The following is a 72,089-nucleotide window of genomic DNA, read 5'->3' on the forward strand; positions in this document are numbered from 1 at the left end:
TAAGGAGGTAGTTAGGCAGCACAGTGCATAGACTGCCAGGTTTAGAACTGGCCTGAGACTCACACTGACTGTATGACCCTGGGCAAGTCATTTTACCCACCTGGTTTCATTTGCTCATGTGTAAAATTAGCTGGAGAAGTAAATGGCAAACCATTCCAGGATCTTTCCCACTATCTAGTGAAACTAACCAGTCTGGGCAAAGATCACATTATAAAATTCTTAATGGTGGAAATGTTCTTTCAGTCTTCAGTTTAAATAAAAAAGAAAAGAAAAGAAAGACCCGCTGACCCTTGTCCAAGCACTTCATTTTACCCTCTGAGTTTCATAGAGGTGAAGTGACTTGCCCAAGGCCACACAGGGAGTAAGTGGAAGAGATAGGTTTGGAACCCACATTTTCTGATCAATATCCCAGTTCTTTCAATTTTTTATCATAAACTATCACAAATATTCTAGGGGAAACCTTCTACCCATTTTCCATGTAATCAACCAGCAAACGTTTATTAAGTACCTTCTAGATAACCATTACTGTGCACCATATTGTTGAAGAACTAATTGACTTTAGGTAGGGGAGACCAATAAGAACATATGTAATATATATACAAAATAAACATGAGTTAATTCAGGCGTTAATGTACTAAAATGATGGGGGAGGGGGTGCAAATCAAGTAGAGGATCATGCAGAATATAGCATGCTGCAAAGGGAAACTAAAAAGTTTATTGTTCTACTCCAGTCTCTCCAGTGATGGAAACTGTACACAATTGCCTGGCATCATTGAAATGTGTCCAGCTTCTCCAAGGAATTAGTTTAATAAGATCCATGGAGAATAGAAAGGAAAATGGACGAAGAGAAAGATATTTCAATAGACAGAATAGACAACATAGGACCTGAGATTGAGTTAAGTAACTCCACAATGATATTTCATTCATTTATTAATTCAACAAGTATTTTGTAAGTGCCTATTACAGACAAGACAGAGATTTAGGTGAGGGGCTGTCAGGGGGGGTACAAAGACAAAAACAAGAAAGCCTGCCACCAGGGAGCTTATATTCTATTGGGGAAATGAATAATTAAATACAAGAAAGAGATACAAAGTATATGTAAAGGAACTTTTCAGGAAGGACAGAAGAGAGAGAAAAGAGAAAGTAGGCAGGGAGGGATCAGATTTCTTCATCTGGACTGCATTGAGTGATTACTGTTTTTAGATGTGAGATGATATAATTTAACATTTCCTTTTTCTTCCTCCAGAAAATCAAACTCAAATTGAAGAAGAGAAAGGTAAACATGCATGATTTTCATTTTCCCAGGATAGGTGATAACAATGGATCCCTCTTTAGTAGTCCAAGTTCTTTGAGATATTCTGTCTAAGCCTCTTTTCCTTCAGGAGTGGAGAGGGTTTGTGTTGAACCATCTGCACTCTTTCATGGACTTACCCTATTGTAATTGGTGGCATTTGTGAGACACCTGACCAGGGATAGCCTTAGCATCTAGCCATTAGATGGAGTTACTTCCTATGGGAAACTAACTAGTCTGGGTGGGGATTCAATCATATGGTTCTCAATGATTGAAATGTTCTTTTAGTTTTCAGCTTAAATGAGTCATTCATTCATAGCTGGTTCCTCAGGAAATACTAAACCAATTGTTTTGAGTTCCTCAATGTATAAAGCTAATGATGAGGCTGTTTTTCTAAACATTTGGAGTGTGCTTAAGGTAGACTATCTCTGATTTTTAAAAAATGAGACCTATATTATCATTGGGAGGAAAAAAACCACCCCAGTTATTAGGTGCCATCAATGTGCTGGGCGCTAAGCTACGTGTTCTACAAATATTGTCTCACTTGATTCTCACAATAACTATGGAAGGTAAATGCACAGTAGTAGGTTTTTTTAAGAGGCCTCACTTCTTATTTGGTCTAAGCCCCCTTTTCACAGATGAGAAAACTAAGGCTCCTCGAGGTCAAATGTTTGGGCTTTTAATTAGACAATTGTTAGTGTTAGAATGAAAACTAATGTTTCCAGTCAGAGGCAAACCAATTCCAGTATGCTTTATATAATCAGAGCAGTTTGGATTTGGAAGGAATGTAGAGAGCATCTAATTTAGTCCACCCATTTTGTAGATGAGGAATATGAGGTCCAGGATATGAATTGACTTGGCTAACGTAAAATATTTACTTAGTTGTAGGGTGGTTAGATAGAGAAGCATTTATTCAGCACTTCTTATTTCCCAGGCATTGGGCTAAGAACTCAGGATTCAAATGCAAGACAATGAGGTTGTCCCTGATATCAAGAAGTTTTATTCTAATGGGGTAAGACCAAACATAAGACACAGGGGGTGGAGATAATCCAGAGAGTGAATTGAGCCAGGAGTAAAGTGATTAGCATGCTAAGATTTCCTCAAGAAATGGTGACCCTGAACAGAGATCTACTAATTAATGAGAAGGCCTCAAGACAGAGTCATTCTGAAGTTGGCAAGACAATGGTGGTAAGGTGAGTGAGTTGAGCCAGGAGTTAAGGTTTTAATTACAGAATTGGGGCTAGCACAACAAGTCTCTCTCATGATTTTGATACGAATGATCCTTACTTTCCGCTGATTACCCAACCCTACATGTATTCATAGCCTTAACGTGGAGCTCTTGTAGAGACAGGAATCCTTTTTTTTGTTAGTCTAAAAGCATTGTTATTCATTGTTCCTTAAGTTCTTGGAAGTGCTAGTGAAGAAAAGAACATAATATATCCCCATGTTAGTAGTGGGAACAGTGACAATATAGAAAATACCCCTTGAGAAGAAAGGGCTGTAGAGATGTCCAAAGTTCAAAGTTTCATGTGCATCTAAAATTGATTTTTTTGTCTGTTTCCCCACCCATCCTCTTCCCAGTGGCTCTTCAAGAAGAAAATGGTAAGTTTTCTCTATTGGTAAAGTTATTTCTTTTGGAATTTTGTCACCAGCATCTCACTTTCATATTTCTTTAATTGCAGAGTCCAAAAAAGTCATCACAGATGCAGGTGAGTTTTGAGTGTGAGACCTTGGGGAAATTATTTCCCTTCCTTGGCCCCCTGGTTTCCTAGTAGATACTATGAGAAAGAACTCCATGCTCTGAATGGACCTTTTCCTTGATGGAATACTCTTTTGTATGCTTCTGTGATCTGATAGGTACCTTGGAGAGCTCCCTGCCTACTCCTTCACTAGACAGATTAACATCCTTAGACATCTTTCAAAACTCTTGAGTTCTGGCCTTAGCTCTGGATGTTATCTATTGAGTGACTTTAGCAAGCTATTTCCCCTCCATTTGTTTCAGCTGACTCACATATAAATCTTTGCAATCAATTATTTTCTGCCCCTTCTATATGTCAATGATGTTGAATGGGTGAATGAGATGAAAATACTTTGGAACTTTTAGGAAAGGATTTTTTTTAAGCCCTTACCTTACACCTTGGAATCAATACCGAGTATTGGTTTCAAGGAAGAAGAGTGGTAAGGGCTAGGCAATAAGGGTTAAGTGACTTGCCCAGGGTCACACAGCTAGGAAGTGTCTGAGGCCAGATCTGAACCTAGGACCTCCCATCTCTAGGCCTGGTTCTCAATTCACTGAGCTATCCAGCTGACCCCTAGGAAAGGATTTCTAATAAAGTTTAAAATTAAATGCTAGCTGAGAGACCTGATGTTTCTTCTAAATACAAACAGAGGGGCCAACCTATTGGGAGTAGATGAAATTTAGAAGTGAAATGCGAAATGCCTATTCACAAAATCAAAGTTTTGAAAAACAGGTCAGAATAATGGAAATAACACCTAACTTAAAGTTTGAACAACCGTCTTGTAGACCCAATTTTGTCATTGACTTACTGTGTGATCTTGGATGGGCCACTATATCTCTCGGCTTCAGTTGCCTTCCCTGAAAAAGGAAGAGTTAGTTCATGTGATTTCTAAGGGTGTTTCTAGTCCTTATGGCTTCTGAGTATTTTCTGTTTTTTTTTTATGTAAGTTCCTGTAGGAGAACAGAAGCTTATAGGTTCATAAATTTAGAATTGGAGGGGACCTGAGAAGGTATTGAGTGTCATTCCCTTATTTTACAGAGGGTGAAAAGGGGGCAGAGAGAGGTTCTATAACTTACCCACAGTTACCTAGCTAGTAAATATCTAATGGAGGATTTGAATTCAGATCTTGCTGACAATAGTGACTTAAAGTTTGCCAAATGTTTTGTGTTACTTCACTTGACCTGTAACTGAAGCTGAGAGAAGTTTAATGACTTTCCCAATTATGCCAGTAATGAGCACCTGAGACCCGATTTGAATTCTATTTTCTTGTCCCCAAGTACAGCACTCTGTTCACATTACATACACTGTCCACCTAGTTGTTCAATGCTAAGTCCAGCACTCTATTCATTATATCACCTGGATGTCCTGTGCCTGGCAGTCAGTGGTCAACTAATATTTATTAAGCACCTACTATGTGCCAGGCTCTGAGCTAAACTCAGGAGATAAAAAGAAAGACAAAAACCTCTTCAAGGAACTTACAATATAATGAGGGAGATAGTGTGCAAATGAGTATGTATAATTTATATGCAGGATAAATTGAGCATAGTCTCAAAGAGAATGCACCAAGATTAAGGAATACACAGTAGGTGCTTAATTAGTGTTCATTGAGTTGAATTGACAGTGAATATTAGCAATGTGGTGCACAGACTAAGTGGAACATTGGATTGCCTTTCTCCCATTGGCCATCTATTGTTATCATCACTCTGCATCCAATGGCCACTGATTGTTAAGTTCATGGCCATTTTTTTTAGCAGAATATCCTCAGAATCTTTGGAGGAGAAAAAGAAATAACCAATTTCTTGTATCTCTTGTAGAAGAAAGAGTGGAGGGTAGAAGTAAATTTTTCTCCTCTTGTTACCACTCTACCCCCTGATTTTACCAGTGTGAGCGTGGCTTTGCTTCTTTTTCAGACCTGTTCATGGGAGGTCCTGGAAGTGGGGCTCCAGAGGTATAGTGTGGTAGTTTCCCCAGTAGTCTCAGAAGACCAAACTGAGCAGATTTTCTATTTTCAGGGTGGAGAAGAGCCCGGAAACATGAAGGTGAGGCACTCGGGAGAAAGAAAGGATATTTTCTTTTGGTCTGGTTTGTCCATGTCTGAGGTAACAGTAAGTGGTGTTTTCTGTGGATTCTGACCTCATGCTTTGAAAATCACATATTTGGAAGGGAAAACCTGCTAAAGCAATTGTTTTAATCTTCACTAAGCCAGATGAACTATTTATCTGTTTTGGCCCCTTTTCTGGGGGCTGCAGATATGGGTCAGTTTTATCTGACTCGTGGTCATGTAACTTTTACTATACCCAACAGAGTTCATTCAAACAAAAGGAGCAAAACTGATCACTTTCCATATAACTGAGCCAGTTGTTTGAATTCAATCCATTTCTTTTGAAGCTGACTTTGGAGTGAAGACTCAGATGGAACTGTCACATATGATGTTTTCTCCAAGTAGAATACAAATGCCTCCAGGGCATGGACTAGTTCATTTTTGTTTTTATAACCTCAGGACCTGCTTTAGTGCTTGGCACATAGCAAGTACTTGAGATCTACTTGTTGAATTGGATTCATGATGCTGAAATATCTCAAAGAATGTTTTATTAAAAATTCTCAGAACCCCCAGAATCTCAGACTGTATGGCAGACAATTTTAATCACTAGGCTTTCTCAAGTCTCCCTAATTTCCGTGGTAGCTATGGCACAGGGGTTTATGGGTAATCCTAACCAATGACTTTGGAGAGCTACCCAAGAACTAGATGTTTGTTAGGAAGTGGGTAGGGTTGAGGGTGGCTTGGGGTGGCTGTGGGACTGATTAATGCTAGAGTTCTGGAGGGTAGTCTCCAGAATCCAGAGATTCATTGTTGTATCTCTCTTTATAGTTGATGTAATTTTGGACCCAGCCACAGCTCATCCCATCCTGATTGTGTCTGAGGACCAGAGCCAGGTGACCCACGGGGATGCTGAACAGGATGTCCCTAAGACCAACCAACGATTTGACTCTCGGCCCTGTGTGATGGGCAGTAAGGGCTTCACCTCTGGAAGATATTACTGGGAAGTCGAAGTGGGAACTGGGGCTTCATGGACACTGGGCGTTTGTAGGGAAGCAGTGAGCAAGAAAGGCTGGCTTGCCCTATCCCCAGAAGAAGGCTTTTGGACAATGAGGCTTCAGAAGAACCACTATGAGGCTTTGAGCAGCCCTGTGACCCCCCTTTCTCTGACAACATCCTTTAGTCGAGTTGGAGTTTATTTGGATTGTGAGGTTAAAGAAGTTTCATTTTATAATGTTACAGATAGAAGCCACATTTACACCTTTCCCAATTGCTCTTTCTCTGGGGCTATCTACCCGTTTTTCTGGGTCTCTCCTGGTGCTCCCCTCATCCTCCCCAAGGCGACCAGAGAGAATCTCTCTCTTAATGATGTACCAAATGGTTTTAACCCAGTGAATGTCCCAGGAGAGCTGTCCCCCACTGCTAATTAATCCCCTTCTTCAGGAAGCATTCTCCTTCTCTCTTAGACAAGGCAATGAGGAGAGAAGGGAAATCTTTCATAGTCTAATCTAGCTTCAATCCTATAGAGATTCTGATTCCTTATGCATGCTCCACTATCAGGAGATGGGCTAGTTATGGTTCCTTTCCTGTAGGAGAATACGAATTCAGTTGGCTTGGACTTCAAGGAGAATGAAATTTGGTCTGGATTCCTCCAGGCTCAGTGCTTCTCTTGCTATCTTCTTGTCTATTATGTTTCAGGGATGGAAGCAAGAATAATGGACTTTAGCATTTACTTTCTGGATGAAGCAATATTTATGAACCTAGGATTGAGTCAGAGACTCAGAGAGGTGATGGCCATTGGGTTGATGAATTGGCAGAATACCCTTTGGCCAGAAGGCCTTGATAATGCTGCCATGAAGTTCTGTGAACTGGATACAGTGCTGTGATCTTGAACATGAGGCCTTTAAAAAACAATAAAATATTAATAAAAAAGCAAATGAGTTCAATTATTCTGGTAGGGGCGGTGGCATAGAGACTGGACTTGGTGGTAGGGGTTAGGCTATCTGTTAAAATGCTAGGTCTTACCCAAACCCATCTGTCAGATATAAGCTTTGTCTATTCTGTTTCCAGATCACCTTCATATAAGATTAGAGATGATTTCCACCAACTTCTTTTCCCCCATTTACTGGTGAATTCATTTAGGCATTCCACACTAGTGTTCAATACATTCTTGTTCCTCCTTCTCAGGTAGCTAAAAAGGAAATTTGAACCCCAGCATAGATTTCCCCCTTGGCTCAGCATTGAATCAAAATGTTCCTCCTTGGAGCTTCTTATACCAAGGGAAGCAAGGTTTGAAACATGAAGAAAAGGTTCTGAGCCCTCTACATTAGGCAATTTACTCTTTAGCAAATCTCCTGAATCTCTTTTAGGGAACTTCCTATTCATATACATTTCATCTCTTTACCTCCTCCTATTCCTGTCATGGGCATTAGGCTTTTAATCTATCTTTCAAAACCTCCTTTCCCCTCCCTTTCAGCAAAATTGCCCCAAAATTGTCTGTCCTTCCTCTCCTGTTCTCACCACATGGGCTCTTCTCCTCCCCTTATCCATAATTCAAAATAGGCTAGAAATGGAGGCTGTGCCTTTAGCGATGGAACTCTGGATTTAGAGCCTGACTGAACTCTTGCTGCCTCTGTGGCTTTGGACAAATAAATTCCCCTTTCTAGACCTGCCTCATTTATTTACACTGTAAAATGAAGGCATTGGACTGGATGATCTTGAATTGGTAACATTCTTTTTGTATTGGCTAGATCAAAACTGAGGTATGAAAATGAGATCCTTGAACCCCCAGAGCAGATCAATTATGATGAGGTCATTGCTAATTTTATAAAGCATCTTGTTGGCAAAATAGGATCTTATAAAACTGCATGGTCATGCAGTCATAGATTTAGATTTGGAAATGACCCAATTGGTCATCTAGTCCAACTTCTTAATTTTCAAAGGAAGAAACTGAGGCCTAAAAAGCAAGTAACTTGCTCAACACAGTTAGTGAGCAATGCTTCCCAGATTCTCTTCTGCTAAATCTTTCCATTGTCTTTGTAGGGCTGGCCAATTGTTGTCTGCAATAGAATAGAGGAACAGCCTTTTGATCTGGGTACCACTGATGACATGAACTAAATGTATTTGCTGTATTCTGTAGTGAGGGGTTGGTGGAAGCTTTCCAAGATGAACAAGGTGATGATGATAACTAGGAGGGGACAAGTGTAGATTGAAGGGTTTGTTTAAATCATGGCATTTGTCTATTTGCAAAGGAAAAAGGTCAAGGTCTAAAAAGTCCTGGGTCCTTGTCATTATTCTCACAACACCCTTTCAGTCAATACATCTCAAGTGCAACAAAATGCAAACTTATCAGAATTCTTCATCTAATTTATCACTTAAAGGAGAAGGAGTGCATGAGGGAAAGGTAAAGGAAAAAAGGGAGGAGGAGACAGATACTGTCCAGAGTTTCTGATGATCTGTTTCAGTCATAACAAAGTTTACTCCCAACTAGATGAAGCAGATCCCATTCCAGACCTCAGTCAATGTCCAGCTCAGCCTTGTTACTCAGCCTGGATCTACCTCTTTATAAACCTAGAGTTACAGTTGCTATGTTATCTGTGAGTCCTTGTTTTATAATCACTGACATAAAAGGAATAAAGCCCATTTCCTTTTCAGATAAGTTTCACGACTTGTGAAAATGAAAGTAAGGCAGGAAGACTCACCTCTCTCTTATCTGTGCTGTCCTGCGCAGCTGGTAGTCCTAAAAATCTATTTTCAAGCATGAATCTAGAGCCTTCCTACATCATATAGCTGAAGAAAGAGAAAATCAACCTACATTCTGCTGGACCTCCTGCTTTAAAGGCAAAAAGAGGGATGGGAGGGAAGCCAATTGTTTACTCTTGGACCATGTTCAGGTAGCCAGCTGATGGTGACAGAATTGGTTCAACCTTCTAACTGCTATTACTTTGGCTAATATTTTCTAAAAAGACCTTAGGTTAATTTGATTCAATATAATGCAATTGGGGGAACATTATAAAGGGAATAAAGGGAGCACTGGATTTGAAATTAGGTTTTAGGTATGAAACAACTTTAGTGCTTCTGATTTTTTAGAATACTTTTCTACTAATCAAAGAATCACAAAGATTTTTACAGGAAATATGATATATGATAATTCACTTTTTTGTAACCCTCACCTTCTGTCTTGGAATCAATACTGTGTATTGGCTCCAAGGCAGAAGAGTGGTAAGGGCTAGGCAATGGGGGTCAAGTGATTTGCCCAGGGTCAAACAGCTGGGAAGTGTCTGAGGCCAGATTTGAACCCAGGATCTCCCCTCTCTAGGCCTGGCTCTCAATTCACTGAGCTACCCAGCTGCTCCCTGGTAATTCAGTTTTATAAAATGAATGAAGCAAGTGTCATTTGCATTTAAAAGGTCTACTTTGATGCCAAATTGTCACCAAAAATGATTTAATTAATAGTGAAGTTGTCACATTCTTTAGCAAGTCAGTTTAGTTCTCTGTGCTTCAGTTCTCCCCTATGTAAAAGAGGATACTGGCCTAAAGAACATCTGACATCTCTAACAGCTCTTAATCTAGGTTACTACAAAGTGATATGAAATTTCTAATTTAAGGAGTTTGCAATCTAATTGTAGTGGGTTGGGGAAGATAAGACCATAAAAATTATATATCACCAGGCTGGAATAAACAGCTTTTCTTTCCACAAGAAGCAAAACTTTCCAATACTATGGTCTAACCCCAGAAGCCAAGCTCTTTTGAAACACTGATCAGTCTTTTAATCTCTTTCTATAATTTCTTATATCAAAATGTGTTCTACACAATCATCTGGCTTAGGGTTCAAGATGCCTATAGCTATCATTTAGTTCTTTATGGTTACATTGTGCTCTCAAATCAAAGTAAGTGTGTGTGTGTGTGTGTGTGTTTGAGACAAAGATATCTCAGACATGCTGTGAGCAAGGGTGGAGAGGTATAAAGTCCAGCAGTTGGGATCAGTAATTGGAGATAATGATAAATACTACCCAATGAGAGTGTCTGGCAACAAGCAACTGCTAAGATAAAAGGTAGGTGGAGGAGAGGGAAAGACTACACATTTCTAAAGTTCAGACTATATACCAGGAACTGTACTAAGCTCTTGACAAATATCTCTTTCTGTTCTCACAGCAGCCTTGCAAAATACTTGCTGTAATTTTTTCCACTTTGTAATTGAGAAAACGGAGAAAACAGAGGTTAAGTGACTTACATAGGGTCAACATAGCTAATAAGTGTCTGAAGCTGGATTTGAATTCAGATTCTTCTGACCAAAAGCCTAGTCCTCTATCCTTTGTGGCATCTCACTGCCTCACTGAGCACTGATATGGTGATTCAATCCCTGACTCTTTTCAACTGGAATCCTTCTCAGGGTAGTATTGTAAGTCACTGAGGCCATATTGGATCTATGAAAGGTGAATATCATTGCTCTCTATGAGACCATGTAGTCTTATTTTATAAATACAACATCTCATGCCTGATGTCTTGCAAGTTGAGTATTTGTAAGGGGATTTGGTGACTACTCATGGCAGTTTATCAAATAATGAGATTCCTTATCTGAGTGGTGGTAAAGAATGTAGTATATGAGATCCTCAAAGTGGGTGTTGTACTTTGTCAGGTAAGACAAGGTATCAAACATTTATTAAATATTTCCTATGCTGGAGAACCTGTGCTAAGCACTGGGGGTACAAATATTAACAAAAATAAAAAGTCTCTGTCCTAAAAGAACTTATATTCCAATGATGAAAAATGATCCATCAAAGGGAGCCCAAGTTTGTTGTCAATATCTGGAAAGTCAGAAACAGAGTATAGAAGAAAAAGGTTAGCCAGTGTCTCTTTCCAAAAAGGAAGCTCAGGGAGGAAATTACCTGTGGGAAAAGGAGACTGGCATGGAAGAAAGATATTCCTGGATTAAGAAGTGTTTAGTAATTTAACCAGTTCTAGGGTGAAGTGGCAGCTGAGATATGGTGGCAAAGTCTAGAAAACCAGGAGTGAAAGTACAGTCTCTATTGAGGAGTGTGATATTAAAATAATCTCTACTTTTTATAGGGCTCTGACAATACCCCTGTTCTATTCAATGAGATATTTCATGTTTTATTCTATTTTTTTCATTCTTTTGATTTTGCTTTATTGTTTCTTGGTGTCTTACTAAACCATTAACTTTTATTTGCCCAATTCTAACTTAACATTTTTTTAAATTTAATTTTCAAACTGTTTTTCCATGTTATTCATTTTCTTTTCTTCCCCTCCCCTGAAGCCAACAAGCAATCTTACTGGGTTGTATAAATGTTATCATTTGATATCTATTTCTATATTATTCATTTTCACCAGAGAGCAATCTTTTAAAGCCAAACCCCAAATCATATGACCATATAAACATGTGATGAGTGATAAGTCATTAGTTTTTCTTTTGTGTTTCTACTCCTATAGTTCCTTCTCTCAATGTGGATATTATTCTTTCTCATAAGTCCCCCAGAAATGTCCTGGATTATTGTATTGTTACTAGTAGTAAAGTCCATTACATTGGACAATTCCACAATGTTTAACTTTTAGTGTACAATGTCCTCTTGATTCTGCTGCTTTTGTGCAGCATCAATTTGTGGAGTCTTTGCAGTTCACATAGAAATCCTCCAGTTCATCGCTCCTTACAGCACAATAGTATTTCATCACCATTAGATACCATAATTTATTCAGTCATTCCCCAATCAAGGGACATCCCCTCATTTTCCAATTTTTTGCCACTATAAAGAGTACAGTTATGAATATTTTTGTACAAACATTTTTCATTATTATCTCTTTGGTGTACAAACCCAGTAGTGATATTGCTGGATCAAAGGGTATGCATTCCTTTAAATCCCTTTGAGCAAAATTCCAAATTGACTTCCAGAATGGTTGGATTAATTCATAACTCCACAAGCAATGCATTAGTGTTCTAATTTTGCCACAACCTCTCCAACATTTATTATTTTCCTTTATTGCTATATTAACCAATATACTAGGTGTAAGGTGGTACCTCAGTGTTGTTTTGATTTGTATTTGTTGAATTTTGAGGGATTTGAGAAATTAGACCTTTGTCAGGGGTTTTTGTTATACCCCCCCATTTGTTGCTTCCCTTCTAATTTTTTGTTGCATTAAATTATATGTTATATTAAATTTAATATAATCATAAATATTCATTTTACATTTTGTAATGCTCTCTATCTCTTGCTTGGTCTTAAATTCCTTCTTTTTCCATATATCTGACAGGCATACTATTCTATGTTCATCTAATTTGTTTATAATTTCCCTCTTTATATTTAAGTCATCCACCCATTTAGAATTTATCTTACATAGGTATATGGTGTGAGATGTTGATCTAAACCCAATTTCTCCCATATTGTTTTCTAATTCTTCCAGCAATTTTTGTCAAGTAGTGTGTTCTTGTCCCACAAGCTGGAATCTTTGGGTTTATCATACACTATCTTGCTGAGGTCATTTACCTGAAGTCTATTCCATTGATCCTCCCTTCTGTTTCTTAACCAATACTATATTGTTTTGATAATCATGGCTTTATAGTACAGTTTAAGATCTGTTACTTCTAGGCCCTCTGCTTCACATTTTTTTCATTAGTCCCCTTGATATTCTTGATCTTTTGTTCTTCCAGATGAACTTTGTAATGATTTTTTCAAATTCTATAAAAAAAGTGTTTTGGTAGTTTGATAGGCATAGCACTGAATAAGTAAATTAATTTAGGTAGGATTGTCATTTCTATTATATTAGCTCATCCTATCCATGAGCAATTGTTTTATCAATTGTTTAGATCTAGTTTTATTTGTGTGAAAAGTGTTTTGTAGTTATGTTCATATAATTCCTGAATTTCTCTTGGCAAGTATACAGTGGATGGCCAGCAACCACTGCACTAAAGAAGTTCCTAGTAGGTATTAATTTGAGGAGGACAACAGAAGTCGGGAGAAAGGGTTGATAAACTGAGGCACACACAGATCAGAATGTGGGAAGGAATGGCACTAGTTCCTGATATCTTCCTTTGTAGGGTATTCAGTAAAGGAAGATATAAATAACCAAGAATACATGGAATGTAGAATTCCTAGATAGGAATAGAAATCAGGTGTGAGGATAGAAATCAGTTGAAGATAAAGTACTGCTGGAAGAACTGGGAGCTTAAGCTCCAAATGCCAGAGCACTGGCTGGTGGTCAGGTGAGAAGGGAACAAAAGAATAAAGAAAGATTATAGATCACAATGGAGCTCCATAGAAGGAGCGATTCTTTGACATGCAGTCAAGTTCCAAGTAAGAGAGAAAAGGAAGGGAAGAGGGAGGATCACGTTGTTCCTGTCTTTTTATTAAGGTAATGAGGTAAGAGGTACGTAATGCATATGCAACAGCACACAGTGGATTGCCATTGGTTTAAATGTAAATTACAATACATTCCAGGCATGGATTACTCTAGCCAGGTAAAGACAAAGAAACCTGGATTCGGGCCAGAATGTTAAGAATGCTGAGATCAAAGGTTGAGACCTTTACTGCCCATGTGCAGGTCTTGTCCATACGTTTGTTAATACAATTTCCATACATCAAATATATACCTTTTACATATATATGTGTGGACTGTTACAAAGTAGATTCCCAAGTATTTTATATTGTCTAGAGTCATTTTAAATGGTTTCTTTTTCTAATTCTTGCTGATGGGTTTTATTGGAAATATATAGGAATTTTGATGATTTATGTGGGTTTATTTTGTGCCCTGCAACTTTGCTAAAATTATTGCTTCCACTTGCTTTTTAGTTGATTTTATTGGATTCTTTAAGTATACCATCATGTCACCAGCAAAGAGTGATAGTTTAGTCTCCTCATTTCCTACTTTGATCCCTTGAATTTCTATTTCTTTAATTGCTACTGCTAGTATTTCTAGTACAATATTAAATAGTAGTGGTGATAATGGGTATCCCTGCTTCATTTCTGATCTTATTGGGAATATTTCTAACTTATCCCCACTGTAAATGATGCTTGCTGATGGTTTTAAATAAATACTGCTTATTATTTTGAGGAAAGGCACTTTTATTCCTCTATTTTCTAGTGGTTTCAATAGGAATGGATGTTGTATTTTGTCAAAGACTTTTTCCACATCTATTGAGATAATCATGTGATTTATATTAGTTTGGTTGTTGATATGGTCAATTATGTGGATAGTTTTCTTAATATTTAACCAACCTAGCATTTCTGTATAAATCCCACCTGATAATAGTGAATAATCTTTGTGACAACTTCCTGTATTCTTTTAGCTAGTATTTTATTTAAGAGTTTGCATCTATTTTCATTATGGAGATTGGTTTATAGTTTTCTTTCTCTGTATTTGGACTTCCTGACTTGGGAATTACTACCATAGTTGTGTCAGAAAAAGAATTTGGTAAGACTCCTTCTTTGCCTATTTTGTCAAATAATTTGGAGAGTATTTGGATTAATCGATCTTTAAATATTTGATAGAATTCACTTGTGAATCCATCTGGCCCTGGTGATTTTTTCTTAAGGAGTTCCTCAATGGCTTGTTCAATTTTTCTTTCTGATACAGGGTTAAGTGTTCTATTTCCTCTTCTGTTGATCTAAGCAGTTTTGTAAATATTCATCCATTTCACCTAGATTGCCACATTTATTGTCATATAACTGGGTGAAATACCCAGTTTTAATGATTTAATGATTTTAATGATTACCTAAATTTCTTCCTATTAGAGATGAGATTGCCCCTTTCAGTGATGATACTGTTAATTTGGTTCTCTTCTTTTTAAAAATTAAATTAACTAATACTTTACATATTTCATTTGTTTTTTTCAAAATGTCAGCTCTTAGTTTTATATATTAGTTCAATAGTTCTTTGCTTTTAATTTTATTAATTTCTCATTTAATCATTAGGATTTCAATTTTTTAATCTTTATTTTTATCTGAGGGTTTTTAATTTGTTATTTTTCTAATTCTTTAGATGCATGCCTAATTCATTAATCTCCCCTATTTTTTGTTAATACAGGCACTCAGGGATATAAATTTTCCCTTGAGTACTGCTTTGGCTGTATCTGATAAATTTTGAAATGTTGTTTCCTCATTGTTGTTTTCTTAAATTAAATCACTAATTGTTTATATGATTTGTTCTTTAACCCACCCATTTTCAAGAATAAGATTATTTAATTTCTAATTAATTTTTAATTTTCCTCTCCATGTATCCTTATGAATTATAATTTTATCATATTATGATTTGAACAAGTTGTATTTATTATTTTTGCTTTTCTCCATTTGTTTGCAATGTTTTTATGCACTAGGACATGACCAATTTTTGTAAATGTACCATGTACTGTTGAAAAGAAGGCATATTCCTTTTTATCCCTATTAATTATTCTCCAGATATCTATAAACTGTAATTTTTCTAAAATTTCATTCACATCTCTTATTTCTTTTTTATTTATTTATTTTTGGTTTGTTTGATTTATCTAGATCTGGTAGAGGAAGTTTGAAGTCTCCCACAAGAATAGTTTTATTACTTATTTTCTCCTTAAGCTCCAATAGTTTCTCCTTTAAAATTCTGGATGCTACACCATTGGTGCATACGTGTTGAGTACTTATATTTCTTCAGTATATATATTGACTTTTGTCAGAATATAATTTCCTTCCTTATCTCTTTTAATCAGATATGTTTTTGGTTTAACTTTATCAAAGATCAAGATTGTTACTCCTGTCTTCTTTTTCTCAGGTGATGCCCACAAATTCTTCTACAGCTTTTTACCTTTACTCTCTATATGTTTACCTGCCTCATTTCTTGTAGACAACATATGGTAGGATTTTGGTTTTTAGTACACTCTGCTATCTGCTTCCATTTTTTGTATGAGTTCATCCAATTAAAATTCAGAATTATGATTACCATCTGTGCATTCCCCATCATTTTGATTTCCTCTTTTAATCCTGTCTTTTCTTCATTCCCTATTTCCCTCCACACTGGACAGTCCCCCTTTTCCCCACCCTTATTTTAGTTTCCTTTCCACCTCTCTCTTCTTATTCCTCTCCTATTTCTCTTTAGGGTCTTTTAATCACCCCAAACTGTTCCTTCCCTTTTAATACTTCTCTCCAAACCCCTCTTTCTTTATTCCCTTTCAACTTCTTTGAAGAGTAAGATAGAATTCAATATCCCAATAAATCTGGCTGTTCTTCCCTTGCAGATCCAATTCCCCCGAGAGTAAGGGTTAAGTATTACTTGTCACCATTCTCTTCTTCCCCTTCTTATAATAGTATTTTCCTCCCTCCCCCCTGCCATGTGCCTCTTTAATTGATATAATTTATCCTATTTTACCTCTTCCTTCAAGTTTCTCTTAGTACCATCCTCTTCTCCCCCCCCCCACATTTTTACATATCATATTAAACAGCTTAATATCACAACCTCTGCCTATGTATATTTCTTCTATCTACTATGATAATGAAAACAATTTTTAAGAGTTACAGATATAATTTTTCCATATAGGAATATAATCAATTTGACCTTATTGAAGCCATTAAATATTTCCCCCTCTTTCTTGTTTACCTTTTTGTGGTTATCTTGAATTTTACATTTGGAAATCAAAAAACTCCATTTAGTCCTGGTCTTTTCTTTAGGAATGTTTGGAAATCTCCTATTTTATTAAATGCTCATACTTTTCCCTGAAAGTATATAGTCAATTTTGATAGATATATGTTTCTTGCTTATAGACCCAGTTCTATTGCCTTCTTGAATATCACATTGCAAGTTTTGAGATCTTTTAGTGTATAAGGTACCAGATCCTCTGTAATCCTGTCTGGGGCTCCATGATATCCACATTGTTTCTTTCTGCCTGTTGGCAGTGTTTTCTCTTTAGTCTGGAAGCTCTTGAACTTGACTATAACATTCCTGTGAGTTGTTATTTGAGGATTTTAAGCAGGGTGTGATCTGTGGATTCTTTCAAAGTCTATTTTGCCCTCATGTTCAAGAATATCAAGGCAATTTTCTTGGATAATTTGTTGTAATATGAGGTTTAGGATTTTTTTTTTTGTTCCACACTTTCAGGTAGTCCAATAATTCTCAAGTTGTCTCTTCTGGATCTGTTTTCCAGGTTAGTTATCTTTTTAAGTGAGATATTTATGTTTCCTTCTTTTTATTCTTTTGATTTTGCCTCATTATTTCTTGCTGTCTCATGAGATCATTAGTTTTATAATTTTCCCAATTCTAGCCTTTAAAGACTGATTTTTAGCTATGATCTTTTGATTTTGATTTTCAGTTTTCTCTATCTTGCTTTTCATGGTTTATAGCAGGTAAGTTATAATCTCCAATTTGTTTATTACTTCATTTAATTTCTGTGCCTCTTTTCCCATTTGGGCATTTTTGTCTTTTAAGCTACTATTGTCTTTTTGTAATACTTTCATTTCTTTTTCCTACTCTTCTTCCTATTTTTCGTCTATCTTTCTTACTTGGTTCTTGAACTCCTTTTTAAGTTCCTCCAGAGCTTGCAACCAATTTCCTTCCCCCCGGAAGTTTGGATGTATTTTCTTGTTTTTCACTTTTTTTTTCTGTTGCTTCTATATTTTGCTCTTTTTCTCCATAGAAATTTTCCAAGATTAAGAGGTTTTTGTTTGTTTGTTTTTGCTGTTGTTTACTCCTTTTGCTGCTGGAGTATTGGGCTTCCTGCATCTTCATAGTGATTGCTTTCTTAGCTTCTGTCTCACAGGGCTTTGCCTTGGTGCTATCTTTCTTTCCCTGTCAGAGGCCTGAGTGAAGCCAGGTAAATCTGTGATTTTTTTGTGTAGCATACTTAAAAGCATTTTGCCCTGAGGCTATCTTCCCCATCCCTGCTTCCTCTTCTATGGTCTCTGTGTTGCTGCTTCCACTGCAGGGATCAAGATATGCTATTTGGCCTTAAGTCTTGCAAGGCATGGCACAGCCCTAAATCTGTGGTGCTTTCAGCTAGCCTCCAAGAATTCAGAGATTCCACTGGCCCTGCATTAAACTCTGGCGTGGTAGGTGGTTGGGGAGAGGGGTGGCCAGTTTGAGCTTTTACTTGTGTAGTTTTGCCCCCTTATAGCATGAGACTCCACTTACTGCCTACCTTTCACTTTGTGTCCATTTGGAGAGCCCCTTTACTCATCCAGTTTTGATTTCTGCCCTTTTGAGATGCTTTGTAATTATTTGTTGGAAGGGAGACGCTCTAAGATTCTTCTACTTTGCTGCCATCTTGGTTCTATCTTCCTAATTCTAACTTTTAAAGAAAGATATTTTTCCATGACCTTTTGAACCTCCTTTTTTTTTGGTCAGTTCTACTTTTTTTAGATAGTTCTTTCTTCATTGGATTTTTGTGCTTCTTCCCACTCTACCAATTTTCCTTTTTAAGTTACTATTTTCTTTTTGAATTATTTTCATTCCCCCCCCCCCCCCCAATTTTTCTTCCACCTCTCTTATTTAATTTTTGAATGCTCTTTTGAGCTCTTCAGCACTGGAGAGTCCTAATTTTCTTTGAAGTTTTGCATGTAGGTGCTTTGATCATTCTCCCTTGTATTGAGTCTATGCCTTGCTCTTTGTCTCTATAAACTTTTTTATGGTTAGATGTTTCTTTTGCTGTTTGCTCATTTCCACAGATTTTTTACTTATATCTACACTTTTTTTACTTATATCTAAAAGGTGTACTCTGTTTTTAGGGTAGAGGGGACACTCTCTTAAATATCAGTTTTTCCTTGCTGCTACCCTTAGCTCTAGTTATTTTTTTCTGCAAATTTCAGTTCTTCCAAGGTGGTGTAATGGCCTATGGACTGAAAGTTCTGAAAGCTCTGATTCAGTCTCCTTTAATGACTGTTAATGCCTTGCAGGACTCAGAGCTCTGTGAACTATTTTACCTTGGAGTTATGGGTTTCACCACAGGCTTGAAGAGGTCAAGTGCCATGGACTTCAGGGCCTAACTGCAGGCTTGTGCTAGGGCCTGAGTCTTCAAGGGGTCGGTATGGGATGCTCTGCTGTTAGCTTAGGCGGGGCCTTGGGTTCTTGAAATTGGCTTGTGCCAAGGAATCTGGTGCAGTAGGTGGGAAGTGGCTGGCCTGCACTCCTCTATGCACATTTCCTCTTTTGGTTCTGCCCTATCCCATAAAAATAGACCCTCTTTGCCTACATTTCAAGCTTTTTTTCTCTAGGAAAGTTATTTTATTACACCCCCTTGTTGTAAGGGATAAAATTTATGTTTGGACTGAAAATATTTTAGTTGGTCACCAGGGATTTTGGTTATAAATCCCAATAAAATATCAGAATGGGATTTATGGTGGTTTATATACAACAGAAGGAAGAAATTAAAAGAGAGAGAGAGAGAGAGAGAGAGAGAGAGAGAGAGAGAGAGAGAGAGAGAGAGAGAGAGAGAGAGAGAGAGAGAGAAACAGGAAGGATAGCAGTCTGGCCTGGTCTGAACCAGGCAGGAGTTTCGAGGCCTCAGCCAAGGGAAAGGGGGTCCCAAGAGATGAGCCTCTCTAGAGACTGATAGCTCCAGAAAAACCAAAGAAGGGGGAGGCAGTCTTATCATTCACCATGTGATCATCTAAGGGAAGCAGTCTCAGGTCTCAGGCTTGATTTCGAGGCCCTCCACAGTCGAGTTCTATGGCCAAGTGCCTCTCACAGGAAGTGACATGAAATATGAAGGAAATACTTTACATCATTTCCTGTGTCTTACATTTACCAATGGTGGCTTAAACTTGGCTTTGGATGGCCCAGGGGGTTAGCTGTTTTTTTCTGATTTGTCACTTGCTAGCACACATGGGTTCTGGTATCTGGGATCTTTCTCCCCCACAGTTAATCCTTAAGTGGGGTTGTATACATTCCTGGTTGCTCCAATTCTAAAGACTAAGCAGGGTGGAGTAAATCTAAAATTCACATTGTTGGTTCTGGCTTGTTGTAAGGATTAGCTCTTTGCTACAAACCAGGAGCAGAAAATCCTACAAACTAGGAAGTCCTATCAGGCAGAAGCAGGAAGTCCTTGAGAGCAGAGAGATTCCAGAGTGTTGCGGGAAGTGAGAAGCTGTTGCTTTCCCTAACATGCAGGAGAGCCAAGAGAGTTTTCCATCTGATTATTCTGAGGGTGGACTTAGATAAGCAGAGATTCCCTCTCCTGTGGCTTTTCTTGAGATTCTGCCTATCCCTGTTGCTGCTGCTGAAGAGTGATTTTCAACAGAGCTGCTGCTGGTGATTTTCTACTGGGACTTCTCTAGATCCATCATCAAGAGGACTTCAGTTTTGTGAGACCTACTTTGGCCTTGTCCTTGCTCCTACCAGCCACTCCCTTAATCTTAAATAGTTATTAAGGAATTAAGTAGATTAGTATAGAAAGCTGTTAGTGGGTTAGAATACTGACTTTTGGGTGTAAGTTTAGGTCTCAATTCCCTTCCTTCCCTTCCCTTAGCTTAAATAGTTAATTAGTTATAATTACTTGTTCTACCTAGTATTTTAATTATAGTTATTTCAGACTCTGGTCATTTTGAGGCACTATTTTAAGGTTAGTTGGAGAAGATTCTCCGAGTTCTTCCAGCTTTTACTGCTCTAAGCCACCATTTTAGCCCTGCCTTCCTCTCATATCTCTGAGAAACAGTATGGCAAACATTTTGTAACTGAAGTTGGGATTGGATGACTTCTAAGGGTACCTCTGTCAGCCAAATTATATTAATTAATTCCCAAGTTTGACTAAGTAGAAAAAGAACAGAGTGTATTTTCCCTTGGACTCACCGTTAATGGTAATGTGAATCATGTTCCTGTGATGGGACAAAGGTCTCAGGTTATATAGTCCACAAGCTTGCTGATTTCATTTTCCAGTGGGGCTCTTAGGACATTCAGCACCTTCATGGCATCTTCATGGAGACCAGGATTCTGAAGGGAAGAATTCTTTTCTAGCAAAGACTTATAGAACCTGAACTTCAAGCTGGGATTCAAGGGACCTTAGAGGTTTTCTAATTCAATCCTATCTTCCTTCAGATGAGTAAACTAAGTCAGAGAAGTTATGTGACTTGGTCAAAGTCACCATGGTAGTTATGATCAGAGCTAGGATTGACATACAGGTCCTCTGACTGCAAATCCACAAGCCTAATGGGGCTATGTTCAGATGAAGCCACTCTTTCTTCCCGATTTGATTTTCATCTTCTTGGTTCTGCTCCTCTGGCCGCTCTCAGGTAGGTGGGAGACGTTACTGAGTTCACTGAAACTTTGTTCGTCCCTCTAGGGAGAGATTTTCTGTGTCTCTGAACCTATCTATAGTTTTTATGTTCTAAATCTTTTTTTCTTTCTCTGGTGTTGGATATTTTCTAAGAGAAAGAAGATGTGGGTAGTTAAGGAAGAATCATTCTGTTCATTTACATTTTCATTTCATATCCTAAGTAAGTCAGTGTCTCCATACCCTCATTAGATTCTTTCATGTATGGAACTGCCCTTCACCAGAGGACTTCAAGTGATTTTGACCTATCTTGATTCATATCCTTATTGCTTTATCTGTTAATTTGGTTCTCAGGGCTGTCCATAAAGGAGTAAAAGGTTTTGAACTAATCAACCCCCGAGTCCTTTTTTTTTTTTTACTGCTTCATCTACCTTAAAATAAATACTGAGTGATCTTTTGAAGGAGGAACAAAGCCATTAACAGGTCCTTTTGGGTCTATTTGGGGAAAGTCCTTCCTTCCTCTTTGCTTGGTTGATTTTAGTTGTGAAGTTTGCTGCTAGGTCTTCAGTTCCCCCAATTAGGATGGATAATCTTACCATGAACTTGATTATATACAGTCTTGATTCTTTCAAGAATCCTGTGGTCCCCTGGGTTTGGAAGGACTAGGCCTTTATATTTCTTTGTTTCCCTGGATTTAGCACAGTGCTTAGCAAATGCTTGTGGGAATACTTTTTCCTAAGGGAAGCAAGAATGTGGACACTATCATTTACCTCAGGGTCTTTTTCTTGTACCTTGTCATGCTTCTTCCAGCATCATTTAGACATATTCCTATGGAAATCCACTGGCTAATTTTCCCTTCAGAGAACTATTCATGTAAGCATGTGGTGCTGCTGGGACCCCCAGATCCCCAGTCATCGTTCCTCTTGTCTTAATGGCTAAAGTTCCTCCACGTCCTCCCACACTCTCTTATATCTTGAATTTCTGCCATTTGGGCACTATATGAAAGCACAAATCCTATCTTGGGAATGATACTTCTGGCAGTAATCTTATCTCTATCTGCCCCTTGAACTATTGTACTTCATTCTCTCTGTACATTGGAATTGTTGATTTTCCTCACTTCTCCCTCTCCTGTCCTGTCTTTTCCTTTTCTAAAAACCCTTATTTAGAATTGTAGTGGAAAAACTCTCAGATTCCCCATTGAGGGTTCCCTTCCATTGAACGGCCCCCTTATGCTCTAAGAAGTAGCTTTATCAGGTTGACCCAATCCTGCTATAAATAGGATGCTATAACAGGTTGCAGGAGGTGGACCTTTCCTGCTTGACTGAACTGCAAGCACCAGTTTCTGGAATTGACCAGTTATACAGCTTATGGAAATCCCCATGTCCATTCCCCCTTTTGTCCAATCATGTAACCCCCTGTATCTGTATATGTCCAAGCATGTAACCCATGAAATATCTGAATATTTGTATAAGATAGCAAGAACCTCTTTCATCAGGATCCAGACTCAAGGAACAATCCTTTCTGGAATCTCACAAAGTAAATTTCCTTCCTTCCTTACTCTGGAGTGACATTGTGGTTTCCTCCTGCCTGGTTAAACTGAAAATCCCACACCAGAATCAATACTAAGAATTAATTCTAAAGCAGAAGAGCAGTAAGGGCTATGCACTGAGTTAAGAGACTTGCCCAGGGTCAAAATTCTATGAATTGTCTGAGGTCAGATTGGAACCCAGGACCTCCTATCTCTTGGCCTGGTTCTCTACCCACTGAACCACCTAGCTGCTCTATGACACCCTTGAGTTAGAATATTTGTATTCCACAGTGACAGTTTCCCAAATCTCTAATTCTCTGGTTCCAAGTTTGGTCGGTCATGATACTTGAATCCATTCAATTTGTTTTATTGTTTTTTTTTTTCAATTAAGTTTGCTTTCTTCTTTGTGTGCATAGTTTTGTAGTGCTGTTTATTTCATTTTGAATCAGTTCTGAAAAATTTCCCCTGGTTTTCTCAATTTCTCATATTCTTTGTTTCTTTTACCATAGTGACATTTCATGGCATTCATATTGATGGGCAATGATTTTGCATTCAATTTTTTTTTTTTGCTACTACAGAATGTGCCACTATGAATCTTTTGGCACTTTTGGGACCCTTTTTTCTATTTTTGACCTCTTTAGGGTATGTGCAACAGCAGTGAAATCTTTGGGCCAAAGGTTGAGGACATTTTTTTTATCACTATTTGAATGCAATTCCCACTTGCCTTCTAGAATTGTTGGAGCACTTCTCAGCAGAACCATTAATTTCTCAATGTGTCTCTGTTCCTGCAGTCCCTTTAGTGTTATTTCTATCTTTTGTCAACTTTGCCAGTTTTCTGAGTGTGAGATGAAAACATCTAATTGTTTTCATTGGTATTTCTTTTGTTATTGCTAATTTAGAGCTAATGTTAAATAATAGTTAATAATTTAAAATTGAGACATTTCCCCCACATTCTTTGGATCACTTTTGGCCTTGAATATTTATGTCAATATTTACATATATTGAATATTAGACTCTAAAAGTGACAGTTTCCATTTTTATCCTTGATTTTACCTTGATTTCCCCCCCTTGTAAAACCTCATCAAGGTTGTGTAATACAAATAATTTAATGAACATTTATGGTTTGCAAAGTGATCTACAAATATGATTTCATTTTTATCCTTAAAATAACCCTGAGAGGAAGGGTTATTAGTATGATTTTATTATTATTATATTAATATTATTAAATGATATTATATTATTCTCATTTAATAGATAAGAAACTGAGTCAGACAGGTTAAGTATTTTACCTTGAGTCACACAGTTGGTAAGTATCTGAGGCAGAATTTGAACTCAGATCTTCCTGACTCCATGTTCAATGCTTTATTCCTTGTGCCACTTTATATTCCAGATATATTTTATCTTTTGTGATCTATCTTTTCCCTTGGTTGGTTAAGAATTTTCTTCCCGGCTATATTCCTCTGTGTATTTTCCTTTATTTTTGATTAACTTTAAAAATTATAATTAGGTATTGATTTGCAACTTACTATGGCATTTAGTTTAAGGCTAAAACAAATATTTTGGATCATTATATTGTTGACTCATTTTCATTTTTCATGTGCCTGTTTTAGTTATGTCTAGGTTTAAGTAAAATCTAAGGAGAACTTAGAAGGGGAAATCACTTAGTGAGCCCAGCTTTAATTATTTGCTCAATCAGTTTGATAATTTTTATCTCCTTGGCCCCAGATACAAAGACTATTGTTTATTGTCTCATCCATATTCGTCTACTGCTTCTGTATGAATTTTCTTAACTCAGACAATCGAGGCAGAGTGTTTACCTTTGCTGGGGATGTCCAATCAGTGGATAGAAGGCCACTTCTATGGAATAATGTGGAGGTGATAACTGAATAAGATATTGATTTTATTGACTGGATGATGTCTAAATGCATTTTTCCAGATCTAAAAGTTGATGATTTACTATATGGTCATACTCTATGACTTTTCATTTTGCCCCCATTTTTGTTCCAACCTTAAATAAACTCTTGCCTTTGTCTCTGTTCTCCAGAGGAGTTTACTGTGGTAGGACCACAACAACCAATTGTTGCCTTGGTGGGCACAGAAGTCACACTCCCTTGTTACCTCCACCCCCAGTTGGATGCTACGTATATGGAGGTGATATGGTTTCATGGCCAGAACTCAAATGTGGTACATCGCTACAAATATGCACAAGATTATTTGAAGTACCAGCATCCGGACTATCGAGGGAGGACAGAATTTCTTCGAGAGAACATTTCTCATGGCAGTGTGGCCCTGAGGCTCCATCAAATCCGTCCCTCTGATGAGGGGAAGTACAGGTGTTTCTTTGAAAGTCCCTCTCATTATAATGAAGCAGAATTTCAATTGAAAGTCATAGGTGAGTGTGTACCAGGTATTGTGGCATCATGCGAGGCACCTCTGGGTAGGAGAGCCAAGATGATATTTACCTGAGGGGAGCAGATACAGCACTAAGCATCAGGCTAAAGGAATAAAGATAGGAGGGATTAGGGGTGCAGGGGGTTTGGTCTTTAGAAAATAGTTCTGTTCATAGTAATGTGTATTGATCAATTCAATACTACTTAATTGAAGGAAGTTCTTTTAAGCACCAATAAAGACAAAATTCAAAGAATTCTTAGACTCACTCTATGTGTGCCTCCCAGAATTTCAAGGGACCTCAAAGCGAATTTAATTTAACTCTTACCTGAACAAGAATCCTCCCTATAATATCTTTAAAAAGAGATCCTATTGGGGGAAGTTTTCCAATGAAGTTAAGCCTATTACCTCTTGGAGCAGTCAATACAACATTTGATTAATCTTTAATATTGTAATCAGACATTTATTTGTAACTTACTAGGGCATTTAGTTTAAGGCTAAAACAAATATTTTGGATCATTATATTGTTGACTCATTTTCATTTTTCATGTGCCTGTTTTAGTTATGTCTAGGTTTAAGTAAAATCTAAGGAGAACTTAGAAGGGGAAATCACTTAGTGAGCCCAGCTTTAATTATTTGCTCAATCAGTTTGATAATTTTTATCTCCTTGGCCCCAGACACAAAGACCATTGTTTATTGTTTCATCTATATTGGTCTACTGCTTCTGTATGAATTTTCTTATCTGAGAAAATTGAGGCAGAATGCTTACCATTGCTGGGGATGTCCAATCAGTGGATAGAAGGCCACTTCTATGGAATAATGTGGAGGTGATAACTGAATAAGATATTGATTTTATTGACTGGATGATGTCTAAATGCATTTTTCCAGATCTAAAAGTTGATGATTTACTATATGGTCATACTCTATGACTTTTCATTTTGCCCCCATTTTTGTTCCAACCTTAAATAAACTCTTGCCTTTGTCTCTGTTCTCCAGAGGAGTTCACTGTGATAGGACCACAGCAACCAATTGTTGCCTTGGTGGGCACAGAAGTCACACTCCCTTGTTACCTCCACCCCCAGTTGGATGCTACCTATATGGAGGTGATATGGTTTCATGGCCAGAACTCAAGTCTGGTACATCGCTACAAAAATGCACAAGATTATTTGAAATACCAGCATCCGGACTATCGAGGGAGGACAGAATTTCTTTGGGAGAACATTTCTCATGGCAGTGTGGCCCTGAGGCTCCATCAAATCCGTCCCTCTGATGAGGGGAAGTACAGGTGTTTCTTTGAAAGTCCCTCTCATTATCATGAAGCAGAATTCCAAGTGTCTGTGACAGGTGAGTGTGTACCAGGTGTTGTGGCCTCATGAGAGGCATCTTTGGGTAGGAGAGCCAAGAGATATTTGCCTGAGGGGAGCAGACACAGAGCTAAGCATGAGGCTAAAGGGATAGAACTAGGAGGGATTGCAGGTGAGGTGGTTTGGTCTTATGTTGTCCTGCTCAGAATCAGGCTGATAAACTGGGAATATCTGAAGGGCAAAGATGAAGGTCAAGGGTCAGTGGAGTGAAGAGCCGTTTAGGGTAGAGACAAGTAGTTCAGGTGTAGTGACTGGGGTGATTCAAACCTGCTTCATGGACACAGACAAAGAATATTTCTGGGATGCAACCAGAAGTACAGCATGGTGAGACTGTGAGACTAAGCAGTTGTTGGAATGACCCTCGTAAATGTGGGGTATTAGGATATAGTTCTGCTCATAGTCATGCGTGTTGAACAATTCAATTCTATTTCATTGAAAGAAACACTTTTAAGCACCAATAAAGACAAAATTCAAAGAACTCCTAGGTTTAAGCTATGTGTGCCTCTAGGTATATGTGCATAGAACCATGAAAAAAACCCAACAGATTTTGAAGGGACCTCAAAGATCATCTAATTTAATCCTTACCTGAACAAGAAGCCTCCCTATACTATCTAAAAAAGAGTCACAAACCCTTTTTTGTGGAAATGAAGTTAAGCCTGTCACCTCCTGAAGCAGTTAATGCAACGTTTGGAGAGCTTTTTAAAAATAAGAATGAATTTCTACTGTTATCTTCCTGAACCCTCCATCCATTCTTTCTCATTTTCCACTTTTGGATCAATGAGAACAAGGTCAACTCCTCTTTTACATGGTAGCTCTTCATATCCTTGAAGATCAAAATCATATTTTACTCAGATCTCCTCTTCTTCTGTTTCTTCAGTCTATCTTCCCAAGGTACAGGGTTCACTACATTCATCATGCCAGGCATCCTTTCTTTGAACTTTCCCCCATTTGTTAGTGTTATTTAAAAATGTGCCAGAGATGCTAGTTCCATGAAAGCAGAGTAAAGAAGCTTTTTAGCTACTGGAATCTGGAAGGCCAGCCTCTGATCTGGCCTGAGGTTAAGCCTAGAAAATCCAGAAGACCCAGAAAATGATGCCACTGAATGTATAAGTTCATGTTGGTAAAGAAGTCTGACTCGTTGGTATGGAAAGATTGATGGTTAGGACAGTGTGAGTTCAGGTTAGCCAGGAGAGTGTGTGTGAAGGGAATAGCTGGCCACATGAGGCTGATCCTTTTTTCTTTCTCTGGCCCACTTTTAATTAGTTAATAAATAATTTTAAAGTAAAATACAATCTCCAGAGAATTTTAATCTTTTTTTTTTAAACCCTTACCTTCCGTCTTGGAGTCAATACTGTGTATTGGCTCCAAGGCAGAAGAGTGGTAAGGGCTAGGCAATGGGGGTCAAGTGACTTGCCCAGGTTCACACAGCTGGTAAGTGTCTGAGGCCAGATTTGAACCTAGGACCTCCTGTCTCTAGGGCTAGCTCTCAATCCACTAAGCTATTCCAGGTACCACCATGCAAATACTGGGAATAAGTCTAGGCACCATTTGGCAACTCCTTTGCTTATTTCCCAGTTCTGGGGTCTTGGTTCTATAGAGGGGAGCATTTGTAGCCACAAGGGAGCAGGGATCATAATTCTTAAATTACAGTTCCAGGAAAAAGAGGAGTTGTGGTCACTAGAAAATAAGGACTTTAGATGTCTAAGGACCAGAGCTCAGGCAAGAAGAATAGAGACCACATCTCTCTCTAGAGCACACTGTCTTAGAAACACCAAAATCTTATAGGTTTCAGTAACTAGCTGTGAAAAAGGCAGAGTGCAAAACCCTGAAGGGTGGGGCAGTGACCATTCATCAATTGCCCTATATGAGCAAAGTCTAATTCAGACAGGAAGTTCAAAGTAAAGAAGCAGATGGGAAAAGTGAGTAAACAACAAAAAAGAATCTGAACACAAAGAGCTATTATGGAGATAGGAAAGCTCATAACACAAACTCAGAAGCCAGAAATGACATGAAAACATATGGATAAAACCTGAAAGAAAAATGCAGATTATACACAAGCCTAATAATTCCTGGAAGAGCTAAATAAAGAGATGAAAAAGTAAAGATGATTTTAAAAAATAAGAGAGGTAAAGGAAAAGTTGGGAAAAATGAGAACAATGCAAGATAATTAGGAAAAAAACCCCTAAGAGCTTGGTAAAAGAGACACCAAAAATACTGAAGAAAAGAACTCCTTAAAGAACAGAATTAACCAAATAGAAAAAGATACAAAACTTCACTGAAGAAAATAACCTCTTAACTAGTAGAATTGCTTAAAGTGGAAGCTAATGACTTTATGAGACATCAAGAAATAATAAAATTATTCTTTCATTTTGTTTTATTGTTTGACACATATATCAATCTATCCATCCATCTATCTATCTATCTATCTATCTATCTATCTATCTATCTATCTATCTATCTATCTATCTATCTATCTATCAACTATCTCATTGGAAAAACACCTGATCTGGAAAGTAGATAGAAATAGTTTAAGAATCATTGGTTTACCTGAAAGCTACAATGAAAAAAAAAGATCCCAGATATCCTATTTAAAAATTTATATAGCATTTCTTCCCATATATCTTAGAACCAGAGGTAAAAATAGAAAGTGATAAAACCTACCAGTCACTTCCAAAATGAAATGAAAATTCCATTGAAAATTATTTCTAATTTCCATAGTTCCAACATCAAGGAGAATGTATTGCAAGCAGTCAGAAAGAAATAATTAATATACAATAAACCATGGTCAGGGCCATGCAAAGTTTGGCAGCTTCCACATCAAAGCAGTGAATAGTTTAACCTAAGATATTCCAGAAGACAACCAATAAAAATCTACTCAGCAAAACTGAATATAATCCTTCTGGGGAAAATGTATATTTATTAAAATAGGGGACTTTTAAGTACTTCTAGTAAATAGACTGAAATGGAATAGAAAATCTGGCAGTAAAACAAAACAGAAGACTTGAGAGGCATAAAAAGAGAAACATGAGGAACTTAAAAAGGTTAAACTAGTTATAGTCCAAAATGGGAAGATGATACATATAACCTCCCAAATTCATTAGAGAATTAAGGAGTCAACTGAAACAGAGGGCATGGGCATGATTCTCTTGTGTTGGATTAATCTAAAGAAATGGAAGACTAAATGACACGTCTATTGGGAGAAGTGGGGAGGGAGTATAAGAATGTGGAAAATTATCTCACATAAAAGAGATATGCAAGTAAGAGTTTTTACAACGGAGGAGAAATGCATGGGTGGGGGAAGCAAGCAATGGTTGACCCTCACTCTCATCAGAAGAGGGAAGAATATGTGTGCATAGTAAATTTGGTATAGAAATCCATCTTATCCAATATGAAAGTAGTAGGGGAATGGGTTAAGTGAAAGGGAGGAGAGAAAAGAGGAAGAATAGATTAAAGGAAGCAGTGGTCAGAAGCAAAGCAGATTTTTGAGAAGAGACATGATAAAAAGAAGAAAAGAATTTAAAAAGCAAAATAGTTTGAAGATAAATACAGTTCACAATTTTAACTATGAATGTGAATGGGATAAATTCAGTCATAAGTAGAACTGAATATCAGAGTTTATTAATATGGAAATATGTTTTGCATGACTTCAAGTATAATGTGTATCAAATTGCTCACCATCTCAGTGGGTTGGGAAGTGGCAGAAGGAAGGGCAAGAATTTAAAATTTTAAATTTTAAAAAGAATGTCAAAATATATAAAAGTATGGCATAATTAAACAAAAGACTCAGGTTGGGCCTAACTAGGAGTCAGTAGTAGCAGATGATAAATACTATTAATTAAATGGTATTAACATATTAATACCATTTAATAAGTCATTAGCATTTTTGGCTTAATGACCAACTCAAACACCTATCTCTTCATATGATCTGTCAAGTTGTGTCATCCATCATCAGGTACTGAAGCAGGTTAATTAAAAAATCCTCTGAAGTGGGTCTTTACATTTATTCCTCTCTTTTTAAATTGTAGAATTGTGCTATAACTTTAACCTATCAAGAACTTTTTGTGTTCTGGTCCTGACATCTAAGATGTTCACTGGTCCTTCCATCTTGTCACTAGTGCCCTCTTCATTTCCCTGAAAATATCATGGATGATATATAGATGTATATATAATTCTCAACCCTATCCACAACCCTTATTATTACATAATTTTCTTGAGACCAGGGACTATTTTGCTTTTGTCTTTGTATCCCTACCATGAATTGAATTGAAAATATGTATAATCAACATAGAGGCATGTTGTCTGTTTCTCTCATTTCTTATTAGATAGATGTAATAAGGAGAAATAAGATGGCTAAAAAAATCCTTTTTTGTTTTTAGGACATAACCTTATTTTTGCTTTGTTCCCCTTTCCTAGGCATAGGCTCTGCCCCTCACATATACATCGATGGTGTTGGATATAAAAGGCTCCATCTAGTGTGCACATCCACAGGATGGTACCCAGAGCCTGAAGTGCAATGGAAGAATCACAAGGAGGAGCCCTTGTCAGGAGGAAGTGTAACTATGAAGAAAGTGAATGGGCTCTTCTCTGTTGAAACATCAATTACAGTGTCTGCCAATTCCAAAGAGAATGTTTCTTGTGTCATTGGAAGTCCTCATCAAAGCCAAAAGAAGGAAGCACATATCGCTTGGTCAGGTTAGTTCCTTTCCTGAGCACTTGGGCCAACTTTGTGATCAGGCAGAGTAGAGCATTTAATACAAAAAGCAGGGGAAAACTCCAGGATTTACAAGCCTTTCTTCCATTCTTGTTCTTATCATGTCCAAAATTCCATTTTTAAGAATCACAAGATACAGAGATAGAAGAGATTTTAGAAATCATGCAATCTAACCCCTTTATTTTATGTGTGAGATAATTGAGGCTGAGTAGTAAACTGAGTGTTCATAGAGTCCATACACATTTATTAAGCACTTACTATGTGCCAGGCATTGTGCTAACTGCTAAGGAAATAACAAAGAAAGGCAAAAAGGGCCTCTCCTCTAAAGGAGCTCCCAGATAAATAAGGGGAGACAACATGCAAGCATCTGTGTACAAACAAGATATATACTCAATAAACTGGAGATGAATATGGAGGCAAGCACTAACAAGAAGAGAGGTAGATTCCCCAATGTGTAGGGAATCTACATCTCTTCTTAATGCCCCTTCTTGGTCAGCCAGCTCAGGTGAGAAGAGGGGCCCAAAATTTTCTGTCATCATGGGTCATGTACCTTCTATCTCTTACTGGGTGAAGGGTGTCCCCCAAGAAAAAGTCGCAAGGGTTTGGCATCTTTCTTCTGTCTCAAAGGACAGAAATCAATCTTCCATCTATGCCAAAACAAGGTAACTTCCACTTCTTGCTGTCAACACCATTTCCCAACTAGTATGTGAAGAATTTTTGGTGCAAAGAAGAGCCACTTACTTTTTGACTTCAGGTCCCTTGCATCTGTCCTTTGAGGAAAGATGAAGAGGGAAATTGGTGGGGAATGGGATTTCCTTCTCCTGATGTGCAGGTTTGATTTACATCTCAAGCTTTTTGAGCCTAATCTCTACCCTTCTGAGGGATGATCAGTAGTGAAGTAAGGACACCATCTGACCATTTGACTATGCCCCTCCCATCTTTGTTGCAATTGCCTTGAGTCCAATCTCCAACTTCTCTTTGAGAAGAGTGTTGAACTCCATTCACTGATGAACATTCTCACACCTGGTCATACTCTTTACATCCCTGTGATTCTGGATCTTTATAGATCATCTTTTAACCTCCCTCCTCCATCATCCAGTTCCTTAATCCTAACCCACATTACCATCCCCTATCGAAGTTTCAACCAAACATTATCAAGCCTTTTCACCATGCCTTTGGCATGCCTGTTCTATAAGCAATGGATTTCTCTTCATCTTAAATCTTTTCCTCTGCTTCTATCTGTGAGATATTCCTGAAAGCTGGCTTCCCTTAGCCACCATTTCCAGTGCTTGTTGCACCTTCACTCATCCTGGGCTCACTGGCTAAAATCAATAAGATGAATTACTCCTTGGTGCATATTGCCACTCCCTGGTTCTCCCCCTACACCCATCTTTCAGTAACCTCTTCTTTTGCCCTTCATACTATTCATATCTACCATTCCATCAAAATCCACATAACAGTTCCTATACATTTCTAGGTGATTTTCCTTTTATCAATGAGTTTTATACCTGGTTCATGAATTTGCTCTCCTCCCCATATCCTACCCTCATATTAAAAGACTTTGATATACATATTGCCTCTTCCTCTGAATTTCTAACCACTCAATTCCTGAAGCTATTCTCTTCCCATCACCTGTGCCTGCATTCCATCTCAGCCACACACAGATGATCATACCCTTCATCTTGTCATCAGCCACAAATATACTGGCCTTATTTTCAAGATTTCTAAATCTTTCTTACCTGACCATTAACTATTGGCTTTTCAGCTATCTCTTTGGAACACTCTCACCATATGCTACATGTAACCCCCCACATGAATAGCTAAACAAAATGAGGAAATAATGATGGGAAAACAAAACTGATCCACTACCAGTTTATATCACCTTCAGTGGACTCTTTCATATGCTAGACCTTTCTATAAATGCTTTGTTATATCAACTTACTACCCTACTCTCCATAGAGTGGCTCTTCCAAACCTTTTAATCCCTTCTTCCCCCAATTTCTCAGCTGTGATCCTTATATCATATATTACAGAAAAAATTGAGACCATAATTTTTGAAATCCCTTTTCTTACCTCTTTCCCATCTGGGAATGACTGTCCAATAAAAAGCATATTAAGGATTGTCAGGCCCTGGGCTTTCAGGATCAATATTACTGTAATTTTCATGGATGCTTCAAGCCTGCTCTGAAACAAGGATGGATTTTCTTCCCCACCCTAAGTAACTTCCTTAACTTTCTCATAATAGCCTGCTTCCTCATTCCCTGGTTCATATCTTCAAACATGTGATCTCTTTTCTCCATGTTTTGTGTGATTGATCATCGCAACCGGGTCAGCCACTTGAATGGCAACAACATCAATGGGAAATCTGCCTCCTACATTAGTTTCAACTGTATCAGTCCTCACCTTCTGGCTTAATTCCCCAATCTCTGGTTTTCATTTATGGCACAGCAGGAGGAGCTACGAATGAGGTGTAAATCTGCATAGGACAAGGCAAACTGCAGTTCCATTGATTTAAAGCTCTCTATTAATTTGGTGGGATTCTCAGAAAACCTTCCTTCTCCTTGATTTGAGAGAGATCTGACATGGAGAAGGGCATATGAACCCACAACTTCCCCTTTCCCATTGCCACCTCTGTGAGGGAACAAAGGGTTTTGGGGTCTTTAGCCATGGCTACATAGTTAGTGGTACTCCATGTATGACAAGGACTGGGTAGGGGCTATGGGAGTGATGGATAGAGAGCAGGAAGGGAAGGGGGGAAAGACTGATCAGGGGGAATGTGTAAGGGGGAGGTAGTGGCCTGAAAACTGCCTGTAAAGTGGCAGTTACTGAAAGGGAGGATTTTTCTGGACTGTTCAGGAGGGTATTGCAAGATTTAAATTAATATGTAATAACTCCAAGTATTACATTTTATAAAGTTTATTAATAATCACTTGAAGGAGAAAGAAAATAAACTATAAGAAATAGAAGTTCAAACCTAATTATCTAACAAAAAAAAACCCATGTGAGAAAGTTCTCCTGCCTGCCCAAAGCCCACTTCTGAAGCTCCAGTCAGGGGAAGGACATATTGTGAGGATGAAAATGGGATGCTGGGATATAGAGTTCTGGGGAGCAGATACAGTATCATCTAAGTGATGGGGTGGGAGGGGTGTGTTGTCTTGGGAGAAATCCATACAATTGTACTCTGAATTTCAGGCCTCATGCGAATGTCAGGAAGGCTAGAATGTAAGGGATTTTTGTCCATTTCCCCTCCCTTTGCAAAATAGATCCCATTGCAGGAGAGTATAATTTAGCTTTCTATTTACTGGCAATCCATCCAAATTCTAGGGTATTTTGGGGCCATTCATTATGGAAATACAATACATGCTGCCACTTAGATCTTGTAAATCCAACATTTTCCAGTTGAAAAGGAGGCAGCCCAGTGGGGATCTCCATAGCAATGAAGAAGTCTGTTCATAGTGAAGCACAAGGAAACAGGCTCAGGGACTATTCTCTAAGGCCACCCAAACCAGGAAATATGGGAGAGGGAATAGGAAAAATCCAGGCATAGCAGCAGAATGAGATCTGCCTGACCCTAAAATGGATATGCAGAAACTGTCTGCTGTGGCCCTACATACAGCAGTGGAGGGAGTCTTGCTGTGTCCCCAAACTTAGAGTTCTAGTTGAATGTCCCCCATCTATTGGAACTTGCTGGCTGTGAAGGCCTATTGTAGTGTCTTAGCTAAGCCCAAGTACTCAGAAATAAAAGGGAAAAGCCCCAAAGCAAGGAGTATTCAGAGATGGGGCAGAATAAAGCATACCTCAGAATGGAGTAAGTTGAGTCAAGATAAATGAAGATGAATTGCCCCCTGCAGGTCACCAATAATGATTTGGGCAATGCTAATTGGATCTCATCCAAAGAACTGGTTGACAGTTCAGATTCAGACATTGTCAGGAAACAAGTTTTATTATAGGAGAATATAGTAATAGAGTGGCTATAGACAATTAGTTAGCTAGTATAGTGAATAAGTCTGGTAGGTTAAATAAGATAAGTAAAGGTAAGTATGGGGTCTATAGAATTTTCAGGAATGCTTTTGATCTTGATTAGTTACTAAGGAAGGGATCATTTATTTGAGCAGTTGCTACCCTGTTTTTGCAAGGATCTAATGTCATTTTACCCATGGTACACTTTTGTCTGCATGACTTTACCCATAATTCACTTTGTTTACCAAGTGGGTGGAAGCAAATGGCAATGTAATTGGGATGCTAATGATATGTTAAGTGCCACAGAGTAACTTTAAGTCAAATTTTGTTGTTTTCTGCACTCTAAGAGAAGCAGTGATTGTGGAAATTGAGTATTATTTGAGCCTAGTTCTATGTGACTGGGAAACTGAACCAGTGTTCTTGCTGTTGTGGGTTTTAAAATTAATAATCAATAACCAAATATTGTATTTTATAAAGTTTTATTGATAATAACTAAAGCAAAAGAACTGCCTGACTTCAACCCAGTCACAGGTCAAAAAGAGGGTGTGAGAGAAGCTTACATCCACTTACATATCAATAATGTGATCTTGCCAAAGTGGAGACCTAGGAGAGATTATAGGGAATTTTTGAAAATACTAAGGACTTCTGGGGAATGAAGTCAAAGGTTCAAAATCTCCATTTATACATTGTTCAGAGAACCCAATCAAGGATGTAGGTTATGTCTAAAGATTGATTTAAGATACTTCTGGGTAAGCATGGTGGCAGATTAGACACAGCTTGTTCCTCAGACCCAATGATATAGACGACCTCAAACCACCCCCCCCCAAGAAAAAAAAACATCCTCATAAGAACAGAAGGACTCTAAAATCCTTCTGCTACAGGTGCAGCATTGAAGGTACATGGATTCAGGCATTTCCACACTATAAGGGAACAAAAAAGCTCCCACCCAAACTTGAGCTCATCTACCCTCCCCCATCACACCTACAGAACCAGAGTTAAAGTCAGCATGTGCCAGAATCAACGAGTGAGGAAGGGGCATCACTGGAGTGAGTAAGGGGGCAGCTCCAGGTCTTGGGAGCTGACTAAGACCATGAAGGACTTACCCCTGAGAGCAGTAACACCCAAAACGCCAGCAGGCAGGGAAGAGCAGACCTTGGGCACCCCCGGGGAAGGTAGCGCAGCTGCAGAGAATCAAGAGATTAACTGAGGCAAAAGCCTTGATCATTAGATCCATACACAGAGAGCCAGCCCTCCTCACTCAGATTTCTGACTGGAAAGGGAAGGAAAAACCATAGATATGGCAAACAGTGCCCAGGAACAACTTCCCAACACCAAGAAAAGCAAGAAGAAGGGGTTGACTTTAGATAGTTTTTATGGAGGAAAAATACAGACTACAGAGGAAATAGCAGAAGAGGAAACCCAAATAAATGCTCCAAAATCTTTCAAAAGAAATGGAAATTGTCCACAAACTCTGGAAGAATTCAAATTGGAGCTTATCAAAAAGATGGAAGCCTTCTGGAATGAAAAATGGGAAATAATGCAAAGAGAATACAACAATCTGAGGGACAAGAACTCCCAATTGGAGAAACATCTGGAAGCCTCAAAAAAGCAGGCTAGACTAAACTGAAAAGGAAAATCAGTCTTTAAAGACCAGAATTAGGCAACTGGAAGACAATGATCTTGCAAAACAGCAAGAATTAATAAAGCAAAGTCAAAAGACTGAGAAATTAGAAGAAAACATAAAATATCTCACTGAGAAGGTGACAGATCAGGAAAACAGAGGAAGGAGAGATAATCTGAGAATCATTGGTCTACCTGACAAGCCAGAAATAAACAGAAATCTTGACAACCTAATACAAGATATCATCCAAGAAAGCTGCCCTGATGTTCTAGAAAAAGGGGGCAAAATAAACATTGAAAGATTACATAGAACACCCTCTACACTAAATCCCCAAAAGACAACTCCAAGGAATGTAATTGCCAAATTTCAAAGCTTGCAAGCTAAGGAGAAAATCCTACAAGAAGCCAAAAAGAGACAATTCAAATACAAAGGAGCACCAATCAGGATCACACAAGACCTGGCAGCTTCCATATTGAATGACCTCAAGGCCTGGAACACGATATTCAGAAAGGCAAGAGAACTGGGTCTTTAACCAAAAATCACCTACCCATCAAAACTGACTATATACTTCCAGGGGAAAGTATAGGCATTCAACAAAACAGAAGATTTCCAAGTATTTGTAAAGAAAAGACCAGAACTCAGGAGAAATTTTGATATCCAAACACAAAGAGCAAGAGAAACATGAAAAGGCAAATATGAAAGAAAGGGAAAAGGAGAAAAATGTTTTTTTCTTTATTCAAACTCTCTTCTTAAGGGCTACAATTAGATCAAATTATATATATTAACATATGGGGGAAAGTTATTTGTAAAGCTCAAAAATTGTATTAATAATTATAGTAATTAGAAGAATCACTCATAGGGAAAGACTGGAGCATTAAGGGCTAGAATATGATATGTATACACACAAAAAAGAAAAAAGGGGGGGGGGAATCGATAATGGTACCAAGAGATACTTGGAGAAATAGGAACAAAATGAATAGAATAATCTTTTTCACAAAAAGATACACATGGGAAGGGGAGGGGAAGAATACTCTTATAAGAAGGAGAGGAAGAGAGTGCTAATAGGTAATACTAAAACATAACTCTCAATGAAATCAACTCTGAGAGGGAAGAGCATCTAGATCCACTGGGATCCTGAATTCTATCTTATCCTACAGGGTAAGGGAGAAGGGTAAACTAAAAGGGTAGGGGAGAGGGAGTACAAAAAGGAAGAGTAGGAGAGGGGAGAGGGAACTTAACAGACCCTAAAAAAAACCCAACAAGAAGGGAACAAAAAGGGAGGGACCAGAAAGGGAAGCATATCAAGGGAGGGTATTAAGGGGATTGATTAAAAGTAAACCACTGGTTTAAAAGGTCATAGCAAAAGAAGAAAGGACAGAACTAGGAGAGGATATCAAAATGCTAGAAATTCACAAGTGACAATCATAACTTTGAATGGGATGAACTTACCCATAAAACATAGACAAATAGGAGAGTGGATTAGAATCCAAAATCCTACCATATGTTGTCTGCAAGAAACACACCAGAAGTGGGTAGATATTCAAAAGCTCAGAATTAAAGGTTGGAGCAAGACCTATTGGGCCTCAACTGATAGAAGGAAGGTAGGAGTTGCAATTATGATATCTGACAAAGCCAAAGTAAAAATAGACCTGATTAAAAGAGATAGGGAAGGTAAAAACATCCCGATAAAAGGGAGTATAGACAATGAGGAAATATCAATAATTAACATGTATGCACCAAATGGTATAGCACCCAAATTCCTAATGGAGAAACTAGAAGAATTGAAAGAGAAAATATATAGTAAAACTATACTAGGGGGAGACCTGAACCTACAGCTATCAAATTTAGATAAATCAAATAAAAAATAAATAAGAAAGAGATAAAAGAGGTGAATGAAATCTTATAAAATTTGGAGTTAATAGATATGTGAAGAAAAATAAATAAGGACAAAAAGGAATACACCTGTGAATCTTAAAAATTCTCAGACTCTACTTTAGAAGATTTGGTTAAGCTATTCCCCGTTTAAACAATGAAGGTACTTGGTCAGGAATGTATTGGGAACTTTAACATTACTCCACCCATACTTAGACTGTGCCCTCGGGGAAGAAAAAGTTGTAAACTCCTTACTGAACAATGAAAAAGTCCCTAACTCATACTTATATCCCTTAAGCTAGGTCTATTTTTAGATCTAATACAAAAGGGTGCTAAGTACCTATAAAGGTTAAATTAATCACTAAAAGGTCAAGCAACTTACAAAAGGGCAAGGTTAGCAAAGAGATGTAAAATACTCAGAAGATATAATCTAATCAGAGAAGGTGAGAACTAAAGAAAATATGAATTAAGGATGGTCAGTCCTATGGAAAACGTCTACTGTGATTGGTAGATGTGAAAATTTAGGGGAGGTGACACAAGAGAAAAATTTCTTTAAAAGGAAGCTGGAGGTGGAATTTTTTTAGTTCAGCTTTGGAAGCTGAAATGGAGGTCAGGAGTCAGAGGAGGCTTTTGGGTCTCTGAACACTAGAATTTTGATTGGAAAGATCTTGTGGTGAGTGATTAAAGACTGACTTAGTTTCTCTCTTAAAGAGAAAAGGCCTAGGCCATTGGCATAGGCCCTAGCCTTTTCTTACTATTTCCTCTTACTCTGTCTCTTTCCCTTTCCTTAATTCCTTTATTTGTATTAATTAAAATCTCCAGAAAACCCAGCTGACTTGGGTATTTCATATTTGGGAATTTTCCCATGGTGACCACTTATTTTTAATATAAAATCAAGATGCTAAAATTATTTTTATAATTTTGGCAATTCCCAGTCTTGAAACCCACACTTTCATGGTCACACTTCTTTTCAGCAGCACATGGTACATTCACAAAGATTGACCATATACTAGGCCATAAAAACATGGTATACAAATGCAAAAAAGCAGAAATAATAAATGCAATCTTTTCAGATCATAAGGCAATAAAAATAATGATCAGTAAGGGTACATGGAGAGCCAAATCAAAAATTAATTGGAAATTAAATAATATGATTCTCTAAAATTGGTTAGAGAACAAATCATAGAAACAATTAATAATTTCATTGAAGACAATAACAATGATAAGACATCCTTTCAAACCATATGGGATGCAGTCAAAGCAGTATTAAGGGGAAAATTTATATCCTCGAGCTAATATATTAACAAATTAGGGAGGGCAGAGGTTAATGAATTGGACATGCAAATCAAAAAAAAACTTGAAAGCGAACAAATTAAAACCCCCCAGAAGAAAATCAAATTAGAGATCCTAAAAATTAAGGGAGAAATTAATAAAATCAAAATTGACAGAACCATTGAACTAATAAATAAGACTAGAAGCTGGTATTTTGAAAAAACAAACAAAATAGACAAAGTACTGGTCAATCTAATTATAAAAAGGAAAGAAGAAAACCAAATTAACAGTATCACAGATGAAAAGGGGAACCTCACTTCCAATGAAGAGGAATTTAAGGCAATCATTAAAAACTATTTTGCCCAACCACATGGCAATAAACATACCAAACTAGGTGATATGAATGAATATTTACAAAAATATAAATTGGCTAGATTAACAGAAGAAGAAATAGAATTCTTAAACAATCCCATATTGGAAGAAGAAATTGAATAGGCCATCAAAGAACTCCCTAAGAAAAAATCCCCAGGGCCTGATGGATTCACAAGTGAATTCTATCAAACTTTCATAGAACAGTTAATCCCAATACTATACAAACTATTTGACATAATAAGCAAAGAGGGCGTTCTACCAAATTCCTTTTATGACACAAATATGGTACTGATTCCAAAGCCAGGCAGGTCAAAATTGGAGAAAGAAAACTACAGACCAATTTCCTTAATGAAGATAGATGCAAAAATATTAAACAGGATACTAGCAAAAAGACTCCAGCAAGTGATCAGGAGGATTATTCACTATGATCAGGTAGGATTTATACCAGGAATGTAAGGATGGTTCAATATTAGGAAAACCATCCACATAATTGGCCATATCAACAAGCAAACCAACAAAAACCACATGATTATCTCAATAGATGCAGAAAAAGCCTTTGACAAAATACAACACCCATTCCTATTGAAAACACTAGAAAGTATAGGAATAGAAGGGTCTTTCCTAAAAATAATAAACAGTATCTATTTATAACCACCAGCCAACATCATCTGCAATGGGGATAAACTAGATGCATTCCCAATAAGATCAGGAGTGAAACAAGGATGCCCATTATCACCTCTATTATTTGACATTGTACTAGAAACACTAGTAGTAGCAATTAGAGAAGAAAAAGAAATTGAAGGTATTAAAATTGGCAATGAGGAGACCAAGCTATCACTCTTTGCAGATGACATGATGGTCTACGTAAAGAATCCTAGAGAATCAACCAAAAAGCTAATCAAAATAATCAACAACTTTAGCAAAGTTGCAGGATACAAAATAAACCCACATAAGTCATCAGCATTTCTATACATCTCCAACATAGTTCAGCAGCAAAACCTAGAAAGAGAAATCCCATTCAAAATCACCTTAGGCAAAATAAAATACCTAGGAATCTATCTCCCGAGACAAACACAGGAACTATATGAACACAACTACAAAACACTTTCCACACAATTAAAACTAGCTCTGAGCAGTTGGAAAAACATTAACTGCTGATGAGTAGGACGAGCTAACATAATAAAAATGACCATCCTACCCAAACTTATTTATCTATTTAGTGCTATACCCATTGAACTTCCAAAATATTTCTTTACTGAATTAGAAAAAAACCATAACAAAGTTCATTTGGAAGAACAAAAGATCAAGGATACCCAGGGAAATAATGAAAAAATACAAAGGAAAGTGGCCTTGCAGTCCTAGATCTCAAACTATATTATAAAGCAATGGTAATCAAAAAAATTTGGTACTGGCTAAGAGACAGAAAGGAGGATCAATGGAATAGACTTGGGGTAAGGGACCTCAGCAAAACAGTCTATGACAAACCTAAAGAGCCCAGCTTTTGGGACAAAAATCTACTATTTGACAAAAACTACTGGGAAAATTGGAAGGCAGTGTGGGAGAGATTAGCTTTGGATCAACACCTCACACCTTACACCAAGATAAACTCAGAATGGGTGATTGACTTGAACATAAAGTAGGAAACTTTAAGTAAATTAGGTGAACACAGAATATTATACATGTCAGATCCCTGGGAAGGGAAAGATTTTAAAACCAAGCAAGACTTAGAAAGAGCCACAAAATGTAAAATCAATAAATTTGACTACATTAAATTAAAAAGTTTTTGTACAAACAAAACCAATGTAACCAAAATCAGAAGGGAAATAACAAATTGGGAAACAATATTCATAACAAAAACCTCTGACAAAGGTTTAATTACTCAAATTTACAGAGAACTAAACCAATTGTACAAAAAATCAAGTCATTCACCAATTGATAAATGGGTAAGGGACATGAACAGGCAATTTTCAGTTAAAGAAATCAAAACTATTAATAAGCACATGAAGAAGTGTTCTAAATCTCTTATAATCAGAGAGATGCAAATCAAAACAACTCTGAGGTATCACCTCACACCCAGCAGATTGGCTAACATGAAAGCTATGTGGCAAAGTAGGGACATTAATTCATTGCTGGTGGAGTTGTGATTCTGGAGGGCAATTTGGAACTATGTGCAAAGGGCTTCAAAAAGAGTATCTGCCCTTTGATCCAGCCATAGCACTGCTGGGTTTGTACCCCAAAGAGATAATAAGGAAAAAGACTTGTATAAGAATATTCATACCTGTGCTCTTTGTGGTGGCAAAAAATTGGAAAATGAGGAATTGGAAAAATTCCCCTTCAATTGGGGAATAGCTGAACAAATTATGATATATGTTTGGTGATGGAATACTATTGTGCTAAAAAGAATAATAAAGTAGAGGAATTCCATGGGGACTGGAACAACCTTCAGGAAGTGATGCAGAGTGAGAGGAGCAGGACCAGAACATTATACATAGAGACTGATACACTGTGGTACAATCGAATGTAATGGACTCCTCCATTAGTGGTAATGCATTGATCTTGAACAACCCGGAGGGATACAGGAGAAAAAACACTAACCACATTCAGAGGAAAAGCTGTGTGGGTGAAAACACCAAAGAAAAACAACTGCTCAATGACATGGGTCGAAGGGGATAATTGGGGATATATACTCTAAATGAACATCCTAGTGCATATACCAAAATCATGGAAATGGGTTCTCATCAAGGACACATGCAATACCCAGTGGAATTGTGTGTCGGCTATGGGAAGGGATGGGGGAGGGGAGGGAGGAATAAGAAAATTATTTTTGTAACCAAGGAATAATGTTTGAAATTGATCAAATTAAAAAAAAATAAAGATTGATGTAAAGACTTTTGTCATAATTGTAAAAGAAAGCAACCCATATGACTCATCTGAAATGGGCTCCATACTAATCAACTAATTATTGTTTTAATGTTCTTTTGACTGTACAACTACTTGGCAGGATTTGTGGGACATTTCAGCCAGTTCAATATAATTCAGATGCCATCTGCCAAAATATCTTCCTTTACCTCTGTCTGATGCCATTGCCTCACTCTTTTGCAAGGCTAAACTCTCTACCTATTCAAATAATCTCATTTCATGCTGGCTTCTACAAAAAATAACTTTTTAAAAATTTATGTCTACTGTGCCACTTCTTTTCAGTCTCTGCCTATCTCCTGTATCATTTTCTACTGCTCACACACATGTTTATTTTCTTCAACTTCACAAAACTCATTTAATCCTTCTTTTCTCCAATATCTGCCATCTCACATTGATTCTGCTATTTGTAGATACATTCTTTGAAAAGGAAGTCTTTAGTAGATGCCTCCACTTCCTTTCCTTTCCTTTTATACCTAAGCTTCTGATCTTAACATTCCACTGAAACCGCTCTCACCAAAGTTACTAGTAATCCCTGATTTCCAAATCCAATGATTTTTTTTCTTAATCTTCATACTCCTTGATCTCTCTGAAGCCTTTGACACTATTGATCACCATCTTCCCTTTGCTGTTCTCTCCTCTGTGAACTTTTAGAATATCACACTCTCTTGGCTCTCCATCTCTACTACCTATCTGATTCTCTGTCTCCTTTGCTGACTCCTCATCTAGATCATGTCCTCTAATTTTAGGTGTCTCCGGATTTTGTTCTGGGTCCTCTTCTCTTTTCCCCATATACTACTTTACTTGTTCTCATCAGATCCCATTAATTGAATTACCATCTCAGTGTTGATAATTTTCAAAACAATATTCCTTAAAGCAGTTAGGTGGCTTAGAGAACACACAGCCAAAGCTGGAGATTGGAGGACCTGGGTTCAAATCTGGCTTCAGATACTTCTTAGATATGTGAAGATATACCCAGGCACCCAAGACAACCATTGCCTTGGTTCCTCAAGTTCTACTTCCTTTGTCTTCTCTTTTCATTTCAAATGAGCCCCACAAAATTCCATTGCCTCTCACTCTGAAATGCTCTGAATCTGAAAAGCTGGTCTTAAAACATGGAAAGTCCTGTTCTAAATTAGGCTGGTTGCAATGAGTCAATATTTAATGTCTTCTGTGTATCTGGTATTGTCTCAAGTACTGAAGATACAAAAAAAGGGTATAGACAGTCAATGCTCTCAAGCACCTCACAGTTTAATAGAATTAGTTGAAAACAGCTTCTATTTTGACAAAAAAATAGAGGTTCCCTCTTCTGAGGTATTTCCTACATAACCTCCATTCCTGGCCCTGAAGACTGCTTTCCCTGCTGTGCTAACATGAAAAAGAGTGACAAGGCTCTGTCTGCTGGGCTATTGTGATTTTATGCTGATGGCTCTCTGTTTCATGTTTCTGTCTACTCCTTGTCAAGGAAGTCCCTTGACCAGAGCACTGGCAAGTTAAACAGGGACCATCTCCTAGGGAATGTTTGAAAATAGAGAGTTCTAAATTCTAGTTTTGGACTAATGAGGAAATTACTGAACTGGTCTAAATTTTAATGTCCTCTGTAAAATGATGGGGCTGCACTAGATTTTCTCTAAAGATTCATGCAACACCTGACATTAATGACTGTTTTGAATTTTTCAGATGGCTGGTTTTCAAATATCTTTTTCTGGATAGTGACATGGATTGTGTCTATGGTCATCCTTGTAATCATTATGCTTTTCATCATCGTTTTTCTGAGTTGTAAGCTCAAAAAAGCCAAAGGTAAATATTTGCAGAGGATGGATTGTTCTAGCACAAAATGGAACACAGAGCAACTGGTATAAAGAAGGCTCAATGAGGGTACTCCCTCTGATAGGGCAGGTTGGCACCTTCTAGGCAACTTATAGCCATTCTATATAGTCCAAATTATTCATTTTACATCTTAGAAGGTGCTCCATCTGTTGTTTGGTCATAAATTCTTCCCTTCTCCAAGATATGACAGATAAACTATGCTATGTCTCCCTAATTTACTTATAATATCACCCTTTATGTCTAAATTATAAACCCATTTTGACCTTCTCTTGGTATACAGTGTGAGATATTTGTCTATATCTAATTTTTGTCATATTGTTTTTCAGGTTTCTGAAAAGTTTTTGTCAAATAGTGAGTTCTTATCCCCCACACTAGAACCTTTGGTTTTATCACATATTAGATAGCTAAAGTTATTTACCCCATACCTATTCCATTGATCCACCATTCTATTTCTTAGCCAGTACCTGATTATGATTTTTGCTATTTTTTTAGTTCTATAAAATAATTTTTGGTAGTTTGATTGGTATGGCACTGAAGAAGTAAATTAATTAGGTATTGACATTTTTATTATATTTGCTCAGCCTATCCATGAGCAATCAACATTTCCCCAGTTACTTAGATCTGAGTTTATTTGTGGGAAAAGTGTTTTGTAATTGGGTCCATATAATTCCTGGGTTTGTCTTGGCAAGTAGATTCACAAGTATTTTCTACTGTCTAGAGTTATTTTAAATGGAATTTCTTTTTCTATCTCTTGCTGCTGGACTTTGTTGGCAAAGTATAAAAATTTATGTGATTTATGTAGATTTATTTTGTATCCTACAACTTTACTAATTTTATTAATTAAACCACTTTTTTAGTTGATTCTCTAGTATTTTCTAAATATGCTATCATTTTATATGCAAAGATAGGTTAGTTTCTTAATTGCTTACTTTCATTCTTTCAATTTCTTTTTCTTCTCTTATTGCTAAAGCTAATATTTCTAGTACAACATTAAACAATAGTGGTGAATAATGAGCATCCTTGCTGCAAACTTGATCTGATTGGGAAAGCTTCTAACTTATCTCCATTGAAGATCACACTTACTGGTATTTTTAGATACTAGTTATTATTATAAGGAAAGGTTTGTTTTCTAGTATTATTTAATAGGAATGGGTGTTATATTCTGTCAAAGGCCTTTTCTGCATGTATTGAGATAATCATGTGATTTATGTTAGTTTGGTTATTGATATGGTCAATTATGCTGATAGTTTTTCTATTAAATCAAGTTCTAATTCCTGATATAAATCCCACCTGGTCTCAGTGAATAATCCTTGTGATATATTTTAATCTCTTGATCAACATTTTAATTAACATTTTTGCATCTGTGTTTATTAATAAAATTGCTCTATAATTTTCTTTTTCTGTTTTTGATATTCCTGGCTTATTTATCAACACAATACTTGTATCATAAAAAGAATTTCATAGGACTCCTCTATTTGCAAAATTGTTTATATAATATTGGAATTAATTGCTCTTTAAATGTCTGATAGAATTCACTTGTGAATCAATTTTGCCCTGCAGGTTTTTTCTTAGGGAGTTCATTGATGATTTCTTCAATTTCTTTCCTGTGATTGGATTATTTATATTCTATTTCCTCCCCTGTTAATCTAGGCAATTTATACTTTTGTAAATATTCATCCATTTCACTTAGATTTTTAGATTTATTGTCATGTAATTGGACAAAATAGTTCTTGATAATGGCTTTAATTCCCTCTTTATTGGAAGTGAATTCACCCTTTTCATTTTTGATGCTGTTAATTTGATTTTCTTCTTCCCTTTAAAAAATCAAATTAACAAGTGATCTAACTATTTTCCACCACATTATTTAGTTTATTTTTTTTAGAATATTTTCCCATGGTTAATGATTCATATTCTCTCCCTCCCCTCTTCTCTTCTCCATCCCATACCTGACAAGCAATTCCACCAGTTTAAAAGGTCTTATTACTCAAAAGCTATTTCCATATTGTTTATATTTATAATAGAATAACCTTTTAAAAATCAGAACACAAATCATATACCCATATAACCAAGTGATAAAGCATAAGTTTTTATTTTGTGTTTCTACTCCCATAGTTCTTTCTCTACATGTGGATAGCATTATTTATCATAAATTCCATGGGATTGTTCTTGATTATTACATTGCTATTAGTAGCAGAGTCTATTACATTACATCGTTACCCAATGTTTCCCTTTCTGTGTACAATATTGTGGTTCTGCTCATTTAACTCTGCATCAGTTCATAGAGGTCTTTCCAGTTCATATAGAAATCAAGCAGTTCATCATTTCTTATAGCACAATAATATTTCATCACCATCATATACCACAATTTGTTCAGCCATTCCCCCATGCCCCCTTGTTTTACAATTTTTTGCCACCACAAAAAGCACAATTATAAATATTTTTGTAGAAATCTCTTTGGAGTACAAACCCAGTAGTGGTATAGCTGGATCAAAGGACATATTCTTGTTTGAAGCACTCTGATCATAATTCCACATTGCCTTCCAGAATGATTGGATCAATTCACAACTCCACCAGCACTGCATTAGTGTCCCAATTTTGCAACATCCCCTGCAACTTGATTATTTTCCTTTACTGTCATATTGGTCAATTTTCCAGATGTGAGGCAGTGCCTCAGAGTTGCTTTACTTTGCATTTCTCTAATTAGGAGGGACTTAGAACCCTTTTTAATGCGATTATTTATAATTTTGACTTCTTCATCTGAAAATTACCTATTCATATCCCTTGACCATTTGTCAATTGGGGAATGACTTCATTTCTTGACTTAATTCTTTATATATTTGGGAATTTTGACCTTTGTCAGAGTATATTGTTATAAAAAATTTTTGCAATTTATTGCTTCCCTTCTAATTTTGCTTGCATTGGTTTTGTTTCTACAAGACATTTTCAAGTTAATATAATCAAACTTATTCATTTTACATCTTATAATGTTCTCTATTTCTTACTTGGTCTTAAATCCCTTCCTTTCCTATAGATCTGATAGGTATACTATTCTATGTTCACCTAATTTATTTATGATTTCACTCTTTATATTTAAGTCATTTACCCATTTTGATTTTATCTTGGTATGAGATATTGATCTAGACCCAATTTTTCCTGTACTGTTTTCCAATTTTCCCAGCAGTTTTTGTCAAATAGTGAGTTCTTATTCCAAAAACTGGAATCTTTGGGATTTTCAAATGTTAGTTTGCTGAGGTAATTAATCCCTTTTCTATTTTGTTGATTCACCAATCTATCTCTTATCCAGTACCATATTGTTTTGATGGTGACTGTTTTGTAGTACAGTTTAAGATCTGGTACTTCTAGGCCTCCATCTTTCACATTTTTTTTCATTAGTTCCCTTGATGTTCTTTATCTTTTGTTCTTCACCATGAACTTTGCTGTAATTTTTTCTAAATCTATAAAAAAGTTTTTTTTGGTAGTTTGATAGGTATGGCACTAAATAAGTAAATAAGTTAGGTAGGATTGTCATTTTTATTATATTTCCTCATCCTACTCATGAACATTTATTGTTTTTCCAATTGTTTAGATCTAGTTTTATTTGTGTGAAAAGTGTTTTGTAGTTGTGTTCAGATAATTTCTCAGTTTGTCTTGCCAGAGAAATCCCCAAATGTTTTATATTGTCTAGGATGATTTTAAATGGAATTTCTCTTTCTAACTCTTGATGCTGAGTTTTGTTGGAAATAAATCATGCTGATGATTTTTGTGGGTTTATTTTGTATCCTGCAACTTTGATAGAGTTATTATTTCCAACAGCTTTTTAGTTGATTTTCTAGGATTCTTTAAGTAGACCATCATATCTGTAAAGAGTGATAATGTAGTTTCCTCATCACTTACTTTACTCCCTTCAAATTCCTTTTCTTCTCTAATTGCTACTGCTAGGATTTATAGTAAAATATTAAATAATAGTGGTAATGATGGGTATCCTTGCTTCACTCCTGATCATATTGGGAAGGCCCCTAACTTATTCCCATTGCAGATGATACTTTTTGATGGTTTTATGTAAATATTGTTGATTATTTGAAGAAAGGTCCTTCTATTCCTAAACTTTCTAGGGTTTTCAATGGGAATGGGCATTGCATTTTTTCAGAAGCTTTCTCTGCATTTATTGAGATAATTATGTGATTTCTGTTCATTTGGTTATTGATATGGTCAGCCATATGGATGATTTTCCTAATGTTGAACTAACCCTGCATTCCTGGTGTAAATCCTAACTGGTCATAGTGAATAATCTGTGTGATTACTTGCTATAACCATCTCTTTGCTGTATTTTATTTAAGGTTTTTTGCATCTATGTTCATAAAGGAGATTTGTCTGTAGTTTTCTTTCTCTGTTTTTGTTCTACCTGGCTTGGAAATCAGTACCACATTTGTGTCATAAAAAGAATTTGGTAAGACTCCTTTGCTTATTTTGTCAAATAGTATTTTTAGTATTAGCATTAGTTGTTCTTTAAATATCTGATAGAATTCACTTGTGAATCCATCTGGACCAGGTGAATTCTTCTTAGGAAATCAGTCCAGTCACAACTGTGACAGAGAGACAGTTAGAGAGATGGAGGACAAGTATTTTTCTTCTTTTCTTCTTTCTTCAGTCAGACAATCTTTGCTTGATTAACTCAAGTCCAGACTCAGTCAAAGTCACAAAGGTCTCTCTCACTCTGCCTAAGTCAAGTAATAACCAGTCTCTCTTGGTCAGGAAAACCCCAAAGAGAGAGAGAGAGAGCAAATTTCTCCCTCCTTTCTTGGTCAGTCAACCTCAGAGAGCAGAGCCAAAGTCTCAGTTGGTCAGTAATCACAGAGAGCAGAGCCAAAGTCCCCATTTCTTCTCCCTCTCCAGCTTCAACTGCCTCCTCCTGGGAACATTCTGTTTGGAATCTTAACTTGATTTTGCAGATCAGGTCCCCAGATTGGTTTCTTGCATGACTTGGCTTGTAAGTCCTCTCTCTCTTCATAACTCTACCACATATGATCAGCTATATGGATGATTTTCCTAATTTTGAACTAACCTTGCATTACTGGTGTAAATCCTAACCAGTCATAGTGAATAATCTGTGTGATTACCTGCCATAACCATCTCTTTGCTAGTATCTTATTTAAGGATTTTGCATCTATGTTCATAAAGGAGATTGGTCTGTAGTTTTCTTTCTCTGCTTTTGTTCTGCCTGGCTTGGAAATCAGTACCACATTTGTGTCATAAAAAGAATTTGGTAAGACTCCTTCTTTGCTTATTTTGTCAAATAATTTTTTTAGTATTAGAATTAGTTGTTCCTTAAATATCTGATAGAATTCACTTGCAAATTCATCTGATCCAGGTGAATTCTTCTTAGGGAGTTCCTTGGTGGCTTGTTCAATTTCTTTTTCTGAGATGGGATTATTTAATTATTCTATTTCCTCTTTTGTTAATCTAGGCAATTAGTATTTTTGTAAATGTTTGCCTATTTCATCTAGATTGTCATATTTATTGCCATATAATTGGGCAAAGCAACTCTTAATAATAGCCTTAATTTCCTCTTCATTAGAGGTGAGATTAGTCTTTTTATTTTTAATAACTGTTAATTTGAATCTCTTCTTTCTTTTTTAAATTCAATTAACTAGTACTATGTCCATTTTATTTGTTTTTACAAAGTACCCGTTCCTAGTCATATTTATTAGTTCAATAGTTCTTTTACTTTCAATTTTATTATTTTCTTCTTTAATTTTTAGGATTTCCAAATTGGTTTTAATGTGGAGATTTTTAATTTGTTTCTATTTCTAATTTTTTAATTTGCAAGCCCAATTCATTGATCTCTTCACTCTCATTTTTGTTGACATATTCAGTTAATCAAGGATATAATTTTCCCTGAGTACTGCTTTGGCTGTATCCCATAGATTTTAGTATGTTGTGTCCTTATTGTCATTCTCTTCAATGAAATCAGTAATTGCTTCTATGATTTGTTTTTTGACCCGCCAGTTTTGAAGAATTAGATGATTTAGTTTTCGATTAATTTCAAATTTTCCTCTCCATGAACAAAAATTTATTGATTATAATTTTTACCACATTATGATCTGAAAAAGTTGCATTTTTTATTTCTGCTTTTATGCATTTGGTCATGATGTTTTTATTCCCTAGTACATGTCATGGTATTAAAAAAAACTAGACATAATATTACAAGAAATTATCAAAGATGGCTTCCCTTATATTCTTGAACAGGAGAGTAAAAAAAATTGAAGACTCCACTTGTCATCTCCTGAAATATATACCCAAATGACAACTCTCAGGATTATTATAACCATGTTCAAGAACTCTCAGAACAAGGAGAAAGTACTATAAGCCACCAGAAAGAAATAGTTCAAATATAGTAGAGCTACAGTCATGATTGCAAAGTATCTAGCATATTCTACATTAAAGGGTCAGAAGGATTGGGATATGACATTAGAGAACTCAAAGGAACTAGGTTTATCACCTAGAATAACTTACCCAGCAAAACTGAGTGTATTCTTTCAGGTTAAAAATGATTATTTTATACAACAGATGATTTCCAAGCATTCCTGATGAAATTACAAGAGTGAAACAGAAAATCTAATGTTCAAATACAAGACTGCAGAGAAGCATAAAAAAGTAAGAGAAAAAGGAGGAAATTTAAGAAATTCAATAAGTTTAAATTACTTATATTACTACATGGAAAGATGATATTTGTAAGTCAAAATTTTTTTTATCATCAGAGCAGTTTGAAGGCAGTATATATAGACAAAGTATATATATATATAGACAAAGGGTATAGGAATAAGCTGATTAGTAAAACATAATATTCAAAAAAATCCTCAAGGGAAAGAAAGGAGGATTGAAATGAGAGAAAAGGTAGGGGAGAAGGAGAATGTGGCCTATTATTTCACCTAAAGAGGCATGAAAAAAATATTGCAGTGAGTGGATGATGAGGGTGCTGATGGGAAATGCTTAATCCTTATTTTCATTGGAATTGGCTCAAAGAGTGAATAACAATCATACTCATTTGGGTATAGAATCCAATCTTATCTCTTAGAGAAATAGGAGGGGGAACAAAGCTGAGGCATGGGTAGGGGGTAGTAAGAGAAAGGAAGGGAAAATAAAGGATAATTTAAAGTAAAACACTTGTGAGGAAGGACAGATAGATAGGAGAGAGAAAGAACAGGAGCAAAGGGGGAAAATAAAATGTAGGGGAATACAGAAATGTTAATAATAACTGTGAGTGGTTGAACTTATCATAAAATTACATTTGAAAACAGAATGGATTAAAACCAGAATTATACAATATATTGTTTACAAGAAACATATTTGAGGGAGGGAGACACAGACACAATAAAGTTAAAGGGTGGGAGTAAAATCCATTGTGCTTCAACTGAAGTAAAAAAGGAAGAGCTATCATGATGTCAGACAAAACTAAAGCAAAAATAGTCTAGTTAAAAAAGATTAGGAAGGAAATTACATCTTGATAAAATGTGCTATATAGATAATGAAGTAATATCAGTATTAAACATATCTGCACCAAATTGCATGGACTCCAGATTTTTAGAGGAGAAATTAAATGAGCTACGGGAGGAAATAATACTAAAACTATATTAGTGTGAATATTCAACCTTCCTCTTGGAAGTAGATAAATCTAACCAAAAAATAATAAGAAGGAAGTGAATGAAATTTTAGAAAAGTTAGATTTAATAGCTATCTGGAGCAAACTGAATGGAGATAAAAGGAATATGTCTTCTTTTCAGCAGTTCTTGACACATACACAATAACAGACGATGTGCTTGGGCATAAAAGCTTCAAAACCAAATGCAGAAAAGCAGAAATAATAAATCCATTATTTTCAGATCATAATGCAATAAAAATAAAGTTAATAAGGGTCCATGGAGAGACAAATTAAAAATTAATTAGAAACTAAATGATCTCATTCTTTAAAAAGGGTAGGTAAAAGAACAAATTATAGAAGTAATCAATAATTTCACTAAAGAGAATGACAATGAAGAGACAATATATCAAAATTTGTGGGATACAACCAAAGCAGTACTTAGGGGAAAATGTGTATCTCTAAAGAGTTACATCAATAAATAGAGGAGAAAGCAGATCAATGAATTGGGCACTCAACTAAAAAAAACTAGAAAGAGAACAAATTCACCCCCCCCCCCATTGAAGACTAAGTTGGAATCCTAAAAGTTAAAGGAGAAATTAATAAAACTCAAAATAAGAGAATTATTCTTATTTTGAACTAATGTGAACTAATAACGAAGAGTAGGAATCAGTTTTATGAAAAAAAATAGATAATAAATTGGTTAATTCGAATACAAAGAGGAAAGAAGAAAATCAAATTATCAATATCAAAAATGAAAATGGCAAACTCACCATCAATGAAAACGAAATTAAAACAATCATAGGTAGACAACATTGTAAGATGTAAAATGAATAATTTTGACTACCTCAAATTAAAAAGGTTTGTACAAACAAAACCAATGTAACCATGATTAGAAGGCAAACAACTGGATAGCTCAGTGAATTGAGAGCCAGGCCTGGTAATGTAAAGTCCTAGGTTCAAATCTGACCTCAGAAACTTCCTAGCTGTGTGACCTTGGACAAGTCACTTGACCCCCATTGCCTAGCCTTACTGCTTTTCTGCCTTGGAACCAATACAAAGTATTGATTCCAAGACAGAAGGTAAAAAAAGGAAACACACTGGGAAAAATTTTTGTTAAAAATTTCTCTGAAAAACATCTCATTTCTCAACTATATAGGGAATTAAGGAAAATTTATAAGAGTATAAGCAATTCCCCACTTGACAAATAGTCAAAGGATATGAACAAGCAATTTTCAGATGAAGAAATCAAAACTATCAATAATCATATAAAAAGGTTCTAAATTGTTGTTCATCAGAGGAATGCAAATTAAAACATCTCTGAGAGAATAGTGAAAGATAAAGTAAAGTGCAAAGAGATGCGGGTTGGAAATTATAAGATCTTGGATGGAATACAAAGGAGGGGGAATTCTCCTGGTTCTCTCAGAACTCTGAGAGGGGCTTTGAGAGTTAATTGCCAGCCCTGAGGAGAAATTTGTTAAGGGTAAAATTAGGGTTGTTGACGGAATACATTATACTAGTGGTTACCAGGGATTAAAATTCAATTCCAATAAAATACTTGTCAGTTTGGGATTTTTATAGTGGTTTAATTATAATAGAGGGAAGAAATTAAGAAGAAGAAGAGAGAGAAAAGGGAATTGGACTGCTCTGGCAAACCAGATAGGAGGAGTTCAGAGGTCTAGGCCAAAGGTCCTTCTCAATCTAGTTTGGCTTCCAGCCATTAGGCCTCCTCTGTGATGAGGGGTCTCCTAGGAGGATAGAGTTTTAGGAGGTAAAGGAAAGAGGAATTAGCCTAAACCACTCATTAAGCATGATAAGAATGCCACTACGAGCACCCAATGCTGAAAGAGCCCAACATCTCCTTGAGAGAGAGTGAGAGAGAGAGAGAGGAAGTGATGTGAAATATATAGGTAGTTCTTTACATCACTTCCTGCATCTCACATGTACCAATGGTAGCTTAAGCTTGGCTTAGGACAGCCCAGGAGGTCTGTCAGTTAATCCTTAAGTAGAGGTGTATGCATTCCTGGTTAGTAGAATTCTAAGACTAAGCAGGGTGGAGAAAATCTAAAATTCACAAGTTGTGGGGCAGTGAGAGAAATTCCCAGCTGTGAGACTTTCTTTTCTCTTGGATTCTGATTGTTGGTCCTGGTGTGAACCTGCGTTTTTGTTTCTGTCCATTCTTGAGTTAACCCTGCCTATTCTTGGCCTTGTTTCAATCTACTTGTGATACTCTGAAGAAAGAAGACCATCTTGAACCTGAAATGATTTGTTTAATCCAGAATTTCTGCTGGGAGAAGCATGTAGATCTTGGTGACACAATCACCTGGTCACCAAATCCTTATCCAGCAAACTTGATCTTCTATCTTTTACCAAACACTGTTTTGGAGAGGCCAGAGATTAGGGAAGCTAGGGCAGGGAAATTTTGGGTTAATAGCACAGTCAAGTTAGAGTGGCAGATAGCTTAGAAGACAAAGAAGTCAGGCCTTTGCAAGCCTCTTAGTTGGTAGGTTAAACATAGATCTTTATAGCTTAGGGATCTCCTTGGCCCTCCTCCCTCACTTGATCCTTGTTAACATGATTAAACCTTTTGTTGATAATTTTACATCAGTCAGATTGCATTTGTAATAGCTCCAGGTCTGAGGGTAGCCATCTTGCCCTGTAAGCCTGAGAGGAACAGAGATAACAAACTTCTGTTCCTTCTAATGTTTTTGAGTGGAAAAACCCACATCTTTCATCTCACACCCATCAGATTGAAAATTAATACAGTAAAAGAAAATGATAAGTGTTGGAAGGGACTCCTGGAAATTTGAAACATTGATGCATTGGTGAAGTTTTGAACTCCCCCAAGTATTCTGGAGGGTAATTTGGAGTTATGTCTAAGGAGCTATGAAACTATGAATACTGTTTGATCCTGTAATACCTCTATTCAATCTGGTTCCTAAAGAGGCTTAAAAAGAAAGGGTGAGAAAGAACCTACCTGAAAACATCATAACAACTCTATTTGTTGTTGCAAAGACCTGGGAATTGAAGGGATGTTCATCAATTGGGAAATGGCTAACCAAATTATGGTACATGCTTGTGATGATGGAACATAATTGTGCTGTAAGAAACAATAAACAGGATGATTTCAGAAAAAGCTGAAAAGACCTCCATGGACTATGATCAACTATGAAAGACTTGGCTTCTGTCTACAATACAATGATCTGGGAAAATTCTGAAGTACTTATGACAAAGAATGCTTTCTATTTTCAGGAAAAGAACTTTTGGAATCAGAATGCAGAAGAAAGCATGCTATTTTTCATTTAGTTCATTTGTGTTTTTATTTTGGGGTTTTGGCTTCATATGATTTTCCTCTTAAAACAATGAACAATGTAGAAATATGCTTTGCATGACAATACATTCATAACACAGATGAAATTGCTTATTATCTCTGGGAGAGGAAAGAAAATGGATGGAGACAATTTGGATCTTATAAGCCGAAAATGGATGTGGAAAATTTTCATTACATTGAATTTAGAATAAGATTTAAGAAAATATAAAAGTAAAATAATTATCATAAAGGCACTGATATTGATAGCTTCATACACTTTTAGATTATGAAGAATCTTAAAGACCATGTAGTACAACCCGAGAAATTGAGAAAATTATTTCCCCAAGGTCATAGAGTGAATTAGTATGAGAACCAGGCAACAAATCTAGATATTATGATGTCTAGTTCAGTAGTTATCAACTTAATATCAACAAGCTTGGATACTTGGAGAGCAGAAGGATCAAATGAGCCATCCTCCATGTTTGTTTGTTATTGTTAATGTAAATAGACCTATTGATGAGCCCCCCCCCATTGTTTCTCCATCTGTGCCATACTATTTCTGTCTCAATATTTTACAGGTAATCCTAACATTGAACCTGGTGAGTAATACCTTCTTTTTCATTTTATATGTATATAGTGATATTGAATGAAAAGAGGGGAAAAGATAGACTGTTCCAGGGAGCTCACAGCCTAAAGGGGGAGACAGCATGTAAACAACCATGTACAAACAGGATCTGGATGGGATTAATTGTGAGTAGGTGGTGAGGGAAGACTTTAAAGAAAAGCCTTTTGTAGAATGTGGAACTTTAGCTGACCCCCTGTAGGATCTAGAAATAGCAGTGAGGAAAAGAACATTCCAGGCATGAGAGGTAGTTAATGACAACACTCAGAATCAGGAGATGAGGGTCTTCTATAAGGATCAGAAAGGAAGCCAGTGTCAATGGATTGTAGAGTACATGGAGGAGGGTAAAGTCTAAGGTGACTGGAAAAGTAGGAAGAGGAAGTTCTGAGGGCTTTTGAAAGGCAAACAGAGGATTTATATTTGATCTGGGAAGTCATAGGGAGTCAATAGTGAAACCTATGTTTTAGGATGATAATTTTGATAGCTGCCTGGAAGGTAGAATAGACTGCATTGAGAGTTGAGTAAGGAGACCAATCAGTGGGCTATTATAGTGACTCCAGAGAGAGCCGAGAAGTGCCCAAATCAGCAGAGCAGATCCTGAGAATTTGGAAATTCATTGGAGATCATCAGTGGGGGAGGTAAGAGAAAGTGAGGAGTTAAGGATGGTACCCATGTTGCAAGTTAAGGTGACAGGAAATGTACAGATACCCTATGTCCCAGTGGGTGAAGATGTGGCACCAGTGAAGAGTCAGCACTCAGGGAGTTATTTCATTCCCACTTTTCCCAGCACCCTTGGATATTTTTGCTTCTCCCCACTCCTCTGTCCAGCAGCCCAAAGCAAGGACTTTCTCCTTCAATTCTCTCCAGTAATCTGGGGGCTCACAGACATCTTGAATTTGCCCTCTGGGCACGGGAAGTCAAACACCTTCACCATCTCTGCTCTAGAAATTCAGGAACAGAAAATAATGATGATAATGATGGTGGTGGTAGCCAGTAGTAGTAGCAGTAGTAGAGTAGCCAGAGTAGAATCAGTAGTAATATTAGAATTTAGATTGCTCTTTATGGATTGCAAATGGTTTTACAACTATTAACTTAGTTCTCACAAAGATTCTGGGAGGAGCTATTATTGTCCTCTTTTATAGGTAAAGAAATTAAGATAGAGAAGTCACATGAGGATGTGGCTGTAGCCAAAGTTTGAGATGCTGAAGAGGAGCATGGAGTGTCTTTGGAGGCCTAAGAGAAGTCAAGGCACATGGCTAGGGCTCTTGTTGAAACCCTTGGACTGACTTTGTGCATTTCTCTACAGTGGCTCCAACTCCTAACAAAGTCACATCTCCTTTCCTGCGAAACAATGAGGAGCATGGCTTTGCCTCTTCTCCTTGACTACAGAGGCCTGACTTTGGAACAAACTCTGATGTCGTGGCTCATGTGCTGTGCAAAGAGAATCATCAGTGGGAGAGAATGCAGAAGGAAAGAAGAAATGGGTGTTGGGTGACTGTAATGGGTCAGTCTGCAATGGAGAGGCCCCAGTCAGGTTCTGGATTCTTTGACTGATGAATGGGAACCCCTGCCGGCCTCTCTCCAGTTCCTGGACCCATCTGCAGGGGTCAGTGGTCCCCAAGATCATGTCGATTTTCTTGGACTATAAAGCAGGCACTACTTCCTTCTAAGATATGACTGAATGGAATGACATCTACACTTTCACTGATAATCTGCAAGGAGGCCCTGTAGCTGACCTGGCCCTTTTGATACAGCAGAAAAGACTGCTTCTTCCAACAATCTGTCTGCAGCATATGAGAGATTCTCAGCCTCAAGTAATGCTTTAGTCAGAGCTAATAAATATTCTAAGAATTGGAAATCCAGGTGCCACTTTTAAATTCCTCTTTACAGGATCACAGAATTAGAGCTGCAGTAGGACTTCATGATCAACTAGACCAACCTCCTCATTTTATAGATGAGGAACTAAGGCTCAGCAACATTCCCAAGGTCACATGGGCAATGCGTGGCAGATGTAGGATTTGAACCCAAGTCTTCTGACTCTGAATCTCATAATCTTTCCACTGAACCACATTATCTCTCTTGACTTGATTTTTCTCTCCATTGGACATCATTAAAGCTCAATGGAATTCCTTTCAGGAAGAGGTATTGGTACTTTCCCCATATTTCCTTCTTCATTCATGTGCCCACTATGTCTGCCCTAAACTGCTCATAGCTTGTGGTTCAGTATAGAGCCCTGAGCTTGGAGTCAGGAAGATCTGAGGCAAGTCACTTAATCCCTGTTTGTCTCACTTTCTTCATCTGTAAAATGGAAACAATGAGAGTGCCCCCTCCTAGGGTTATTGTAAAAGTCAAATGAGACAATAATTATAAAACTCTTAGCACAGTATCATGCATTTGTTAAGAATAATAGAAATGTTAGCTATGATGATGATGATGATGATGATGATGCATGTAGGTGGCCCAGTGGATTGAGTGTCAGGCCTAGAGTCCAGGAAGACTCATCATCATGAGTTCAAATCTGGCCTCAGACATTTCCTAGTTATGTGATCCTGAGCAAGTCACTTAGCTGTATTTGACTCAGTTTCCTCATCTATAAAATGAGCTGGAGAAACAAATAACAAACCATTCCAGCATCTTTGACAAGAATACCCCAAAGGGGTCATGCAGAGTTGGACACAAATGAAAATGTCTGAAAGATAACCATTTTTTTATTTTCTTAGTTCAATTCCATACGACTAGGATTCCCAGTCTGTGTACCTTTTGAATGTTAGTCCAATTTGACTTAAATATATATTTTTTAAACCCTTACCTTCCATCTTGGAGTCAATACTGTGTACTGGCTCCAAGGCAGAAGAGTGGTAAGGGCTAGGCAATGGGGGCCAAGTGACTTGCCCAGGGTCACACAGCTGGGAAGTGTCTGAGGCCAGATTTGAACCGAGGACCTCTGGTCTCTAGGCCTGACTCTCAATCCATTGAGCTACCCAGATGCCCCCTTAAATATTTTTAATACACACCTTAACAATATGGATGATGGCCTTTAGATGACAGGCTAAAGGGGGACATGTTTCCCAAGATACAGAGCATACAGAGCATACAGAATGGGGATTAGTGGCCACCACCAGAGGGAACTACTCCCAGTATAAGGAGTGCCCATAACACCTGTGTATGTGCAGACGTTCCTCTCAGGTGGCAGCCATCTTGTGAGAGCTCAGCTCCAAATACATAAAGAGTCCAAAGTTAAAGCAGAACAATCTGGTAATGCCTGGTAAATGGCTCAGCAGTAACTGAAGCCTTGTTGAATGGGGACTTTGCAGAAGAGGTCAGGGATTTGTTTCTAAAAGACTACATTTCCCATTTCCCAACTGAATAAATCAGAGTAACTTCTTCTCATTGGCTGCTGGTTGGAACTGGCTGCAGGTACAAAATCACCAGACTGGGACATTCTAGTTCATTTTGCAGCTTCATTCAGAAAGGGTGAAGGTCGAAGTTCATCCACAGCTGAATATCCATGATCTGAGATGGAGAGAGGACCCATTCCTCTTCTACTCCATGGTCCCAACAAATGGACTTGTGCTTCTGTTTTGCTTTGTTTGATTTTGTTTGCTTGTTTTGGGTTTAAATGAATATTAATAAACATCAGAGGGAAGATTCTCACCCAGATGTTGAGCCACTCTAAGGAGGGAAGCCCTGAGAAGTTTAGGGTACCTGAACTCTGGTCAGTGGGGGTGCTTTGGCCTTAGAATTTGGGGCTGTGTTACAAATTAAGCTTTGAATCTAGTCCCCTTCTCCTTCCAGAGGCTGCTGTGGTACAGGGTCCAATGCTCCCCATCCCCAGGTCATTTTTTAATATAAACTAACCTTCCTGATAAATTGGTAAATGGAACTAGGGCTCAGTTCCTCTTACACTTGAAGGAACAGCATTGGTGGGGAATTGAAACAATGGCAGAGTCCTTAAATGTCCTGGAGAACCCTAAGGAAGGGGTCAAATGAGCTTTTAGATTGGAGTTGGGGCAGGTAATCATGGTTACCCTTGAATCCAATAATTCCATTGTTAGGAACAATGCTTGGTTGTGCTATGAAGACACAGGAAGCAGTCTGCTCAAAGAAGTGCTCAGTAGCAGTACATGGAATTTTGGAAACCTGGAAATAACATGATGTTGAATAATAGGGGAATGACTAAAGATATTGTGGCTCAATTATATAAATTTTTTTTTCAGGGGGTCACTAGACTCAAAATGTCTTTATGATAGGGAATATCTGATGAGGAAGTCTTTGCACGTTTATCAAATATTCCATTGATTTTTTCCCTCCAAACCTTTTAGCTGAGAACCTTACCTCACATTTGACTGGAAAATTGGGGCCATTCAAATGAGATCTCTCTTCTGTTCTCCTCTTCATCTCACATTACACAAATGTTTTGCATCACTGCCTTCTCCTTCATCTGTCTCACACAATGAGGTGAGGCTCCTCCTTCCCAAGATCATCCTTTCTACCTGCACAAATGATCCAATTCCATCCCCCAGTCTGAGCAGATTGTCTACTTTCCATCCCTGCTCCCATCACTGCTCTGTCATTCATCTTTGCTCTCTTTCTGTCTTTTACTGTTTCTCTGTGGTTTAAAGATGAACCCCTGAATCCTAAATCCTCAGCAACCCTCATTTGATCCATCCAGCCCTGCTAGCTCTTGTCCCACTTTTCCACTGCCTTTTATGGATAAACTCCAGGAGAAGAGAACATACAATAGCCACCTCTATTTCCACTCCTCTCCCTTTCTTATAAATTTTCTAAAGCCTGTCTTCTGACCTCATTTTAAAATCTAAACTGCTCTCTTCTAAGTTAATACTGAGTCAATCTCCAATGTCTATTGACTTTTTCTCAGTCCTTATTCTTTTGGGGGATGAATTATGTTGAGGTGTTAGAATGGATAGAATCCCAGCCTTGTAGCCAGGAAAAGCTGAGTTTAATTCCAGCCTGAGTTAGATATCAGCTGCGTGACCCTGGACAAACCACTTAACTTCTCTAGCCTCAGTTTCCCCATCTATAAAATGTGGATAATAGTAGCACCTACCTCCCAAGGTTGTTGTGAGGGTCAAATGACCATTATTTGTACATTTCTTGGCACACTGTTATTGTTTAGTATTCACTTACTAGATATTCTTTTGTCAACTCGCTACCTTCATGGGTATCTGATTCTCTGGATCAGGTGGGACTGAGTGAGAGAAAGACACTAGAGACAGAGGGAGAGTTAAAGGGCATACTTCCTCAATTCTTCTCAGAGAACAGCATGATGCTCCTAGGTAATGAATAATGCCTAACAGTTCACAACTAAGGTAAATATAGAAAAATATGAATAATTAATTAAAGAGATCAGGGACAAAGCTAGTAATCAGTATAGGATATTATAGATCCAGTCCAGGTGATTGATGGTACAGAGTGGGTAACTGATCAACAATACAGATTCTGTAATTCCTGTTTGACTAATGCTGGAAGTACATATTTTGCAGTTGGTAAGACTGGTCCATACCGCCTGCTTAGAGTGGTTCTATGTTTGACCCCAGATGCTCTAATAATGTTGAAAAAATGAAGACTGAAAAGAAGCATCAATCTCTTAGCCAAAAAAGAGACTTTTATCCTGTGTGTTGTATATGTTGTTCCCTCTTTAATCCAGATCTGATGTTCTAGTACTACCAGCCCTCCACCCCTTCCTCTTATAGTGAAGCAGTGAGGAGGAAAAACTGGCTTATCCTATCACCGGAAGAAGGATTTTGGCAAATGAGGCTCCGTAAAACTTCTCTGAATCTCTGAGCAGCTCTGAGACCTCTTTGTCTGACAAGAAACTTGTAGCCAATTTGTTCCTCTGGATTAAGAGGTTAAAAGTGGTTTCATTTTACACTATGACAACTAGAGTCCATATTTAGAACTTTTCCAATTGCTCTTTCTCTGAGACTATCTGTCTTCTTTCCTGAGTCTCTCCCGGTGTTCCCCTCATGTTCCTAAGGGCACCAGTGACAATTTCTCTCATCAAGGTGCCAAATAGTTTCAATCCAGTGAGTGTCCCAAAAGAACTGTTCCCTATTCTTAACTGATCCCTCTCTTCAGGAAACATTTTGCTTCTCTCCACAAGTCTAGTGAGAAGTGAAGGAAAATCTTCCATAATTACCATAGTTTTTGTCCCCATGGGGATGTTGATTTCTCATGCATACCCCACTATTAAGAGAGGGACTGGCTATGTCTCCCTTCTTTCAGGAGAACATGGATTCATTTGGCTTGGACTCCAAGGAGAATAGAATTTGATCTTGTTTCCTCCAGTTTTGGTGCTTCTCTTATTATCTTCTCTTCCATTCTGTGTCAGGGGTGGGCATGTGTGACATGTTTTAGCATTCACTTTGGGGTAGAGTGATATTTATGAACCTAGGGCTGAGTCACAGACCAGGATAGGAAATGGTCGTTGGGATGATGAAGAGATAGAAAACTACTGAGTCAGAAGGACATAGTGATGTCATCAAGCTCTGTGAGATAGATTCAGTACTGAGATCTTTAACTTGAGTGCTTTAATAAACCATAAAATATTAATAAAAAAAGCAAACGATTCCATTTTTTTTGGAGTGGAGGTGACATAGAGGCCAGAGTAGGAGGTAGAAGTGTAGGGAACTGGGCTGTGTGTCAAGATGGTAACTCCTAGCAATAACCACTGTCAAACACAAGTTTAGTCCATCCTGTGCCAGACCCCTTTCATAATAGGACTGTTTCTTCTAATGTCTCTTCTCTTACCACTCCAAATGGTGAAATCACTTGGGCAAATAGTGAAATCCACTCTGGTCTTTAACACATGCCCCTTCCTCCTTTCCAGATGGCCCAAAAGGAGCTTTGAACATGAGCCTACATTTCCACCTTGACTTGGCATTGAATCAAAATGCTCTTCCTTGAAACTCCTAGCATAGGGAAAGCACTTTTTCAGACATGAAGAAAGCTTCTGAGGCCTCTAAGTTAGGCAACTTCCCTTCTAGCAAACCCTTCCCTGTATCTCTTCCAGGGAACTTTCTATTCACATGCACATTAGAGCCTCATTTTCTCCTATCAAGTCAAGGTCACTAGATAGTTTTTTAAACCCTTGGCTTCTATTTGAGAATTGTTACTATGTTTTAGATCCAAGGCAGAAGAGTGGTAAGGGCTAGGCAATGTGGGTTAAGTTGACTGATCCAGGATCACATGACTAGGAAGTATCTGAGGCCATATTTGAACTCCAATCCTCCCATCTCTAGGCCTGCCTTTCTATCTACTGATCCACCCAAGTGACCAAGTCTCAAGACTTTTAAACAATCTTTGCTAAACCTAACTTCTCAAAAGTTGTCTTGACCCATGTCTCCTCAGCTCACCATCCTGACTTTCTGTCTTCCCCTAATCATAACTCAACTTAGGTCATAAATTGAGGCTGCAGACCTGGATGAGGCCTTGACTTCAGAGAAGGGAGCTCTGCATTTAGAATGAGAGAGAACAGGTCCAAAACCCAAGCCTTCCACTTACTCCCTTTGTAGCTTTGAGCAAATGATTTCCCCTTTCTAGTGTTGTAGTGAAATTATTACTTTCAAAGATTTGTTATAATATCAAAACTATGGCCACCAAAGAATTTACTTATGAAATTCCTAAAATGAAACACTCAAGTCAGAATGGAGTTTATGGTGGTTTAATCACAATGGTAGTAAGAAAAGGGAGAGGGAGAGAAGTAGAGAGGAGAAAAGGGAAAGGGGTTGCTCAACCTCTGGCCAAGCCAGAGGGAGATTAGGCCCAAAGGGCCAAGGTAGAGAAGGAATCAGTCCTTGACTCACATGACCAATCTGAAGGGAAGCTGTCTGTGGTCCTCCACCCTCCTCAAGCTCCTAACAGGAACTCGAGCCTAGCTCTCCCCACAGGAAGTGAGCAAATTCCAGAGGCTGTTCCTTACCTCACTTCCTGTGCCTCACAAGTGCCAATGGTGGCTCAAGCTTGGCTTAAGACATCCCAGGTGGGCAGTTAGTTATTTCTGATTTGTCATTGACTAGCACATGCCCGTGTAGTGTGGGTGTGCACAATTTTGGGTGCTAGACCAAGCAAGATAGAGATTTTAAAATTCAAACTAGGCCTGTCTCAGTCACTTACACTGTAAATTGTAAAAGTTAAAATGAATCTCCAATAACCAAAATATTATATTTTAAATGATTTATTAATGATCATTAGAAGTAAAGGAATAAAAAGGTAACCAAAAAAAAAAACCACTTGCCCATGACTAATCTGCCTGTTCAAAATCCCCATTTACCACCACCACCATGCTTGCAACAGGAAGTCAGAGTTCCAGAGTAGGAATGCTCACTGAATTTATCCCTTGTATACAAGAAGTATGCAATGACAGGAAGTCAGTGGGCTCCCGGGAAATGTAGTTTTTAGGGTAACATATTTCTAATTATACAAGAAATTGTATAATTGTATAAGGAATTGGATTAAGTGATCATTAAGTGTGCCTGAGTTAGTAAGATTCACTTTTGCTTACCACAGTGAAGGGTTGGAAACTAGATCCCTGTCCCCAAAGTGGCTAAATTAAAATGAAGTCATTATTGGTTTGCTAATGCATTCTGTTGGTAAAATAGCATATTGTAAAATGCATGAGCATATGGTCATAGATTTAGAACTGGAAGAGACCCAAATGATTAACAAAGTAGGTAAGAAAATCTGCCTACATTCTTCTGGGTCTCTTGCTTCCAAAAGTAATGCCAAAGACTTTTATCATCACGCTTCTGAAGAAGGATAGTAGGAGGGAAGCTATCTGGGCTATTTCTGGAACACGTTCAGAGAGACATCTGATGGTGACAGATTTGTTTCAGCCTTCCATTTGTTATTACTACAACTAATATTTTTAAAAACACCTTCGTTTAATTCAATCCAATCCAATCTTATTGGGTGAACATTATTAAGGACATCAGGGGGGCACCAGATTTTATATTAGGTTTTAGATTTGAATCTTGACTGCCACTTCTGAATTTTTAGAGCACATTTCTTCTACTGAGAGTTTCACATAAAGATTTTTTAAAAACAAAACATGAGATCACCCACTTTTACAAAATGAATGAATCAGAGTGTGGATATCTTGCATTTCAAAAGGACTATTTTGGTAACAAAGTGTCATCAAGAAATGTTATATATAAAATGAATCTGGAGGCATATTACTAGATTTATAAGCATTTATCAGTGAAGGGAGAGAAGAGATAAAAAGGGTGTGGGTTATGGTCTTTCCAATTTTAGGCAAAGATGCAATCCTTTATTTCAGTGGACCTCCAAGTTGCCTGTCAGAGATGGAGATAAATGAGATAAGAGAGCAGTGACAGAGAGTCAGTTATTTCAAGAGTGGAAGCAAAAAGTTCCCTCTGCTTCCCTTGCTAACTTTTTAAAACCTATAGCACCTTGGCCAATAGCTTTCACATGTTATGTCATCTGCCCTGGCTTCTATGGAGATGTTATGCCAGGCTGTCAGGCCTCAATCAAGTCATAAGATTGTCAGGACACATGACTCTGTGACTTCTATGTCTCACCACCGAGGTACCTGAGGATGGAGGCATTTTACTTCACACAATCTCCCCCCATGCCCATCCTCTGATTCTCTGGGAGATGTGAAGATTGGATTTGGCACTCTCCTGATTGTAACAATGAAGGTACTTAGCTCTTCCCTGATTGTGAAGATTTAAGTTATAACTCAAGTCTATTCTTAGTTTTTAATCCCCATAAGGGTAAACACCCTACTTAAAAGTTCAGTATGGAGACCTGCCCATTTTTAGATTTAATTACAAAAAATGAAAACAAAATACTTAAAAGTTAAGTATGAAGATCTGCCCATTTAGATCTAATGACCAAAAGTGAAAATATCCCACTTTATTATGATGTGGGAGGTTTGTGACCCATGTGTGTGATAGATAGTGGGTAATAAATCAGAATTGACTAACTGCCTTCTGGCCAGTTCTAGAGCAGGACATCAGTGGTGATTGGTAGACATGAAATTAGGGGAAGTGAATCAAGAGAAAATGCCTTTAAAAGAGAGAGTGATACATAGAGGAGGGGATTCTTGGAGTGAATCACTCCAAGAATCCCCTCCTTTGCAATCATGTTAAGTCTTCCCACTCTTGGTTCTTCAGAAGATCAACATGTCAGTCTTTCCAATGAATATAGAGTCTATACATATAGAGTCTATACATTTTGGATTTTCTCACCATGAGGAATAAGAGCACAAAAGGTATATATTTCACAGAAGGACTTACTATAATTTGGGGAATAAAATGAAAAAGAAGGGGAGAAAGAAAAATGATTGATAGGTTCATTGACAAAGAGCCATTTTTAGGTGACATTCTTCCTTGGAATAAGGGTTTACAATCAGGATCAACCCCTGCCTCAGTCCAGTTTATTATATCCAAAGGTTAACTTTGAATCTCATGATACAGTGTTTGATTTCTGCAAGCATCCTTTCACCATATTCTCCAGAAGAACTGCTTTCCTGGTCCAGGGTGTTGACAATTATCTTTTCCTAAAATTACTTGAAGATCTTAGACTTTGAACTTTTAGGATAATTACACAATGCCCATTCCAGGAGGTTATACAACAATAATAGAATTGACATAGGATGCATGACTAAGCTATTAGGTATTTGAATCAATTCTCCCAAAAATGAGGGGAGAGAGAAAATTAAATTAAATATATATATATATATATATAAACATAGAAATTAAAATTGTAACAGGTCCTTTATTCACCATCAAAGTCCAATTGCGGTAATATATTCTACAAGCATGCAGGAAAGGTATGGCAACATTGCAGTTACTCATCAGCCTTGACTACAGAAAATTGCTATACTAAAGAAAAGATATGGGATAAATGGCTGAGAAAGAGGGAAATATGATCCCTTGATCTGATGTCTACTTCATGCATAGGGACAGCAAGCCAAAGTTAAAGCCAGAGATACATTTTAGTTTCATATCTTATTAAATTTTTTTATTTAAATATTTTTCTATGGTTATGTGATTCATGTTCTCTTCCTCTTTTTTTTCACTCCCTCCACCTAGAGCTGTCAAGCAATTCTATTGGATTATACATGTATTATCACTCAATACCCATTTCCATATTATTCATTTTTTAAGTGAACTCTTACCTTCCACCTTAGAATCAATACTTTGTATTGAGGGGTAAGGGCTAGGCAATGGGGATTATGTGACTTGCTGAGGGTCACAGAACTAGGAAATGTCTGAGGCCAGATTTTAAAAATAGAACCTCCCGTCTCTAGGTCTGGTTCTTAATTCATTTTGCTACCCAGCTGTCTGCCATATTATTCATTTTTGTAATAATCTTTAAAAAACCCAAACTCCACATCAAATACCCATATAAACAAGTGAAAAATTTTTTTTCTTCTGCATTTCTACTCCCACAGTTCCCTTGGGATTGTCCTTGTGAAGATTAAATTTAACTCTCCCCTGATTATAACAATGAAAATATTTAACTCTTCCCTTATTGTGAAGATTAAATTGTAAGATCTGCCTATTTTTAGATTTAATCACCATATGAGTAAACACCCTACTTAAAAGTTGAATATGAAGATCTTCCCATTTTAGATTGAATCACAAAAGGTGTAAACACCCCATTCACACTTGAGTGGGGGAGGTTTGTTACCCATGTGTGAGATAGTGGGTGATGAATCAGAATCGACTGACTGCCCCCTGGGCAGTCCTAAAACAAAGCGTCAACTGTGATTGGTAGAGATAAAAATAGGGTAAGGACCAGGAAATGATGCAAGAGAAAATGTCTTTAAAAGGGAGTGACAACTTCCTGAAGAAAAACATTCTTCATCCTTTCAAGTTGAGACTGGTGAAGAGGCTGCTTACTGGATCTGAGACCCTGTTCCTTTGAACTCATACATGGTGAGTGAAAAGCTGACTCTTAACTGCTGGTTTTTCTCTGAAGAGACTGGCCTCAGGAAAGACCTATCCTCTTGAGAACTTCCTGTGTCCTCAACTTTGCTGAGGTTGACTGAAACTCCCTTGAGGGGGGGTGGTGGCAGAGATAAATTATTTAGTGCTAAGGCTAGATATCTTACTTTACCTTCTGATTTCTTATTTCACTCTTTCTACACTGTATCTCTTTGTAATTAATTAAATTCCTGGTGACCATGCTTATAAAATATAAAGTCTAACCATTTTAAAACAACCCCCCTTTCCCTCCTTATATCCTGGATCATGGTATTTCTATCAGTAGCAAAGTTGATTACATATGATCATTCCATAATATTTCAGTCTCTGTGTACAATATTCTTGGTTCTGTTCATTTCACTCTGCATCAGTTCATGAAGGTCTTTCCAGCTTGTATGGAAGTTAAGCAGTTTATTGTTCCTTATTGTAAATAGCATTCCATCACCATCATCTACCATGATTTGTTCAGCCATTCCCCAATCAAGGGACATCCCCTCATTTTCCAATTTTTTTGCCACCACAAAAAGTGTGTCTATGAATATTTCTGTACAAACATCTTTTCATTATTATCTCTTTGGGGTAGAAACCTGTGTAATTGAAAATCTGTTACCCTAAACTACATTTCCTGGGAGCCCACTGACTTCCTGTCATTACATACTTCCTATAGACAGGGGATAAATTTAGTGGGTGTTCTGGGCCTCAGGGCTCTTTGGGCTTCCTGTCGTCAGCATGGTGGCGATGGTAAGTGGGTATTTTAAAGAGGCTGATTAGCCATGGGTAGATGGTTGGCTTTATTTTGTTACCTTTTAATTCCTTTACTTCTAATGATCATTTAATAAATCCTTTAAAATATAATATTTTTATTATTTGAGATGAATTTTAACTTTTACAATTTGGGGACCAGAAGTTGGAGAAGGAATTCTCAATTTTTAAAGATAGCCTAAATAAATTTTTCAAGCAACATTTCTCCTGCCAAGGCTTTTTAACCCCATTTCCCAATACCCACCCTCAGGACTCTGAGAGAACTCTGAACTCTCTTTGGAACTGTTGTCCAGCTCCTGCTGGTTTTTCTTTTCTATTTTCCCCACCCTACTATCCCAACTGCTTTAATTTGAGTGACTTATCCAGGGACTCTTGGTGGAGAAGAGATAAGCTGCTTCTCTTGCCCATTTACTTGAGCCAGCATTCCTCAATACTGCCTCTGGCTTTACTACTGTTGATTCAGCCTCTTGGGTTGTCCCAGATATTTGCTTCTTATTATCCTGATCTCTCCTATTACTTATCTGGAGCTCTCATCCTCCTGCTCCTGCCCCAACCCCAGCCCCAAGTGCTTTTGCTGATCCTTCTGGGCTTCTGGTTGCTGCTGCAGCTACTGCACACAAGTTAGGAGTCCATGGAGCCACTCTCTGGGCAGCTGGTAAAATCCAGGGTTTGTTTTCCTTAGGCAATAATTATCCTTCTAACTCCCTGTCCACGTGGAAGCAACCTGCTCCCTAGCATTTTACCCCAGGAGGGAAGAGGAAAGGAGTTTACTCTTCCAAACAGGAAGTAAAATTGCAAGCATGGCACACTCTATGAAAGAGCAGTGAGTGCATTACCTATCTCAAACAGCTTACAGTGTTAGGATGTTTTTTCTTCCAACCATTCCTAGGTTCACTGGTCCTTTCAATTATCTTGCCTGAGATTCAGGGGAGAAATTCATCTCCCTATACCCTCTCCCCATTCCTTTAAAGAGTCTGGAGGTGAAAATTTTAAGCCTTCTCAGGCTCTGTTGTTTTATGAAAGTCTCTGTATCATATTGTATTTTGCTGATTGTCTGCTTTAAGATTTAATTTTGTTTTTTTAAGTTCATATATTAATCTGATCAATACTATTCTGTTACATAGAATCATTTTAATCTATTGTGTTTTAATTTTTAGATATATTCTGTTACCTTTCCCCTATAACTATACTGAACAAAATACCATTGCATAAGGCCATAAAACCAGCCTTTCTTCCATTTTGCCTTTGTTTAACTGTCATATAGATTATGGATGGAATCCGTACACCTGGTTAACAACCTTTGGAAAATTTAATGAGCTAAATTTCTAAATTGATTTTAAGGGGTCTTCAGATATGATTTTTAAAATTTCCCCCTAGAACTCTGACTGATCATCTTGCCTGCCTCTGAGTTATTTGTAATAAGAGGTAAAAGGTCCATTTTAGTAGCTGAAGTGAAGTGCAATTATATCCCCATCTCTACATTTGTAAAAATTTAAATGGATGGGACATATCACATCTCATATCAGAGGATCTAGGAATTTCTTCCTAGGGCATGGTACACCTGGATGGCTCCCAGGAAGGATCATATCTCATTTGTAACTCTTCAGCTTACTCTAGCCATCCACCAAAATGATCTAGATTCTTGGTGACATTTTTAGATACAACATCAACAGTTCAGAGGTTTAGTCTTTTCTAGTCTCCTCTGCCACATTTTTGTAATGATGGCAGTAATAGATAAAAAAAATTTTTCAGTCAAGGTTGAAAGATTGCTATACCTGAAAAAACTTGTGACAAGTACCCATTAGCTTCTAAGGCTTTTTTAAAAATGTCATACAGCAGACATGTGAATTATCATGATAGTGGGTTTGCTTGCTATTGTAATTAAATGGGATATTATAACTATCGGGATTCTGATACTTCTTAAATGTGCATTACCTGTTGTACTATTGTTCTGTTACTGTGTGAAAATCATTTGTGCTCACACAGTGGTTCCTGGCCAAGTTTGAAAAGGAAATGGATCTCATTTTTGGTGTGAAACCTTTGTATTCTACCTTTTCTTAGCTGACACAGTGTAGCAATGATTGTAAGCTATACATTTTTTATTTTAAAAACTTTTTATTATTATTTTTTTCCTTGCATGTGTAATATATTATTTGTTTTGTTTTTCTCTCCTTTTTGTATTTGAAGCACGTGTCACCAGTATTGAGTAGATTTTCTTTTATTTTTTTTAAATCTTGCAGTAATATAATATATATTATATATATATGTAAATATATATATAAATATAAATTTAAAATACAATTGTTCTAATGTCAATGCATACCCCAAAACTTTAGACTATAAAAATGATTCCATTGATTGTTTAAAAATTATAGGACTATGCTTAATGATCTGTCTGCTTCCAGAAAAGGGAATAAAAAAATAGGTATTGCACAGTTCTTTTTTTTTATTATTATTAAATATATTTTATTTGATCATTTCCAAGCATTATTCGTTAAAGACATAGATCATTTTCTTTTCCTCCCCCCCACCCCCCATAGCCGACGCATAAGTCCACTGGGCATTAGATGTTTTCTTGATTTGAACCCATTGCTTTGTTGATAGTATTTGCATTAGAGTGTTCATTTAGAGTCTCTCCTCTGTCATGTCCCCTCAACCTCTGTATTCAGGCAGTTGCTTTTTCTCGGTGTTTCCACTCCCATAGTTTA

General features: G+C 37.3%; 1 protein-coding gene across 6 annotated transcripts; it reads left to right on the plus strand.

The window, feature by feature from the left end:
- Positions 1-19,876: 19,876 nt before the first annotated feature.
- Positions 19,877-60,298, plus strand: LOC103104362 (butyrophilin subfamily 3 member A2-like). Of its 6 annotated transcripts, none has more exons than XM_007497536.3 (7): positions 19,881-21,261; positions 24,815-25,162; positions 26,155-26,502; positions 30,936-31,214; positions 44,927-45,046; positions 56,660-56,772; positions 57,951-60,298. In XM_007497536.3, exons 1-7 carry the CDS (start codon positions 21,195-21,197, stop codon positions 58,137-58,139), a joined length of 1,464 nt encoding a protein of 487 aa, XP_007497598.2. In that variant the 5' UTR covers positions 19,881-21,194; the 3' UTR covers positions 58,140-60,298. The 6 variants fall into 6 exon arrangements, with proteins under 6 accessions (XP_056657669.1, XP_007497598.2, XP_007497600.2 ...); XM_007497538.2 differs by lacking the exon at positions 56,660-56,772 and adding an exon at positions 56,601-56,621 and having other exon boundaries at positions 57,787-58,090; XM_007497537.3 differs by lacking the exon at positions 56,660-56,772 and adding an exon at positions 56,601-56,621 and having other exon boundaries at positions 19,886-21,261.
- Positions 60,299-72,089: the final 11,791 nt, after the last annotated feature.

This window comes from Monodelphis domestica, chromosome 6 (assembly GCF_027887165.1).
Source record: "Monodelphis domestica isolate mMonDom1 chromosome 6, mMonDom1.pri, whole genome shotgun sequence".
Classification (NCBI taxonomy): domain Eukaryota; kingdom Metazoa; phylum Chordata; class Mammalia; order Didelphimorphia; family Didelphidae; genus Monodelphis; species Monodelphis domestica.

Coding starts and splice junctions, on each gene's coding strand:
- LOC103104362 (XM_007497536.3), top strand. CDS start 21,195: ATGAAGCCACTCTTTCTTCCCGATTTGATTTTCATCTTCTTGGTTCTG. Junction 25,163..26,154: donor ATTTCAATTGAAAGTCATAG/GTGAGTGTGTAC, acceptor TCTGTTCTCCAG/AGGAGTTCACTGTGATAGGA. Junction 45,047..56,659: donor TAAGCTCAAAAAAGCCAAAG/GTAAATATTTGC, acceptor ATATGTATATAG/TGATATTGAATGAAAAGAGG.